Consider the following 72,089-nt stretch of genomic DNA (forward strand, 5'->3'; position numbering starts at 1 on the left):
AGCTTTGGTCTTCTCTCTCAGTATTGCTTTGTCTATTTGGTGTCTTTTGTGGTTCCATACAAATTTTAGAATAGTTTTTTCCGTTTCTGTGAAAAATGCCATTGGGATTTTGATATAGATTGCATTAAATCTGTAGATTGCTTTGGGTAGTATGGACACTTTAATAGTATTAATTCATCAGCCCATAAGCATGGAATATCTTTCCATTTATATCTATCTTCTTTCTTTCATTTTTTTCATCAGTATCTTATAGGTTTCAGTGTACAGGTATTTCACCTTCTTGGTTAAAATTATTCCTAGATATTTTATTCTTTTTGATGCAATTGTAAATGGGATTGTTTTCTTAATTTCTATTTCTGATAGTTTGTAATTGATGTATAAGAACACATCTGATTTTTGTATGTTGATTTTGTATCCTGCAACTTTACTGAGTTTGTGTATTAGTTCTAACAGGTTTTTGGTGGAGTCTTTAGGGTTTTCTATGTATAGATTACCCACAGGGGAATCTTTAGAGTTTTTATATATAATATATCATCTGTAAATGATTCATATAATATCTATATAGATAGACAGATAAAGATACAGATAACTGTAGCAAAAAAGAGGTAGGTTTAATTGGCTCTCCACCTAGGGATCAGCACAGGAAGAACAAGCAAAAATGTCCACCTCTCAGCATTTCTCCAAAAGGGGTTTATCTGCATACTTTAAAAACTGTTGACTGAGGGACAGCCTTCTAACTTAGCTCACATCTAAGGGGCTGGTTGTAATCCTTCCCGGAGACCAGAGAAGGTGGGGGACATATCCACTGCCTCCTCCCTCCAGCTAGCTCCAAAAATAAAACCAGTTGCGAGTATCTCCAGGGGAGGAGCTTGTACATACATCTGGTACTAAAGCTTTTGTCATTGCCACTTGAGGGACAGTCCCTCAGATCACTAGCTCTGATAGCCAACAGGGTTTGCATTCACAAGTCCCACAGGACTGTAGCAGTTCTAATAGGTGCAGAAGCACCACTTCCATGACTGGCTGAGAGTCCAGATTCTAATCAGCCCTACATCAAGGTGCTGACTGTGATTCTCCCTTTTGGGACACTGATGGATCTTAGCATACCCTTTACTACTAGGAGCCTCTAAGAACAAAGGAGGTGGCTTGAATATTTGCAAAAATGTGAGGGACAATTAGGAACTCAGACTAGGGTGATTGATGAGATTCATCTCCACTACAAGACCATTCTGTCAAGACTGGGAGAGGTCTTAGAGATGTTTTCTCTAATGCACAAAACCCAAAACAGATAGTTAAGGAAAATGAAGAAATAGAGGAATATGTTCCAAACAAAGAATAATATAAAACTCCAGAAACAGACCTTAATGAAAGTGAGATAAATGATTTACCTGAGAAAGAGTTCAAATTAATGGTTATAAAGATGCTTACCAAGGTCAGGAGAGCCATGTATAAACAAAGTAGGAATTTCAATACAGAGCTAGAAAATATTTAAAATTACAAAACAGAAATCACAGAGCTGAAGAATACAATAACTGAACTAAAAAATACAATAGTGCAGTTCAACAGCAGACTAGATCAAAAGGAAGAATCAGTGAACTGGAAGACAAGGCAGTGGAATTCATTCCATCAGAGGAGCAAAAAGAAAAAAGAATGATGATAGCTTAAGGGACTTATGCGACATAATCAAATGGCCCAATAAACGTATTAAAGGGGTCCCAGAAGGACAAAAGAGAGAGAGAGTGATTGAAAACTTACTAAAAAATAGTGGTTGAAAACTTGCCTAACCTTGGGAAAGAAACAGACATCTAGATGCAGGAAGCCCACAGAGTACCAAACAAGATGAATCTAAAGACCACAAACCCAACACATACTATAATTGTCAAAAGTTACAGACAGAGAATCTTAAAAGCAGCAAGTGAAAAGCAACTTGTTACTTACAAAGGAACTGTCATCAACTATAATAGAATTTTTCACCAGAAACCCTGAAGGCCAAAAGAAAATGGTTTGATATATTCAAAGTACTGAAAAAACTGCCAACGAAGAACTCTACCCAGCAATGTTGTCCTTCAAAATTGAAGAAGCAATAAAGAGTTTTCTAGACTAACAAAAGCTGAAGGAGTTTATCACCATGATACCAGCCTTACAGGAAATATTAACTGGGCTTCAAGTGGAAATGAAAGAACGCTAATTAGTAACATGAAACATATGAAAGTATAAAACTCACTGGTAAAGGTAAATATATAGTTAAATTCAAAATTCTCTGTCATTGCAATGGTGGTAGGTACATCCCATAAATGTAGTATAAAGTTTTAATAAGTATTTAAAAATAACTATAATTTCAATAATTTGTTAATGGATACAAAATATAAAAAGAGGAAAATTGTGACATCAAAAACATAAGATGGGGATATGTAAAAATGTATAGTTTAGTATGTGTTGTCAGCTTAAACTACACTGTTACATCTATAAGATTTTCTATGTAAACCTCATGGTAATAAGACAAAAACCTACAGTGGATTCACAGAAGATAAATAAAAAGGAATCAAAGCCTACCACTACTTAAAATTATCAAATCACAAAAGAAGAGAACAAGAGAGGAAGTAAGGAACAGTGAACTATTAAAACAACCAGGAAACAATTAATAAAATGGCAATAGTATGTACAAACCTACCAATAACTACTTTAAATGTAAAAGGACTAAATTCTCCAAAAACTACAGAGGGGCTGAATAGATAAAAAAAAACAAGTCCCAATTATATGCTGCCTACAAGAGACTCACTTCAGCTTTAAGGACACACATAGACTGAAAGAGAGGGGATGGAAAAAGATATTTCATGCAAATAGAAACCAAAAGAAAGCAGGAGCAGGCATACTAATATTAGACAAAACGGACTTTAAGCCAAAGAATGTAACAACAGGAATTGTCATTATATAGTGATAAAGAGGTTAATTCATCAAAAGGATATAATGCTTGTAAATATTTATGCATCCAATATAGGAGCATCTAAATATATAAAGCAAATATTAACAGATCTGTAGGGAGAAATAGATAGCAATAGAGTAATAGCAGGGGACTTCAATACTCCAATTTCAACAATGGATAGATTATCCAGACAGAAATAAATAAGGAAACATTGTATTTAAACTATACTTTAGACCAGAAGGACTTAACAGACATACACAGAACATTCCATCCAACAGCAGCAGAATACACATTTTTCTCGAAGACACATGGAACATTCTCTAGGATAGATCACGTTAGGCCACAGAACAAGTCTTAATAAATTTAAGAATGAAATCATACTAAGTATCTTTTCTAATCACAGTGGTAGGACACTAGAAATCAATTTCATGAAGAAAACATGAAAATTCACAAATATGTAGAGATTAAACAACATGCTCCTGAACAACCAATGGGTCAAAGAAGAAATCAGAAGAGAAAGCAAAAAAGTACCTTAAAGCAAATGGAAACATAACGTGCCAAATATGGAATGGAGCAAAAGTAGTTCTAAGAGGAAAGTTTATAGTGATAAATGCCGACACCAATAAACAAGAAAAATCTCTAATAAACAACCTACCTTTTACACCTCAGGGAACTAGAAAGACAAAGGAAGCCCAAAGTTTGTAGAAGGATGGAAATAACAAAGAGCAGAAATAAATGAAATAGAAACTAAAAAGCAATAGAAAAGATCAATGAAACTAAGAGCTGGGTTTTTTGTAAAGATAATAAAAATAGACAAACCTTTAGCTAGACTTAACAAGGAAAAAGTGAGAGGACTCTAATAAAATTATAAATGAAAAAGGAGACATTACAACTGATACCATAGAAATGCGAAGGATCAGAAGAGTCTAGTATTAATAGAAACATGCAATCTACCAAACTGACTGTAAAAACTTATTTACATACCAAAATATTTTATGTGCAATAAGAACAAACGTTGTAGTTTATAGTCTTTAAAGAATTCCTGGCATTTTGGATAGAATTAACAGGACTTGTAACCTTTGGCTAAGGCAAAACTTAAATGATTAGATACAAAACCTTCTTTTCAAAAAGACTTTGCAAGATTTCCAAGTTGTATAATTACAACCAATCTAATCTACGACTGCTAGAGCCTGGTTGTTATTAATAATAGTGGAAAGGTGTGATCTTTTAAGCAAATATGATCAGCAAATTAGAATAAAATTATGAACATTATTTTTTCATAATGCAGTTTGCTTTAAGTGATTCATGCCCATGAATACTTAATTACAGACAAAACAGAAGGCAATGATTTCAGCAGCAATAGGAATTTCTAGACTACACGTAAATGGAAAGATTTTATGTAATTGAAAAGGATTGAAATGTGCATCTAAATTTAGAGTGTATTTAGATATATGTTGGCATGTATTTCTAATTAGTTGACCTTTCATCTCATATTTCTATAAGCACAATCATTAAAACATACTTATTATTATACACTTTTTGGAGGAGGAATATTAATAGTTGCCTTTCCTCTAGAATTTGAATTTCTTGAGAGGGCCATGAATTTTCCATCTCTGTATGTCTATTGTCAGAAAGAATGCATGAAGTATTGATTCTTTAAAAACATGCTAAGTAAATGAGAAATATTAACAGCTACATGTTTTTACTTATTACTATATTCCTGGAGCCATTTTTTAAAAAATGAGGCATCAAATGTATTTCAATTTTTGCGAGCTACAATTTAATTATCTGTAAAATGAAGCTGTAGAAAAAAATGATGTAAAAATGTCCCGCCCAGTTATCTTCTGAATATTGCAGAGAGGCAATATCCACTCCAGAGTAAAATGACTCTTCCTGACAAAATTTTTCACTTTATTGGTAACTTACAATTGTTGAAGCACATTCATATTCATTGTCTCATTAAATCTCTACATCAAACCTATGAGGTAGATTTTATTACTTGCTCTTAGTTTGGAATGACTGGGATTGAAAGATACTTGGCTTGACCAAGGTCATCCACCAAGTGAGTACAAGATAATTAAATTAAATATTGTTTTATTAAGTTCCAGACCAGTTCTCTTGCTATTATACTAATTACTTTCCTTGTTTTTATTTCCTGGTTTTGAATTAAATTTGTGTACAATATTTTCCACTGTCCTATATGTGCTTAAATTCTCTGGCTATTTCATGTACATCCAGTTTATTTCCTCAATCAACATTAAGTATCTTGTGAATAGGGACAATTTCTCTTCTTTGTGTACTTGTATATATGTCTGTATTTCCTAGTTTACTTCTTATACTGCTTTGCCCACGGTAGGTACCTAATAGAGGTTTGCTGCATTAATGTCTGATGAAACTGCTACTCTTATTTGATCACTTTTATGTGTAAAAACAGGTTTGCTTGAAAAGTTTTCACGAATTAAGGAGGTTAAAACACTTTAATATGTAAAAGAACAATTTGTCTTGAAAAATATCAGGTGGGTTACAGTTCCTTATGAGGTGGTTAGATTAATCTGGATTCAGCTCTGGTAGGACATGCATTTTCGAACTAGTCAGGCTATTTCACTTATTTTCACTGCCTGGAATTTGATAGGATCTTTTAGTCTTCTCAGAGCTTTAATGGTATTCATGGAAAAGCAGACTGAATTTTTTAAAGCAAATGAGGTGTCAGCTTCCTTAGTGACTCATTTTCTCTTTTGTCCATCACTATTTTCCCTTCTCTGCCTCTGAGACAATATAGAGTAACCAAAGGATAAGAGGCTATTATCAAGATAGCATTTGGGAACCTCGCTAAAACACTACTAAAAATCAAAACCAAGACTTAACGTTACTTTTAACAACTACTTAATATTTTCCTCAATTTCTAATTTATATCACGTACTTTACCTCACAGAAAGATCTCCTGTTTATACCAGCATTCATCAGATCATCTTTCTGCTCTTTTAACACTCTGCCATTTTCGCTCTTCTAATGCCCTGGGGAAATAGATTTTAGGGTCTAGACGCTGTGAATAGGCAGACTGAGCCTCTGCCTACTAACACTAATTTGAAGTTTTCCAAAAGTCTGCTTAAAAGAAATAGAGCTTCTCTTGGGCTAGTGTTATCTGAATTTTTTATATTTTATTTTACCGTTATTTTGAGTAAGCTCCTTATTAAAATGCAAATACAGTGACTTGAAGTAACATATTAATCTATTTGTATATTAGCACATAAGAACCACCAACAAATGAGCAGGATCGCATGGAACGAATGTTGATGCCTTACATGGTTTGTCTCCCAGCAAAGGTCCACTATAGGGCACAATTTTGAAAAGAAAGAGGAAGGGCAGCATGGAATTGGGGTGCCACAGGCCATAATCAGGCCTTCTCTTCACTTGCTTACTCAGGTGTAAATATTTTGACATCCACCAGATCTTCCGCATTGAGGATTTACGAGTCTTGGCATTGACTCTGTTAGTAATTGCAAAGGCTCATGATCTGTAGAAATTTGTAATTTTTCTGAGGCACAACTTTAAATAGCATATTTTATGACTGAGGGGACAAGTGAAACACCTGTTTGTTAAAGGGGTCACTTGTCTGATGATGGAGTATCTCTTATGATCAAAAATCCAGTCTCTTTTGTGTTATTTTGTAGTTTCTATTTCCATTTAAGCTCATTTTGTATTTCTTAATTTCCTAGCAAGTTTAGATTTTTAGAGGGTAAATATTTTATTATGTATTTCTAATCTTATTTGACTATGATTATAGAAAATGGTTTGTATTATCTATAATTTTGATGCTTTATGTTCTCTATCTGTCTTTCTACAGGAACACACACAAGCACATATAAACAATGTATTTTGAGTTTATAAATCTTATTATGCAGGTCCTTCTTGTCATTGGTCTTTTTATCTATTGAACTGATACATTTCTGTGAGAGAATTACTTATGTAATACTTCTCATTAAATTGTATTTTTATCAAGCAAGCTATCTTTTACTCTCCTTCCTGTCTATCTAGTTTCTCCTTAATGGCTTTTGTATACATAGATTTGGGACTTTCTTCATCCCAAGAATAGATTAGTCTGTTACTTATCTATTCTTTACCTCTCCTGCATTTGATTGATTTTCGTCTGTAGCTTCTACTATCTTAGTGTTGGATCCTCTGGAGCTATCCTCCAGTTTTGTTTTTTCGTATTCCTTGCAACTTCCAAACATTTATACTTTTCCCCCATTGCTTTGAGATGTTTTCTAAACTTGATCTTTCAGTCTGTAAATACAAGTTTGAAGAATGTTTAGGTCCTTCACTTCCTCTACTACGTTGTTTTTTTGTGACATGACATATTTTATCCTTAGTAAATCTTATTTGAACTACTTATATCTCCTAATTACTCTTATTATCTTTATCCAGTTTTGCCCCCCATCAGCTCTAGTCCTTTAGGACTATGCTCATTTTATTCGTACTGCCTTTTCTCTCTGTCTGGTGGATGGAGAAACTTTAATGCTATACTCTGCTTTTCTTAGTCCACCAAGCCAGCTCAAAGTCAGAGATTGTTATTGGACTCTGTGTTTGGTAGAAGACAATACAGTGGTTCCCCTAGCTGACTAGTGAGTAGAAACAGACAACTCCTGCTGAGAAGTCTGAAAGAGGCTTCCTGGCACTTGGGTCTTCTAATATCCTCTCAGCCTCAGAGAAGGGATATTCAGGCTACTGTATCAGTTTCTTCATCTATATGGGGCTAGGGACATCAGACACATTAGGCAAAAAGGATGAAGACTTCGCCTTGCAGGTTCCCAGATCATTGAAGTTTATTTCTACACAGACTCACTCCATTTCTTATGCCCTGTGGCTCTATCTTGGTTCTGGTGCCGACACAAAACATGGTGGTGAAAACCTGACACAAGATTTCCCTACTGGGTCTCTTGCAGACTGAGGCTTCACTAGTACTCAGCTGGCAGTGAGCCCAGGCAGCAATTTTGCCCAGAGAGGAAAGTAAATTGGAGTTGGGAGGGGTTGAGAAGAGAGCTGCATTATGGTCAGGCCCTAATTTGGATGCTGCTGTCACAACAGCAAATGAGGAAGGCATAGGTCTGACTCCTTTGTTCTGGTTGGGAGAGAAAAAAAAGTAAGCTCACATGTGAAAAAAATAGTTAATCTCAGATAGTGATGTTTTATGAAGATAAAAAAGAATAAGTGATAGAAGATCCTTGGGAGATTTCAGAGTTACATATGATTGGATAGCGAGGGAAAGATCTGAAATAGTTAATAAGCTGATGACTGAATGGGAAACGCTGGATGTGCAAAATTCTGAGATTAAATGTTCAAGGCAAAAGAAACAACAATGGCAAGAGCCCCCAAATAAAATTGGACTTGATGTGTTAGAAGAACAGAAAGATGGCCAGTGGAGCTGAAACAGTGCTCCGAGCACGGTGATTGGTACAGATAAATGCAATACTACCTCAAAAAAGGATAAAAATTTTCTTTCTATGTCCAACAGTATCCCTAAAGTCAATTTCCAGTGTTGGCTTTAATATTAAATAAAGGCAAGATTTCTTAAACAGAAAGAAAATATTAGCTTAAGTATATAGAATATTAAGAAATCCACCATATAAGTATAAAAATGTTTAAAAATATGAAAAGGTAATTTGTGAAACTATTTCAAATAGTTATTTGAATTTGAATATGAATATTCAATGAATTTGAATTGAATTCAAATATTCCATTTAAATTTGAATATTCAATGAATACTATTATTTGAATAGTATTTATAGTACTATTTCTAATTATTTGCAAAAAAAGAAGGTTTTCATTGGTGAAGATATATACCACAAATTCAATTAACATATCAGTAAATATGCAAAGATCTTTGGATATAAATGTGTCAGTCCTCAGGATCTATTATACTTACAGTTCCTTAAATATTAGGCAATTTCATACTTTCTATCCCATTTTCATGTTATTCGTTTTGATTGGTAAACACTGTTTTTATTTTCATCTTCCTCAAGAATAAATCACAGGACTAAAGACCAAAATGGAGATTTAAGAGAACTCAGCCTCTGTCTAAGTTAAACAGCTGTCCACACAGAAACACAGCTTGGCAGAGCTCTGAAGTCCACTTAAGAAACTTTAGCAACACAATGAAATGAAAATCTGAGGATAACTGCACAAGAAGAGAAGGAAGACAGCTTCCTCTTGCCTACATCATCCCCTCCCCCAAGCCGGCACTGCTCAGCACCAAGAGGGAACTGGGAGAAAGAGTTCCCTGTTCCAAGAAAGGAGGAGCAGGGTGAGCAACTAGCTTCCCCAACCTTTTGGAACACATGAAGATCTTGCTACAGTTTCATACCACCCAGACCATCAAAGCTAAAATGTACACAGATGACTAAGTACAAGGAAAAACAGCAGTGGCTACCAACAGCAGCCATGTAGCAGGAGCGATGGTCAATCACAGCAGATTTGACCATTGAAGAAACTAACTGCCACCACAGACGTCCATCACATTTTACCAGCTTTCAACCCCCACAGGTATTTGCATTTGCTGACACCAGTAGCCTCGTTTCTCCCCACTGCTTCCCCATATCCCCTCACCATACCTTGGCAACAGGGCCAGCAGCCAGCCTAGGCCTCCATGGCTATGTGACTACAGGATGCCAGCCTAACCCCACACTGCTGACCCCCACAGCACTGTACCTGTGCTTGGAACAAGCCCCTCCAGCTGTGAACATGAACTAAGCCAACTGACACCCATTGCTGGCCTCCACTGTGGTGCTCAAGTCCAGGAGAAGAAACTGTCAAACTACAGGAGAGCATGCCAACAGCTAGGGCCCCTGCAGCTGGCCACAGCCTTTGCTGCATGCCCTGGTCTCCACCATTACATGGTTAACTTCAGCTGTCCCCCATAGCTGAGTGTGTGCACACCATCAACCCAACCACCACCACTGCCTACCCTTGTCCTTAGCTTCTAAACTGGTAGGTACCAGTGATAGCCACAACAGACCTTGTAGCCACTGTGGACCCCCTAGAGTGCCCACCAAGGGACACACATTTATTGATGATGTGAACCACAGAGGCTTAAGCTGAAGGACCATCACAAACCACTGGATTTAATGCCACCACACACCCTGGCCCTTGGAGCCCTGCACTACCAGACCCAAGGTGATAGCATGCCTTATTCACAGGTGAAAGTCTTCCTTTATCAAAGTTAGCCTCTAAATTCTGGAAGAAGTGACTGTTTCTTCAAATGTACAGATACCTGTGCAAAGCTACAGGGGTCATAAAGATTCAGAGAAACATGTCTCAACAAAAGGAATATAGTAAACCTCCAGTAAATGGCAGCAAAGACATAGGGACCCAGGAGTTGCCCAACAAAGAATTCAAATAATTGTTATAAAGATGCTTAGAGAGCTACAAGAGAACTCAGATAAACAATTTAATGTAATCAGAAAAACAGCACATGAACAAAGTGAAAAGTTCAACAAAGAGATAAAAAAGTAGCAAACAGAAACTTTAGAGCTCAAGAATACAATAGGTGAACTGAAGAATCCAAGAGCTTCAATAGCAGACATGACAAAACAGAAGAGAAAGTCAGTGAGCTATAAGATAGACCAATTAAAATACTCAAATCAGAAGAGCCAACAAATGAAAAGAAAGAAAGAAAGAAAAGAAAGCCTACAGATACTTATAAGACATCATCAAGATAAATGATGTACACATCATTGGAGTCCTGGAAGGAGAAAGGGGTAGAAAACTTTTTGAAAGAGATAATGTCTGAGAAGTTCCCAAACCTGGAGAAAGATTTGGACATGCAAGTGCAGGACAAACATGAGTTTGGAGGAAGAGGAAAGGGAGGGATGGCTCTGAGGTACCCTGCTCCCCAGTGCCAATGCTGCAATGTGTGGGGATTGTGGCAAAGAGAGTGATTACCTCTTTGGCAGAGGAAGTGCAAAGTGAAAGTGTTACATGGTAATCTGCCTGGCTGTGCAGGTTACAGCTGGAAGGACCTGTTTCTCTCCAGCAAAACACAGACGTCTGAGGATGGACCTGCATGACTGGTGGGAGAGAGACAAAAGGGAAGAAGGCAGACAAAAATGCATTGAAAGAATGTTTTCCCTACCATCTGCTCTGAGATTTCAGCAGAAAGTCCACCCACAGACATCTGACACTTCACTCAACCATCCCAATGTCAGTCTGAGCATCTTCAAAGCCCAGGTGCTAGGCTCACATCTCCCCCAACTCTGCCACTAGCTTTTTTTTTCTTTTGGGTGCTCTTCCATGTGTGGTGGCAAGGAAAGTCAGGTGAGATAAGAGAAACCAAAAACTTGTGCTGTACCGCCACCTTCTGGAAAAAAAAAAAAAGTGTTCTAATTGCTAGTTTGTTGAACTGTTAGAATTAAAATAAGCAAAGCCTTCCATAAATAAGAAAGGTGTTCACTACTTGAAATGTGATAGCAGAGGCACATTTTATCATACACTAGGAACAATCATAGTAATATTGTACCACACACACAAAACAAGACAATTCTCCTAATTCTCCAGGAACAAAACTCATAGACATAGATTATTATGATCTACCTGATAAAGAATTCAAAATAGCTATTATGAAGAAATTCAATGAGCTACAAGGAAACTCAAAAAGCCAACTCAATGAACTCAGGAGTAAAATAAATAAACATAAGAAGTATTTACCAAAGAGATTGAAATTATAAAAAATAATTAAACAAAACTTCTGGAGCTGAAGAAATAATGAATGAGATCAAGAATGTATTAGAAAACATTGGTGAGAGGGCAGATCAAATGAAAGGGAGATTGAGCAAACTAGAAGATAGGAATTTAGAAATGATTCAGACAGAAGATGAGAGAAAGAAGATTTTTAAAAAGTGACGAAACCTTACAAGGGCCATCGGACTCTATCAGGAATGGCAATAAATGAATAATGGGTATAACAGAAGGTGAAGAGAGAGAAGAGGGAAGATAGTTTATTTAAATAAATAATAGCTGAGAATTTCCTCAACCTGCAGAATGAACTGCACCTACAAGTCCCTGAAGATAGAAGAAAATTTTCTTATGTCAATGAAAAAAAACCTTCTCCAAGGGACATTATAATGAAAATGTCAAAAATAAATGACAAAGAAAGAATCTTAAGGATGCCAGAGAAAAAGAAAGTAACCTACAAAGGAACTCCCATTGAACTATTAGATTTCTCAGCAGGAACTCTGTAGGCCAAGAGAGAGTGGAATGACATTCAAAGTATTGAAAGATAAAAATTGCCAGTGAAGAATATCCAGCAAAGTTATCCTTCAGATATAAAGGAGAAATAAAGGCTTTCCCGGATATACAACAGCATAGGGAGTTCACCACCATCGACCTGCTTTGCAAAAAATGACAAAGGAATTTCTTCAAGCTGAAATGGAAGGACACTAATTAGGCACACAAAAAATTTAAAGAATACAAAACTGATAAAGGTGATAAATAGTCAGAATTAGAAAACTGTAACTCTATTATAGAACAGTGTATTAAACATTTAACTATAAATGTTAAAGGAAAAGTACATTAGAATTATCTGTAGCTACTACAATTTGTTAGTGAATTCACAGTATTAAAAGTAATTTGTGAAATCAAAAGTATAAACTCCTTCTGCTGCATTCCATAAGTTTTGATATGCTGTGTTTCCATTTTTGTTTGATTCAAGATATTTTTGATTTCCCTTTTTATTCCTTCTTTGATTTGTTGATTTTCAGAAGCATGTTGTTTAATTTCCATATATTTGTGAATTTTTCAGCAAAAGGAGTTCTAAGAGGAAAATTTAAAGCAATACAGAGTAAAAAATTCTCAAAAAAACAGCACAACTTTACATCTAAAGGAACTAGAAGAATAAGAAGAAACTAAGCTCAACATTAGTGGGAGAAAGGAAAAAAGAAAGATCAGAGCAGAAATAATTGAAATAAAGGACAGAAACCAAAAGATCATCAAAATTAAGACTTGCTTTTTTAAAAAGATAAATAAAATTGATAATCTTTAGCTAGACTAAGAAAAAAAGAAAAATTAAAAAGTGAGAAATGAAAGAGGAAACATTAAAACTGATGCCATAGAAATATAAAGGTTCATAGGAAACTATTATGAACAGTTATACACCAACAATTTTTTAACCTAAAAGAAATGAAAACATTCCTAGAACCATACAACCTACCAAGACTGAATCTTGAAGAAATATAAAATATACACAGACCTGTAATGAGTAAGGAGATTGAATCAGTATTCAAAAACCTCCCAACACAGAAAAGCAGAGGACCACATGGTTTCCCCGGTGATTCTACTAAATATTTAAGGAAGAATTAATGCCAATCATTCTCAAACTCTTCCAAAAATATTGAAGAGATAGGAATACTCCCAAACTCATTTTACTGGAACAGAATTACCCTGATTCCATAGTCACATAAGGACACTGTGAGAAAAGTATATTGCATACCAATTTCCCTGATTAATATAGACGCAAAAATCAATAAAATATCAGCAAACCAAATTCAACAGCACATTAAAAGGATCAGACACCATGATCAGGTGGATTTACTCCTAGAATGCAACGTTGGTTCAACATATGCAAATAAATAAATGTGATACACCACATTAATAGAATGAAAGGTAAAAATCATACAAGCATCACAATAGATATAGAAAAACCACTTGACAAAATACATCTTTTCAAGGTAAAAAGGTCAACAGATTGGGTATAGAATCAACATACCTGAGCAATATAAGGGCCGTATATGACAAGCCCACAGCTAACATCATACTTAACAATGAAAGATTGAAAACTTTCCCTTTAAGATCAGGAACAACACAAGTGTACCCACTCTTACCACTCCTATTCAGTATAGGACTGGACGTCCTACCCTGGACAATCAGGTATCAAAGACAGATATCAAAGGAAAAGGTATCAAAGACATCCAAAGCAGAAAGGAAGAAATAAAACTGTCTTTGTTTTCATATGACATGATCTTATTTATAGAAAATCCTAAAGATTCTACCAAAAAACTAGTAGAACTAATGAACAAATTCAGTAAAGTAGCTGGATACAAAATCAATATATAAAAATCAGCTGCATTTCTATACACCAACAGGGAAACATCAGAAAAAGAAATAAAGAAAACAATACAATTCACAATAGCATCAAAACAATAAAAATCCTTAGGATTAAATTTCACCAAGGAAGTGAAAGACTCATATACTAATAAGACTTTGATTACAAAGAAGTTGAAGAAGACTCAAATGAATGGAAAGATGGCCCATGCTCATGTATTGGAAGAATTAATATTGTTTAACTGTCCATATCACACAAAGCCGTCTATAGATCCAGTGCAATCCCTTCAAAATTCCAATCGTATTTTTCATTAAAAAAAAAAATCCTAAAATTTCTATGGAACCAAAAATGACCCAAAATAACCAAAGCAATCCTGAGAAAGAACACAGTGGAAGGCATCACATTCCTTCATTTCAAATATGATATGAAGCTATCATAATCAAAAAACAGTATGGTACTGGCATAAAAATAGGCTTATAAACCAATGAAACAGAATTGAGAGCCCAGAAATAAACCCCTACATATACAATTGACTGACATTTTACAAAGGAGCCAAGAATACTCAATGGAAATGATAATCTCCTAAATAAATGGTGTTTGGAAAACTAGATAAACACATTTAGAAAAATAAAATTGCACCCCTATCTTACACCACTCACAAAATCTAATTCAAATTGGATTAAAGACTTAAATCCAAGCTCTGAAAACATAAAACTCCTAGAAGAAAACATAGCAAAAATGATCTGTGAGATTGGTCTTGGCAACGGTTTTTGGATATGATACCAAAAGCACAAGCAACAAAAGCAAAAATTAAGTGGGATCTCATCAAACTAAAAAGTTTCAGCAGAATAAAAGAAAAAAATCAACAAAATGAAAAGTCAATCCACACAATGGTTGAAAATATTTGCAAATCATATATTGAATATAGGGTTAATATCCAAAATATATAAAGAACTCATACAACTCAATAGCAAAAAAAGAATTTAAAAATGCCCAGAAGAACTGAATAGATAACTTTTTGATATACAAATGGCCAAAAGGTATGTGAAAACATGCTCAACATCTCTAATCATCAGGGACAGGCAAATCAAAACCACAGTAAGATATCATCTCACACCGGTTAGAATGGCTACCATTGAAAAGACAAGAGATAACAAGTGTTGGTGAGGATGTGAAGAAAAGAAGCACTGCTGATGGGAACGAAAATTGGTACAGCCACTATGGAAAACAGTACAGAAGTTCTTTAAAAAATTAGAACTACCATATGATCCAGCAAGCCCACTGCTGGGTATATATCTAAAAGAAATAAAAATAGGATCTCAAAGAGTTATTGGAACTCCCATGTTTGTTGTAGTATCATTCACAATAGTCAAGGTGTGAAAACAATCTAAGTGTCTGTTAATGGATGAATGGATAAAAAAGAGGTGGAATATTATTCAGCCAGAAGAATGAAGGAAATCCTGCCGTTTGCAACAACATCAAAGGACTTTGAGGACATTATGTTAAGTGAGATAAGTCAAACTGAGAAAGACAAATACATTATCACTTATAGGTGGAATCTAAAAAAAGAAAGAATTCATAGAAACAGAGGTTATAGTGGTGGTTGCCAGGGGCTAGGAGTAAGGGAAATGGGAGATGTAATTGAAAGGGTACAAACTTCCAGTTATAAGACAAATAAGTTCTGGAGATCTAATGTACAGCATGGTGATTTTAATTAATAATACTGTATTATATACTTGAAAGTTACAAACAAGTAGATCTTACATATTCCTCACCACAAAACAGAAATGGTAATTATTTGAGGTGAGGGAGGAGTTAACCAACTCTAGTCTGGTAATGATTTTGTAATACATGTGTATCAAATCAATTCATTTTACACCTTAAACTTACACGATGTTATATGTCAATTATATCTCAATAAATCTGGGGAAAAATTTTAAAAACGAGTAAATCACAGATCATGTGTAATCCTCATATGTCATCTGTTCTCCTCTGAAACTGTTTGAATACTCTTTTCTTTTGCCCCATTGGTACCTTATGCAAACCTCTATGACATCACTTATAACACTTAACTAAACCTAAATCCCCCTCACCCATTGTATGTTTTATTATTTAGGTCATTTTCCTATACTTAACTCTTAACCCAATAACTAGAACACGGTATATATTCAATATAGTATATGTTAGTAACGCATGCAGGAAGGAGAAGGATTACAATGAACATATGGAAAGGACAAAATAAGGGAAGTAAATAGTGCCAAAATACATGAATTGAGTAAGTAATGAGGCTGGAAGGGAAAGCGAATTGAGATCTAGAAGCTAATTTTATAATTGCAGCTTAGGTTGGCTCTTGCACATCTATTGGAAACTTTCATCTGCATGATAAAGGCAAAATTGTCTTGCCATTATTCAGTTCCTGAAATCTACTGTAAATATATTAATTAATGTGTGGAAACTTGGAAATGTGGAATATTAAAGTATTCTAAAGATTAGCACCAAGTAATCCTCTCATAGATTTATGAACATAATCAGCCAACCTAGAACAAAAGAGACTAATTTATAAAGATCAATCTTTATAAATATTGATCAGTCTACAGAAAAACCATCACGTGCAAGAGATATCTGAATGTTTAGGGCATATTTCTTACTCTTACTAGGTCATATTATGTTGGATTCTTATTTTTCCTTTTCTTACTATTACCCAATGAACAACTGGCCACCTAAGTTGACTGACTTACTCCTTGAGTATAGAGTGTTCACAGGAAGTAGCTTTTGTTCAAATACAATTGAATCCAAAGGTCATTAAAATGCATCTCCTCTGGGTTGGACTTCAGGGAAACCTAAATGACACCAGGACACAAGCAGCTGTTGTATGAAGAGAGATGAAATACTTAATAGTGTTAGAAGTGCACTTTTGAGTGTGTAAGCATAATTGAGTTTTCAGGAAAACTAATATAGCAGGCAGATAGGTACATGAAGGGCTTGCAGTAAGAGATGAGATAGCTATGACTGAAATGTGGCTATGATTTGATCATGATGGAGGGTAAAAACCCTTGAAGGCAGTATATATTACTACTGTAGCTAGAGGTCAGAGAATGAAGTTCTCAAAAGCACCATATCAAGAAGATCTTATTTTTTATGTTAATGATGTGATTTTTTTGTTTATTTTGTTTTAATCACAATAAGCCCACTTGACTTGGCATAGTATGTTGAGAAAAATATACTTCAATACTTCACTGAGTTCTAGTTGGTATGTGCATATAAAAATTCCATTAAGTAGGAATTCTCTGTATTCCAATATGGCTAAGGTTTGAAGCTAGAGAGCTAAGGTTTGAAATAGTATTTTAGCATTGGGTTTTAGTGCCTCTTTATCCACATACATCATACTTTGTGTGACTTTGGGAAGTAACTGAAATTCTTTAAGCCTCAGTGTGCATTTGCAAAAACTGGGTAATACTTCTCACATTGCATGGCTTCTAGCAGATTAAATGATGTCTAGTACAGAGACTGACATATATGAATATTAAGTTGTAGCTACAGCAGTCACTCTAATTTGGCTGTCTATAAAACATGTCCCAACCAACTTTTCCCTTACCTAACTTTAAAAGAGAACCCAAGAAATGTAAATGCTCTTATTTACAGCATTACTATATATGTTCTGGACATTAATATATAGAAAATTTGGTGGGGTGGGCAAAGGCAGTGGGTTCTAGAAAATCCTAATGAGTGGGATAAGAAGTGGTTGCTGCCACTCCTCCCCTCGCCTGACACACACGTATCTCCCATCTTCCTATGTTAAGTGATGTCTTAATTTTCAGAGTTGTGGCAGAATTCTGCTGATAAAAATAGAAGGGCTAACAGAATCACAGAGATACCAATACATTCGGCCCCACCCACTGGGTTCCAGGTTGCAGTGCTGAATCTTCATCACTAGTGTTGGCACTACCCCAAGCTCTGCTCTTGGGTCCCAAGTCATCCTTTCACCACCTTCATCAGGGCTGTGTTGCTACTACCCTAACCTCACATACCAGGTTCTAGGTGCAGCTCTGAGTAGCCATTGTCAAGGTGCTGCTGCTGCCCTGGGTCCCACCCATCATCCCAGGTCAAGACTCTGAACTGTCATTGCTGAGACATGCTCTTGCTATCCTAAGCCCCAGCTCCTAGATTCTAGGTTACAGCGCTGACCCATTATTTCCTGGGTACTGACACTACCCCAAGCCCCACCTCCATGGCTGGTGGAGGCTCTGACCCATCATTGCTGGGACCAAGTTACCAGTGCCCTAAGCCCCACTCCCAGGTCCCAGGTTGTGTCTCTGACTTGTCAATGCTGAGACTGTGCTGCTGCTGCCCTGAACTCCATACCCCATGTCCCAGGTTGCAGCTCTAAATTGTCATTGCCAGGGTCATGCTGCCACAGCTCTGTGCCCAGATCCCTGGGTCCTGACTTGTAGTTTTAACAGACTATACTAGAGTTCTTCTGCTACTATCCTGTGACTGCCCCCTGGGGCTAGAGTTGAAACTTTGACACGCCAACACCAAGCTGTGCTACTACTGCACCCTGCCCCCTGGGTCCAAGCCACCACCGTACCTTATCATCCCATGGCCTGTGCCATTGCTCCATTCCCCCTCACCAGCTATAGCATGGCGGTAAGCCCCTGAGAACCAGGTACCAGTTCCATGGCATATCTGCACACACCCATACCCTAGACACCAGTGTCACAGCTGCTGCAAGTGCACCTGTGCCCCAAGACCCAGCAACTGTGGTAGTTCCACATGCACCTGATGTAAGACCCTGGGTCTAATACTCCTCTGAGGGCTCTGAGTGTCAGCAGACCAAATCAGGGACCAAGAAGGATCTCATCTAGAAGTTCCACAGGCAAAAATAAAAAACAAAAAAAAAGAGAACAGGAGAACTTCAGCAGCTTCAGCCTCCAAAGATCTGAAAATCCCTACATGCCACTGCCATCTGCAGATCCTCTGCAGCCTTTGCCACGGAAGACCCACAGTCTGGCCAACATCAATCCTAGCTGACAGAGTAGCACAGAGACTACATCACTGTTCCTTCCCAAGAACTAATGATGTTGCATCCCACCTAGCCATCACCCTTACAGTCACCTCCAGGTGACTGTCTTTTCCTACTAAAGTCAGTCCAAAAAGACTGGCAAAGGTGACTGCACATGCAAATGCACAAATGTCAATGCAAACCCAACAGAAACATGAAAAAGCAAAGAAACATGACACCACCAAAGGAACACAATAATACTTCAGTAACTGACCCCAAAGATACAAAGATCTGTGAGTTATCCAAAAAAGAACTCAATAAATAATGATTTTTAAGGAAGCTCAGCATGATTCAAAAGAACACAGATAGACAAATCAATGAACTCAGAAAAAATACATGAACAAAATGAGAATTTCAACAAAGAAACAGATTTTACAAGAAAAAAACAAGCAGAAATTACAGATAGATATAAAGTAGACAATAAACGAAAGGAAAAATACAATAGACAGCTTTAAGAGTAGGCTCAATCAGGCAGAAGAAAGAATCTGTGAGCTCAAAGACAGATCACTTGATATTATCCAGTCAGAGGAGAATAAAGAAATTAGAATGAAAAAGAATGAAGAAAGGCTACATGAATTGTGAGATATGATCTAAAGAATCAATATCCCCACTATGGGAGTCCCAGAAGGAGCAGAGAGGGAGAAAGGGGCAGAAATCTTATTTAAAGAATTAATGCCTGACACAACTAGAAGGACCCACAACTAAAAAATGTACAACTATGTGCTGGGGTGATTTGGGGGAGAAAAAGCCAGAAAGAAAAAGAAGATTGGCAACAGTTGTTAGCTCAGGGGCCAATATTAAAAAAAAAAAAAGAATTAATGCCTGATAACTTCCCAAATCTGTGGAAAGATATGGCCATTTAGGTACAGGAAGCTCAAAGATCCCCAAACAGTTTCAACCAAAGAGATCTTCACCAAGACACCTTATAAATCAAGCTCTCAAAAATCAAAGATAAAGAGAGAACCTTGAAAGCAGTAAGAGAAAACAGAATAATAACATTCAAAAGAGTATCATCAAGGCCATCAGCAGACTTATGAGCAGAAACATTGCAGGCCAGGAAAGATCAGGATACTATATTCAAACTGCTCAAAGAAAAGAATTGTCAACCAAGAATACTTTACCCAGCAAAGCTATCAATCAGAAATGAAAGAGACATAAACACTTTCCCAGACAAACAAAAGCTGAGGGAATTTATAATCACTAGACCTGCCCTAAAAGAATGCTAAAGGAAGTTCTTCAAGCTGAAAGAAAAATATGCTAATTACTAATATGAAAACATATGAAAGTATAAAATTCACTGGTATATAGCTTACAAAAGACTCACTTAAGTGTTAAATACACTCATAGTCTGAAAGTAAAAGGATGAAAAAAAGATATTTCAAATGAATGGAAACAAAAGAGAGCATGTAGCTATACTTATATCAGACAAAATGGACTTTAAGTCAAAAACCGTAACAGGAGACAAAGAAGGTCATTATATAATGATAAAGGGGTCAATTTATGAGGATATAACAATTATAAACATATACACACCCAATATTGGAACACCTAAGTGTATTAAACAATAATTAACAGATCTGAAGGTAGAAATAGACAGCAATGCAATAACAGTAGAAGACTTCAATACTCCACTTTCAACAATGGATAGATCATCCAGACAGAAAAATTAACAAGAAAATAATGGATTTGAATGACACTTTAGACCAAATGGACCTAACAGACACATATAGAACATTCCATCCCACAGCAGCAAAATACACATTCTTCTTAAGAGCGAGCACACAGAACATTCTCCAGGATAGATCACATGAAAGCTCACAAAAAATGTCTTAGCAATTTTAAGAACATTAGCTGGAAAATTAAAAAATATATGGAGATTAAAAATTGTGATCCAGAACAACCAAGGGGTCAAAGAAGAAATCAAAATTAAGAAATATATTGAAGCAAAAAAGGAAAAGTACAACATATTGAAACCCATGAAAAGCTGCAAAAGCAGTTCTGAGAGTTAAGTTTATAGTAATAAACGCCTTCATTAAGAAACAAGAGATCAAATAAACTTACTCTGAAGATGAATGAACTAGAAAAAGAAGAATAAATAAAAACTAAAGTTAGCAGAAGGAAGGAAATAATAAAGAAAAGAGCAAAAATAAATGAAATAGAGACCAGAAAAATATTAGAAAAAGGTCAATTAAACTAAGATCTGGTTCTTTGAAAAGATAAACAAAATTCACAAAGCTTTGGCCAGATTAAGAAAAGGAGGGGATCCAAATAAAATCAGAAGTGAAAGAGGAGACATTACAACTGATACCACCAAAATACAAAGGACCGTGAGAAAGCATTGGAATAATTACATACTAACAAACTAGATAACCTAGAAGAAATGGATAAATATTAGAAACACCTGACCTAACAAAACTGAACATGAAGAAATAAAAAATCTAAACAAACCAATAATGAGTAAGAAGATTGGATCAACAATCAAAAACCTCCCAACACAGAAAACCCCAGGACAAGGCAGCTTCACTGGTGAATTCTACCAAATATTAAAAAAGAATTAACACCAATCCTCAAGCTGTTCCAAAAAACTGAAGAGGAGGGAACACACCCAGACTCAATTTATGAGGCCAGCATTACCCTGATACCAAAGTCAGACAAAGACACTGAAAGAAAATAACATTATAGACCAATATCTCTGATAAATATGGATGCAAAAATTCTCAAAAAACTATTAGCAAAGTGACTTCATTAAATATTGCACATTAAATATTAAACATTTAATATTAAATTTAAAAACTGTTAATATTAACAATTATTTAATAATTGTTAATATTAACAGTTATTTGTTACAATTTGTAATAATTAATAATAATTATTTAACAATAATTAATAGTAAAACTATTTAATATTAAAACATTTAATATTAAATACTAAAACATTAATATTAAATATTAAAACTGCACAGTAAATATTAAAAATTCACCATGATCAAATGAGATTTTTCCCCAGGATACAAGGATGTTTCAACATATGCAAATCAATAAATATGATACATCACATTAACAGATGAAAGATAAAAATAATATGATCATCTCTATAAATGCATAAAAGCATTTGACAAAATACAACATCATTTAATGATAAAAACGCTCAACAAATTGGGTATAAAAGAAATGTTCCTCAGGATAGTAAAGACCATATACAATAGGCCCACAGCTAACATTATACACAGTGGTAAAATGTTGAATATTTTACTCTATGCTCACTCTCACCATTTCTATTCAACATAGTACTGGAAGTCCTAGCCAGAACAATTAGGCAAGAAAAAGAGATAAATGGCATCCATATCAAAAACGCAAAAGTAAGATTATCTCTGATCACAGATGACATGATCTTATAGATAGAAAACCCTAAAGACTGCACTAAAATACTTACAACTAATAAATGAATTCAATAAAGTTGCAGCATACAAAATCAATATACAAAAATCAGTTATGTTTCTGTACACTAACAAGAAATTATCTGAAAAAAATTAAGAAAGCAATCCCATTTACAGTATCATCAAAAACAATAAAATACTTTAGAAAGAAATTTTACCAAGGAGATGAAAGACTTGTATGCTGAAAACTATAAGTCATTGGTGAAAGAGATTTAAGAAGACCCAAATATATGGAAAGATATCCCCTGTTCCTGAGTTGAAAGAATTTATATTGTGAAAATGCCCACATTTCTCAAAGTGATCTACAGATTTAATGCATTTATGATAAAATTTTCATTGATATTTTTCAAAGAAATAGAAAAAATAATCCTAAAATTTGTTTGGAATCACAAAAGACCCCTAATAGCTAAAGCAATTCAAAGAAAGAAGAAAAAAGCTGATTCCAACCTATATTACAAAGCTGTAGTAATCATAACAGTATGATATTTGCATAAAACAGGCACATACATCAATGGAACAGAATAGAGAGCCCAGAAATAAAACCATGCATATATGGTCAATTAATTTACAACAAAGGAGCCAAAAATATACATTGGGGGAAGGACAGTCTCTTCAATAAATGGTCTTGGGAAAACTAGATAGCCACATGCAAAAGAATAAAACTGGACCACCATCTTATACCATACACAAAAATTAAGTCAAAATGGATTAAAGACTTGGATCTAAGACCTGAAACCATAAAACTCTTAGAAAAAACAGAGACAAGCTCCTTGGCATTCATCTTGGCAATGACATTTTGGATCTGACACTAAAAGCAGAGGCAACAAAAGGAAAAATAACCAGTGAGATTACATCAAACCAAAAAGCTTCTGCATTGCAGAGGAAACCATCAACAAAATGAAAAGGCAACGTAACAAATAGGAGAAAATATTTGCAAATCATATAACCGATAAGATTAATATCCAAAATATATAATAAACTCATGCAACTCAATAGCAAAAAACCAAACAATCCAATTAGAAAATGAGCAGAAGATCTGAATAGACATTTTTCCAAAGAAGACATACAGATGGCCAATAGGTACATGAAAGATTCTCATCATTACTGGTCATCAGAGAAATACAAATCAAAACTGCAATGAGATATCATCTCATACATGTAGAATAATTATTATCAAAAAGGCAAGAAATAGTAAGTATTGGCAAAGGTGAGAAAGGGAACCCATCTGCACTGTTGGTAGGAATGTAACTTGGTGCAGCCACTATGGAAAACAGCATGGATGTTCCTCCAAAAATTAAAAATAGAATTACCATATGATTCAGAATCTCACTCTGTGTATATATCTGAAGGAATTAAAATCTGTATCTCGAAGGGTTATCTGCACATACATGTTCATTGCAGCATTGTAGACTATAGCCAAGGTATAGAAACTACCTAAGTGTTTGTCAACAGATGAATAGATAAAGAAGATGTGGTATATATATATAAAGAGAGAAATAATGGAATATTGTTCAAACAAGAGAAAAAAAAGAAATCCAACCTTTTGTGACAAAATGAATGGACCTTGGAGGCATTATGCTAAGTGAGATATGTCAGAAAGAGAAAAACAAATACTATATCATATCAGTTATAGATGGGCTCTAAAAAAAACCCTAAACTTGTAAAAGCAGAGAGTAGAATGGTGCTTAAGAGAGGTTGGGGGTTAGGGGAATTAGGGAGATGTTGTTTAAGGGTACAAACCTATAACTAGTAGATAAATAGGTACTGGAGAGCTAATGCACAACATAGTGATTATAGACAACAACACTGTATTATAAACTTCAAAGTTGCTAAAAAATTAAATCTTAGCTGTTCTTAACACAAAAAATTATAAATATGTGTAAGTCTGGTTTTCTGTTATACACAGCTAAATCCAAGCCAAATTGATAAAATGATAAATTTTAATATTACTTTCCTAGGGAATTAAAACATCTTTCTGTAGTGATAACATCTTCACCTTCCCAGTTTAAGACATGAATTATGTGCTCAACACTTAGCAGAACACTGTGACAGATAAATGGCAGTACTGACACATTTACTAAAAATATAAATAATGCTATAGAATTGCACATGTTAATATCAAATATCAATAGGTATAAAATAAAGATGTTACTCATAGCATATATTTCCTTTTTTTTTTTTTCTATTTTATCTCTCTAAAGCCCCCTGTACACAGTTGTATATCTTAGTTGCAGGTCCTTCTAGTTGTGGGATGTGGGACGCCGCCTCAACATGGCCTGACGAGCAATGCCATTTCCACGACCAGGATCTGAACCCTGGGCCACCACAGCAGAGTGTGCTAACTTAACCACTCGGCCACAGAGCCGGCCACTAGCATGTATTTCTTAATTTTTCCCGATTATGTAGAAATGGAAAAAACAGAATATTTTAAAATTTTATATACTACTCAAATTATTAATTAAAATTATAACTTTTTTATTTACATTGATTATAACTGTATTTATAGTATTTGTGTACTAATAATATCATTTTATCTGTGACCATATCAAAGATCTAGAACATAGGAGTCTCTATTATTAGTTAGAATTGGCTGGGTGTTCCTGCAAAATCAAATAATTCAGTGGCTTAACAAAATAAAAATTTTTTCTTCCATGCAAAATCTACCATTGGTCTAGATAATTCTCTAAGTCAATTATTATCATGCAGGTACTCAGTGATTCAGAATGCTTCAAGGCTTGACTCCACCATTTTAAATCAAGAATTTCTTCACAATTTTCATGCTAACACATGAGAGAGGTCAAGAGTCTCACAGTGAATATGAAGTACTTTGGAGAAGTAATACACATCACCTCTGCTTGCCGTATTGTCAAGAATTGGTCAGAGGCCCATGTAAAACCATAAGTGTAAGTGTAAGTGGTGAAGGTGCCAAGGTCCCTGGGTCACCTCTCCTCCTCCCTGCACCATAGTGGCAGTGCTCATGACCCAGGTGACCCCGAACACCACAGAGGCACCCACCATCCTAGTGACCCCAGTAGCAGTACCAGTAACTGCAGTGACACCAGCAGCAGCATAGCACTGGCAAATCTGGAGGCATAAGCAGCAACAATTAGGCCACCAGCAACACTTCTGGCAGAGGCAGTGGAGGTTGGAAAGTGCTGATTCTCAAATATAGCCAGAGGCAGCTCAGGTAAGAGAAAAGTGCTTGCTACTTCAAATGTGCCAGCAGAGGAACAACTCATCAAGCACCATGAAAGACCATAGTAACATGGTATCACAAAAATAAATGACAATTCTCCATAAACCAAACTTAAAGTCACGGAAGATTGTGACCTGACAGAGTTCAAAATAGCTGTTATGAAGAAACTCACTTACCTACAAGAAAACTCAAAAAGGCAGTTCAATGAGCTCAGGAATAAGATTAATGAACAGAAGTAACACTCTACCAAAGAGATTGAAACTCTCAAAAAGAACCAAACAGAAATTTGGCAGCTGAAGAACTCAATAAATAAGATGAAGAATGCAATATAAAGCACTGGAAAGGGAGCAGACTATATAGAATAGAGAAGTGAGCTCAAAATGAGAAATCTAGAAATGATTCACGTAGAAGAGGATAGAGAACACAGATTTTTTAAAAAATGAATAAACTCTATGAGAACTATCTGACTCCATTAGAAAAGCCAATGTAAGGATAATGGGTATCCTACAAGGAAAAGAGAGGGAGAATGGAGCAGAGAGCTTATTTAAAGAAATAATAGCTGAGAACTTTACAAATTTGGGGAAGGAACTGGATATACAAGTCCATGAAATTAACAGAACACCTAATTACCTTACCAATAAGACCTTGTCCAAGACACATTATAATAAATCTGTCAAAAGTCAGGGTTTGGCCTAGTGGCATGGTGGTTAGGTTCATGCACTTCACTTCAGTGGCCTGGGGTTTGCTAGTTCGGATCCCAGGTGTGGACCTACACACTGCTCATCATGCCATGGTGTGGCATCCTAGCACCTACAAAGTAGAGGAAGATTGGCACAGGTGTTAGCTCAGGGCCAGTCTTCCTAACCAAAAGAAAAAAAAAGTCAATGACAAAGAATTTTAAAGGGAACCAGGAAAAAAAGACAGTAACTTACAAAAGAACCCCCATTAGGCTATCATCATTTTTCTCAGCAGAAACTCCACAGGCCAGGAGAGAATGTAATGAAATACTCAAAATATTGAAAGATAAAAACTGTCATCCAAGGATACTCTATCTAGGAAAGTTATCATTCAAATATAAAGGAGAAATAAAAGCTTTCCTATACAAACAAAAGCTGAGGGAGTTAACTACCACTACACCACTTACAAGAAATGTTGAAACATTTGTTTCTACCTGAAACAAAAAGGAAAAAGTGCACAAAACTTTGAGTACAGTGATAAATAGAAAGAATAAAAATTGCTCCCCCTATATCAGAATAGATTGTTAGGCACTTAAGTATAGCATAAAAGTTAAAGGGGGGGGGAGGAAGCATTAAAAATAAACATAGCTACTTCAATTTGGTAATGAATTCACAACATAAAAAGGGATTATTTGTGACTACAAAAACATAAAAAGGAAAGAGGAAAAGAATAGAACCTGTATGGACTAATGAAGATAGATGCTATCAGCAGAAAAAGCACTACTTTATCTATGAGACATTTTATTCAAACCTCATGGCAGCCACTAAACAGAAATTTAGAGCAGAGATATAAAACATAAAAAGAAGAAACCGAGAAAAACATCACAGAAAAGCAGCAGACTAAAATGGCAGACAAATACAAGGAAAAAGAAACAGTGGAGATATAGAACAAACAGAAAAAAATGGCAGTACTATGGCCTCCTACATCAATAATCACCCTAAATGTAAATGGATTAAATTCACCAATCAAATGACACAGAATGGCTGGTTGGATTAAAAAACAAGACCTCACTCTAGGCTGCCTTCTGGAGACTCATTTCAGCTCTGAAAACAAACATAGGCTCAAAATGAAGAGATGGAACATGATACTCCATGCAAATGACAGCTAAAAGAAAATAGGTGTAGACATACTCATATCAGACAATACAGACTTCAAGCCAAAAGTAACAAGAGATAAAGATAGACACTATACAATAATAAAGGGGACAATCCGTCAAGAAGACATAACATCTATTGATATATATGCACTTATAACAGCACCAAAAACATAAAACAATTATTAACAGAACTAAAGGGAAAAATTGACAGCAACACAATAATAGCAGGGAACTTTACCATCCCACTTATGTGAATGGCTAGATCATCCAGATAGAAAGTCAACAAGAAAAGACTGGACTTAAATAAAACGTTAGACCAGATGGACTTAATAGATATATACAGAGCACTGAATCCAAAAACAGAATACACATTCTTCACAAGTACACATGGAACATTCTCAAGGATAGACCATATATTGGAACACAGTACAGGTCTCAACAAATTTAAGAAGATTGAAATTATATCTAGCATCTCTTCTGACCACAATTGTATGAAACTACAAAAATCAACTACAAGAAGAAAGCCGGAAAAAATGAAAAATATGTGGAGACTAAACAACATGCTATTGAACAACTGTTGGGTCAACAAAGAAATCAAAGGAGAAATCAAAAAATACCTGAAGAAAAATGAAAATATCACATACCAAAATCTATGGCATGCAGCAAAAGTGGTACTAAGAGGCCCTCCATCAAGAAACAAGAAAAATCTCAAACAAACAATCTCGCTTTACACATAAAGGAACTAGAAAAAGAAGAACAAACAAAGCCCAAAGTCAGCAAAAGAAGGAAATAATAAAAATCAGACTGGAGAGGCCGGCCCCATAGCTGGGTGGTTCAGTTCACGGACTCTGCTTCAGCGGCCTGGGGTTTTGCTGGTTCGGATCCTGGGCGCAGACATGGCACCACTCATCAGGCCATGCTGAGACAGCATCCCACATAGCACAACCTGAGGCACTCACAACTAGAATATACAACTACATACTGGGGGACTTTGGGGAGAAGAACAAAGAAAGAAGAAGAAGATTGACAACAGTTGTTATCTCAGGTGCCAATCTTTAATTAAAAAAATAGGTTGATGAGATAAAATTTTTAAAAAATCAGCCTGGAAATAAATGAAGTAGACTAAAAGACAAGAGAAAGGGCCAATGGAAGTAAGAGCTGGTTCTTTGAAAAGATAACAAAATTAACAAACTTTTAGCTAAATTCACTAAGAAGAAAACAGAGAAGGCTCAACTAAATAAAATCAGAAATGAAAGAGGAGAAATTACCATGGATACCACAGAAATACAAAGGATTATAAGAGAAGACTATGAATAGCTATACACAAACAAGTAATCTCGAAGGAATGGATAAATTCTTAGAATCATACAACCTTCCAATAATGAATCATACAGAAATAGAAAATCTGAATAGACCAATCGCCAGTAAGAAGATTGAAACCGTAATCAAAAACAAAAGTCTGGAACCAGACAGCTTCACTGGTGAATTCCACCAACCTTCAAAGAAGATTTAATACTTATCCTTCTCAAACTCTTCCAAAAATTGAAGAGAAGGGAACGCCTCCTAACTCATTTCATGAGGCTAAAATCACCCTGATACAAAAACCAGACAAGGACAGCACACAAAAAAGAAAATTACAGGCCAATATCACTGATGGACATAAATGCAAAAATACGCAACAAAACGTTAGCAAACAGAATTCAACAATACATTAAAAAGATCATCCACGGGTGAAAGGGGTGATCAGACACACATGTGGTGATGTATTACAATTAGTCTTTGGGTGGTGAACATGATGTAATCTACACAGAATTCGAGATATATTACAGTGTGCATCTGAAAGTTATATAATGTTATAATCCAATGTTACTACACTAAAAAAATTTCTTTAAAAATTAAAAAAGAAGTCATACACTATGATCATGTGGGACTTATTCCATGGATGCAACGATGGTTCAATATCCATAAATCAATCCATGTGATACACCACATCAACAAAATGAAGGATAAAAATCATGATAATTTCAGTAGATGCAGAAAAAGCATCCAACAAGATTCAACATCCATTTGTGACAAAAACTCTCAATAAAATGGGTATAGAAGGAATATACCTCAACATAAAGAAGGCCATATATGACAAACCCCTAGTTAACATCGTACTCAATGGTGAAAAACTAAAAGCTATCTCTCTAAGATAAAGAACAAGACAAGGCTGCCCACGTTTGCCACTCTTATTCAATATCATATTGGCAGTCTTAGTCAGAGAAATTAGGCAAGAAAAAGGAATAAAATGAATCCAAATTTGACAGAAAATAAAACTGTCACTATTTGTGAATGACATGATTTTATATATGGAAAAATCCTTAAGATTGCACCAAAAACTATTAGAAATAATAAAACAGTAAAGTTCCATGGTAAAAATTATTATACAAAAGTCTCTTTTGTTTCTATACACTAACAACAAACTACCAGAAAGAGAAATTAAGAAGGCAATCCCATCCAATTACTTCAAAAAGAATAAAAATACCTAGAAATGAATTTAACCAAGGAGGTGAAATACAAGTACACTGATAACTCTAAGACTTCGTTGAAAGAAACTGAAGAAGACATGGAGAAATGAAAATATATTCCATGTACGTGAATTGGAAGAATTAGCATTGTTAAAATGTCCACATTACCTAAAGGAATCTACAGATTCAATGCAATCTCTATCAAAATCCCAACAACATTTTTCACAGAAGTAGAACAAAAAGTCCTAAAACTTGTACGGAACCACAAAAGACCCCAAACAGACAAAGCCATCCTGAGAAAAAAGAACAAAGCTGGAAGAATCACACTCCCTAATTTGAAATATACTACAAAGCTATAATAATCAAAACAGCATAGTATTTGGCAAGGATAAAAGAAAAAAATCAATTTAATAGAAAACAATAGCGAAAATCAATAAAACCAAAGCTGTTTCTTTGATAAGAACAATAAAATAGGTAAATTTCTACTCATACCTGTCAGAAAGAAAAGAGAGAAGATTCAAATTATCAGTAGTATGAATAAGAAATGTGATATCACTGCAGATGCTAGAGATATTAAAAGGAAAATTAAGGAATATTATGAGCAACATTATGCCTACAGATTAAAAAACTTAAATGAAATGGGAAAAAAAAATCCTTGGAAGACAAAACCCACTACAGTTTACTTAAGAAGATATAAGTAACCTTAATGGCCATAGATTTGAAATAATTTAGGTATATAATAAAATATATTCCCATGAAGTAAATTGAAGGCCTTGAATGCTTTCCTGATGAATTCTACAAAAATGTTTATGTAGGGAATTCTACCAATTCTATACTAATTCTTTGAGAAAAATTGAAGTGGAGGAAATACTTCCCAAAAGATTCTTTGAGGTAAGATTTACCCTGATACCAATTTCAGACAAAAACACTTCAAGGTGCAAAAACTACAGACTAATATCCATAAATGCAAAGATTCTAAGCAAAAACTTGCAAGTTGAATCCAGTAAAAAATAGAATAATACATCATAATCGAGTAGGATTTAAACCAGGAATACAGGTTTAGATTTAATATTCAAAAACCAATTAATGTAATTCACCATACAACAAAGTGAAAATTAAAATCGATATGGTTATTACAATAAAGTAAGAAGGAGCATTTGAGAAAATCCAACATCAATTCTTGAAAGAAAATCTCTGTAAACTAGGAATGAAAAGAAGGTAATTTCCTCAACCTAGAAAAGTAAATCTCTGAAACACCGACAGCTAACACCAGACTTGGTGGTAAAGGGCTGAATGCTTTCCACTTAAAATCAGAAATGAGAAAAGGATATCTGCAGTGATAAATACCCAATTGAGGGTGCTGCCCATGGTGACATTTCTTTAGTAGAGGCAGAACCAATGGTACTATTCTATCTCTCTAGACTACTCATGTGGCCTAACCTTGGCTATGTTCTCGACTGCCTAACCTCTTTTGTTTCCTGTACATTTTATAAGTTTGGTTCCCCAGTCTTCCTATCATGTCTGTGAGTACTGGTTAGCTAGAGTCTGTGAACACTGGTGGCAACCAGACATTCTTACCCCAAATTAAAATTTGTTTAGGTTGACAATCATACTAATAGTTATTTTCATTTTTCTAGCTTTAAAGTTTTTATAATTATACTATGTACTTTTTAAAACTTTAAGGCAGCAATGCATTTTCCAAAGTTCAAAATTATCTAATTTCAAAGGATGAAGAGTCAATTTAGGAGAGTTGTTTGTGGCATTGACTTTTTATAAACACACACTGGGTTCATATCCTGACTCTGCCCATACATATTGAGATATATATATATAGGAACTCAATTTTCCTATCTATAAAATGAAGAAAAATGCCTACTTTTAACTATCATCGAATTAAATTCCATACGTGTGTAAATAACAATATGTTTTCTGGCACACTGAAAGCATTCATCAAGCAGTGGAGTGTGTGTGTGTGTTTTGTTATTCTTAAAGATGGCACAATAACATCAGCTCCTCCTGACAACTGAGCAGTATGCTTCCTCCAAAAACAATTGGTAAAATATTGCTGCCACCAACAAATTCAAACTGTGGCTATAAGAAGTGAAAAACACTGAAAATATAATCAGGCATGAGTTGCAAAGATTCATGACTCTGGATGTGAGAAATATGGATGCTTAGGGTGGTGGTGGGTTGAGGTGGAATCCAACTGAGCATAAAGCATGGGAGCTCAGAATCTAGTTAACTCAGAAGATTTTTGAACATTCAAGACCATTACACTGTGTTATTTTTATTTTCTGTTGAATTATTCTTGCTTTCTGTGAGAAAAAATATAGAGTTTTTGGAAGAAAATGCCAAGCTCTAAATTCACTTTATGTGTTTGACATATATGTAGGGATTTAGAATTTCTGTTTGTTTTTGCAGTTTAAAAAAAGGTACGGGGAAATCAGAAATACTTGAATGTAAGTCTCCATTTTTGACTTAAAATGCATATTGTGATTCTTTCACCTCTGAAGTGATTAAAGCAAATCAAATGATTTCCTAAAAAGATTTAGAACATGTTTGTTTCTCTATGGAGTGTGTGAAAGTCTGAGAATGTGCCACATATCGGGCTGGTACAACTAGTTTTTGCATAGATCATTTCAGTCGTTTCTTAAGATCTCAAATTTACCAATGGAAATCATAATGTCACAGGAAGCTAAAGAACTGAATTACAAATTTGGGATCGTGAGTTCAGTCTCAATTCTACCAATATCAAGCTACCCCTCTCAAATAAGTTCAAGAATGTAAAAAATGTGTCATTAGTCTCCTACTGTGTTAAACTCCACCCTCTAGGTAGCCTCAGGATACAGTGAGGATGAGTTTTGTGTGAGTCAGCACACAGACTATAGATGTAGACCTGTTTTCTTTCAACGTTAACGTTAGAGGTGGGTAGAATATTTGTTTAATTTGTGAATCCTCTGAAGGGCCCTCATTGACACTGGATAACATTAAAAATTCTCACACATGGTCTCTGATATGTTAACCCCTTAAGAATTAATGTACTATCTGTTCCTATTCCTACTTTTCTTACTTTCTTTTTTGAAAATTAAGAAGGAAAACAATTGAATACAGAGATTAAATGCATGCACAGGAGGAATAATCCTGATAAGTATCAAAGAATAATAAGAAAATGTACGGCATTTTCATTTAGAAAAGCTTATCCATAGAGGAGGTGTTGGAGATTTTTAGTCAGAAGAGCTCTGAATCAAAAACAGAAGCATAGATATTGTAAAGTGCTAGAGCCAAGTTTATTGAGACATTTGTGGAGAATTTTATTCATATATACACACTGAATTTTTTCAAACAAAATAAATAGTGAATTTCAGAGGATAGAGTTGATTCTCTGTGTTTCCTCAGAATTTCCAAGCCAAATATATGGAATATAATACACATTTTTTATACATGGAATGTGGTTTACCTTCTTCAAGCGATTGCTCAAATTTCACTTTCTCTGTGAAGCATTTTCTGACTACTCTTTTTAAAATTATGCATGCCCTACCTCATTTTCCTGGCTCTTTTCACTTTTTGCTCCACAGCAGTTATCTTATACTTTATACACTATACTTCTGCTTCTTAAATCCATCTTTCCATAATTGAAATGTGACAGACATAAAAGCAGACTTTCATTCATCCCTTTCATTGTGTATTAAAACAGTGTCTGGTACAAAATAGTCTCCAAAAAACATTTGATGAATGCAACAACTATCTGTCAGGAACTTTGTGAAGAGCTTAAAAAGTTTATTTCAGTATCTTCACAGCAACTCTTCAGGTACCATTCTTATCTCATTTTTGTCAGGAGAAAGTGAATCTTAGAGCGTTTAAGTAGCTGCCCAAGATGATACACATATAAAATGATGATTTCAGGGTTGTAACTCAAAAAAACATAAATCTGATTCTAAGGCTTATGATCTTGTCCAGTAATCTCAATATTTCCACAGCAAGATCAGTAAAATGATGAAATCAGAATGGAATTCATCTAGAATGTGACCAATATTGATCATGTTATTCCCAAATGAGATGGTGTATAGGCTCTTTTATCTTTAGTCATATTAATCAATAAACGTAATTCTTGTAATATTACCATGCAAGAAAGGTATAATGACCAGCAAGCTTGTCTTTTTTGGTTTTGCAATGCTGTTAATACCACTTTAAAAGAAAGGAAAAAAGCTTTTACTTCTTGCTTATATGTTTTTTCTTCGTGTGTTTAATGCCAGAATAGAGTCTTGAGATAGCACCATAATTTATTAAGGCCGTATCATAAACCTTCAATTTAGTTATTTCTAACAAAGGATAATCATAAGTACTTCTTTTACATGCAGGAATCAGCTTTAAAGTAAGGGGGGGAAAAGCTGTAGTTACAGATAGAATAGGGCAACACATCAATTCTTAAGTATGATGGAAAAATACGTATTTTATAACAGGTTTTTTCAATTTGTGAGATTTTTTTTCTCTTCCTCTCCCTATAAGTGCACCATATATACTACGACAATGCAAATATTCATGCCAATCCCAAGTCCTTTGAAAATGTGACATCTTATGTCATGAATGTCTCTTCTCCAAGGATGAGATATATTGTTGATAGAGTCAACTCAGGAAGCTACTGCTTAGAACACATCCATCAGTGACCTCCAAAGAAGTGAGGCTGGTAATATCAGCAAAACTTCCGAGGCTCTAGGCATGGTGTTGCGTGCGTAGAGTTCAGAATGAAAAAGTTGCTGAAAGGGAATTTATCAAAGGTCTGTCCACTCAATAGCCACATCAGGGATACTGACTCATCCTCCTTCTACATATAACATCACTAATTTCCACTGAAGCACCGACAGAGACTTACAGGACTCTGCTAGGGGCTGGCATCTGAGTAAGTCAGCTTTCATGATTGCAAACAATAGAAACAGTTTCTTACAGATTTTATCAGAAAAATAAATTTATTAAAAGGACATTGGTTAGCTCACAGAATTCTCAGACAGGCTATTGAAGCAGACAGTGAACTATGCAGCAACAAAGTCCAAAATCTGGTTGGACAACTGGTCCTTGGAGAAAACTAGTAGACATAATAGCTTGTTGTACTGAGACATTTGCCCTGGCAACTTGATAGTGCCGCATCTTGTACTGCTACTGCCACCAGAAAAATTGTCATTGCTGTACCAGAAATAGGATTTTGTTATAATAACTATGTCCACAAGGTATAGAATCATTTCAGTTAACCATATACTTGTGCCACCAGCACTGAATCAGAGTCTGAAATGAGTGCATCTGACAGAAAGAAATAATTAAAAATAAAAGACAAAATCAATCCATCTAAGAGACTGAACATGTGCACAAAAGGAGTTCCAGAAAAAAGAGAACAGAAAAAATAAAGAAGGAAAATTATTTGCAGGAGTTGGATAAATATATGTCTTTATTTTGAACGGTCTCATCAAGTGTTGCTCAGCATGAAAGAAAAAGATCCACATCTAGACATATCCCATTGAACTGCCATATGATCACAGGTAAATGGAACAGTTTAAAAGCAAAGCCAGATAGATGAATAGATGAATTAATAGATTAATATGAACACATATCATGAGAAATGAGATTGAATTTAGAATAAGTCTTTTCATCAACATCACAGGAAACTAGAAGAGACTGGAACATGGAATTATTAATTCTGAAAGAAATTTTAAAATCAAGAATTCACTACTATTTAAACTCTTACACAACTGTGAAGGTAAAATAAAAACATTTTCACAATTGCAAAAAATTTGAAAAATTGCTGTCTACACAGTCTTTCTAGTAAAGTTTCTTGAATTTATTAAAAAAAGAAAACAAGAATGATTAGGAATTTTGAAATATGAATTGCATCTGTGTCAAAAAATATATATAATAGAGGGCAAGCCCAGTGGCATAGCAGTTACGTTCATGCGCTCCACTTTGGTGGCCCAAGGTTCGCCGTTTGGCATCTTGGGTGTGGACCTATGCACCCGCTTATCAAGCCATGCTGTGGCAGCCATCCCACATATAAAATAGAGGAATATAGGCACAGATGTTAACTCAGGGCCAATCTTCCTCAGCAAAAAAAGGAGGATTGGCAGCAGATGTTAGCTCAGGGTTAATCTTCTTCAAAAATAAAAAATATATATATAATCAAAGCGAATTTTCAATGACATCTATAAAACCAGATAACAACACTTCAATCTTGAAAAGTAAGTTGGATGGCTGCAAGAAAATGATCTTGGGAAATACAAAGAAATTCCATGCCACTTATGGCTTGTTTCAGAAGATGGGTTAAAATTTTACATATAATGAAGATATATTAATGTTACTCACTAAGAAATGAGAACAAGATTAGAGTCTTCATGAAAAATATAAAGTAGTAAAAGGAGGATATGGTTAAAAAGAAAGAAAACTAAAATATAGCATGATATTAAGAATGGATTGATGGCTGGCCCGGTGGTGTAGTGGTTAAGTTTGTGTGCTCCACTTCGGCAGCCCAGGGTTCACCAGTTTGGATCTGAGACACAGACCTACACACTGCTCATCAAGCCATGCTTTGGCTGTGTCCCACATACAGAATAGAGGAAGATTGGTACGGATGTCAGCTCAGCAGCAATCTTCCTCAAGCAAAGAAAGGAAGATTGGCATAGATGTTAGCTCAACGTCAATCTTCCTCACAAAAAAAATGGATTGAGTATAAGAGAAAATTCAGTGAAATACAAGAGATTTGTATCTTTAGAGGGGAAATGTATTCATAACATAGATGGTTCTGCAGTTAAATATCTGTATGTTAAAAGAATGTAAATTATATTTGTTTAATAACACAAAAGGATAGTTTTCAGTCACTGAAAGCAAACAAGAGAAGAAAAATAAAGCTAAACATATAGAATAAAATGTGATTAACTTCAAAAATGTAAAAACAACATTATAGGGGATTAAATTTTGCAAGTAATGAAGTATTGTGATTTTTAGCAAGGGCAGATATCTAACATAAGAATTAAGTGTGGTGAGATTTAAAAATTATTGTTTGAGTTGTGAGTTGAATTAGCCACAATTTTCATAAAACACCATTTTCACTTGAAAAAGTGAATGAGAGGCAAAATTTGATTGAGCAGATTTAGTTTTTGTGAAATATTTTCTCAATAATAAACAGAACGATCCAGTCACTTCAAAGAAAACAATCAAAATATCTGTTATCAATGAGGAAATTAGCACACTCAAGTGAAATTTAGAATTTTGGAACAATTGTATCCAACATATAAGCTTGACAGTTTCTAAGTACTTAAAAAATATTTCTAGTGTAAATCAGCGGTAATAATTAACAAATGCAATTTTTGATATGTACAATGAACTTGGTCACATTCAGAAAATCTGGATAACTCAGTACACCAGTATTTTCCAAGTCACTGATGCATGATGTTACAAAGCCACACATGGGCAAAAGGTCCAAAGCACAAGATAGACAATGGCTTTGTATTTTAAAGTGCAAAAGTTCACTGATATATTTTCAAATTTGAGATTGCAACTAATCATTCAAAATTATATTTATGGAAAGCTAGAGAAACTGTTACAGATTGTAGAAGATTAAAAAAAACATGATGATTGTTTTAGATCCTGGAAGAGAAAAAGGAAACCAGCAGAAAACTTCACAAAATTAAAATTTTAAAAGTTGTACTTTAATTAATAGTATTGTGCCAATGTTAATTTAGTGCTTTTGATAAATATACCATGATTATGTAAAATTTTAACATTGAGGAAACTAGGTGAAGGGTATATGGGAACTGTGTGTATATTTGCAACTCTTCGACAAATCCAGAATCACGTAAAATAAAAAGCAATCCCTAGCAAAATTCCAATGACATTTTTCACAGAAATAGAACAATTCTAAAATTTGTATGGAGCCACAAAAGACCCCAAATAGCCAAAGCAAACTGGTTAGAGCCATCACAATACCTGATTTCCAGCTATACTACAAAGCTATTATAGTCAAAATAGTATGATATTGGCATAAAAAGAGACACATAGGACAATGGAACAGAATAGAGCCCAGAAATAAACACAGGCATATATGGTCAATTAATTTATGACAAAGGAGGCAAGAATATACAATGGGGAAAAGACAGTCTCTTCAATAAACGGTGCTGGGAAAACTGGACAGCCACACGTGGAAGAATGAAACTGGACCATTATCTTACACCATACACAAAAAGTAACTCAAAATGGGTTAAAGACTTGAATGTAAGACCTGAAACCATAAAATCCTAGAAGAAAACTTAGGTAGTTAGCTTCTTGACATTAATCTTGGCAATGATTTTTTTGGATCTGACACCAAAAGCAAAGGTAACAAAAGCAAAAATAAACATATGGGACTACATCAAACTAAAAAGCTACTGCACAGCAATGAAACCATTAACAAAATGAAAAGACAACCTACTGAATGAGAGAAAATATTTGCAAATCATATATCCAATAAGGGATTAAGATAAAAATATATAAACAATTCAACAACAAAAAACCAAAAAATCTCATTAAAAATTGAGCAGAAGATTTGAATAGACATTTTTCCAAAGAAGACACACAAATGACCAACAGGCACATGAAAAGATTCTCAACATCACTAATTATCAGGGAAAGGCAAATCAAAACCACAATGAGATAGCATTTCACACCTGTTAGAATGGCTATTGTCAAATAGCCAAGAAATAAGTGTTGCCAAGGATGTGGAGAAAAAGGAACACTTCTGCACTGTTAGTGGGAATGTAAATTGGTGCAGACAGTATGGAAAACAGTATGGAGGTTCCTTAAAAAATTAAAAATTGGGGGCCGGCCCAGTGGCGCAGTGGTTAAGTTCACATGTTCTGATCCTCGGCGGCCCGGGGTTCACTGGTTCAGATCCCGGGTGCGGACATGGCACCGCTTGGCACGCCATGCTGTGGTAGGCGTCTCATGTATAAAGTAGAGGAAGATGGGCACAGATGTTAGCTCAGGGCGAGTCTTCCTCAGCAAAAAGAGAAGGATTGGCAGCAGTTAGCTCAGGGCTAATCTTCCTCAAAAAAAAAAAAAAGAAATTAAACTACCATATGATCCAACAATTCCACTTCTGGGCATTTACCTGAAGAAAAAAAAAACCATTATTTCAAAAAGATATCTGCACTCTCATGTTCAATGCAGCATTATTTACAATAGCCATGACATGAAACAACCTCAATGTCCTTTGATGGATGAATGGATAAAGAAAATGTGTATACATACACAATGAAATATTATTCAGCTATAAAAAAGAGTGAAATCTTGCCATTTATGACAACTTGGATGGCACTTGAAGGCATTATGTTAAGTGGAATAAGTCAGACAGAGAGAGACAGCTACCTTATGATCTCACTTATGTGTGGAATCCGGAAAAAAAATAAGCTCATAGATACGGAGAACAGTTTGGTGGTTTCCAGAGGGAGGGGGGAGGGTGAAATGGTGAAAGGAGCCACTTGAGACTAATACAATGTTGTATGTCAATTTTACCTCAATAAAAAAAACTTTATATTAAAATATTATCACTTGATGATTTTAGGTATGATATCAAAACAAAATCCATAGTTATCTAAAGAAGCCAATAAAATACTTCTCCCCTTTCTGATTACATATCTGTGTGAGGCCTGATTGCCTCCAATCCCTCAACCAAAATAGCATATTGCAAGAGATTGCATGCGGAAGCAGATAAGCCAGACATTAAATGTACTCTATAGGTTTGTTATAAAATAATTCATTTTCCTAAAATATATTATTTATCTTAACATGAAATAAGATTATTTTGTCATTTTTAAATGAATAAATAGATGTTTTAAAAATTAGTAGCTTTAATTTCATAGTGTGCTAAATATTGATATAATCAACATAAAACATTTGGCGTGCTCAATTTTTAAGGGAGTAAAAGACTCCCAAGACCGAAATATTTCAGAATCCCTGTTATAGAGCGTTTATTAAGAGTAGTGTGGTATCATAGACCATAAATGATGAGACATACTCAGAATAACTTAAAGAAAGAGATGCACATGGGACCAAGAACATTTCTCTTAAAGGACAAGACACATCTCTTTCCCCAGAAGAGAAGCACATTGACTGTCAAATTCATAGGCTGTGGACAGACCTCATTTCTGGTCTGAGATGATATTAACATTGAAGGGACAGAATTGGACAGACATGGCTGGCATATAGTTAACTAAGTTCTTTTTGGCATTATATAGAGAATGGTTTCTCAAAAGCAGATTTAGCTAGATTAAACACAAGGAGATTGCTAACATAACCCAGATTGCAAATATCAAAATGGTAAGAACTCGGCAGAAATCTCCAGCCATGCATCAGGAGTACAAAGCTTGCCTATAGATATGAGGAAAAATAGCAACAGAATTTAGCTTTAAGAGCCTGAAATCAGAGTGCAGACCCCTTTACTATCATCTGTAGTTCATAATCAGGGCCCTAGTACCCCCACAGCAGGGTCCAGTGAAACAGAACACCCCAGAATCCTTTACTGGGTTAACAAATCATGTTGTATCCTTATGGAGAATTTGAAGCAGAAAGATTGCCTCAGAAAGTTTTGATAAACCTAGTGACTGGAGTTTGTTCTTTTTCTGCATTCAGGATATTTCTAGGCCTCTAGTCTGCCCCCTCTAGGGCTTGGATCCATTGGCCTAGACAGTAGAAATGGACAAAAACCTGAAAATGGTCAGCATGACTAGAAAGCATGAATTAGAGGAGAATGACAACTGCAGCCTTGCTTAGGGAAGTCACTTCTTCAAGATCGCACTGTAAAACAGTGAGTATGCTCAGTCGATTTTTCTGTTCTCTGAGAAGTAATATTTCTTTTATATATAAGATATGTACATATATGTATATTATTTATATGATTATATATTTTATATATATACACACATATGTATGTATATATTATATATATTATATGTGTATATATCTATATAGATGTTATATAGAGAAATATATGTATGTGTATATATACATATTTTTAGTAGATATTGAGAACAGTAAGTACTTGAAGGCAGGAAGCTCTCTTCTCGTCTTGCTTGAGGCACATAAGATGATTTGCATTTAGACCTCCAACTTGCTGAAAATAGGAATTAAATGAACAGGAAGGAAATTAAAGATCTAGTCCTACTTTCAAAACAAACTGAGTACAAATAGTGAATGTTTTCTTCGTAAAAATTAAGTTATTTCTCCATAGGCTTGACTTATATAGTGTTTTGTTGTTGTTTTGGGTTTTTTTAGACTTTATAACAAAAACTTTAATTCTATAACACATATCTGACATTTAATTTCAAAGTCATATTTAAATGGGTTCTCACTCCAATCACTAAATACATCTTTATTTAGCCTTTGGAATAATAGTAAGCTGAATTTATTTTTCCTAGATTTCTTTCTATGACTAGAGAATAACAGAAAACTACTCCCCCATAAACTATGTAAGGACAAATTAAAAATTCAATAATCTCAATCTAAATCAGATTATTTCCTAGTCAGAATGTTTTTAATTGATGATAGCTCAAATACAAATTTTAAAAGATTTAAAAATAAAAGAAAATTGATTTTACCTTTACTAGGAAAAATCCGTTGAAGGATCCTTCCAATTTTGAACTATCAAGCTCATAAGGGTAGAGTTTCAGTGTTATTCTGTGGGTTATAAAAGGTGATGTAAATCCAAACTAATAAAACATAGCCATAGAAGTAAAAAAAAAAAAAAAGGAAAAATGGGATATCCTAAAAGTTGAGCTTCATGTAGAGTTAAAGTTAGTAATCACTAAAATATACTTTATCAGACTTAAAGAATTTTAAATGTCTCCTTATTAGAACTTCCAATTTTAAGACTCCCAATGAATAATTTCCCTTTAGGGTATTCAGTAGCATACTCAATCCAAAAGGAAAGATTAATTCAAATTTATTATATTGATGTAATCATATTGTCACATATATGTAAAACCTAAACTAAAACAATTTTATAGTCATAAATCATTGAGAATAGTAAAATCAAACCAAATCTGTAAATTAAATTCAAACTATAAATAAAGAAAATTTAAGTTTACAAAATTATTTTGGTAACACAGTCGATTCTTTCATTCCTTTGACAAGGTTTGTTTCAGACTTTGTGTTGCTCTCTAAGGATACAACAATGAGCACACACAGCCATGATCTCTGACTTCTTGGAGCTTACAGTTTACTAGGATGAGACAGTCAATAATTTATAATTGCAGTAATTGCCTAATTAAAAGCTTTGATAAATACTATGAAGGGAATATATATAGTGTCATAATGCCTCAGAATAGGGACTTTACTTTGAGGAACTGGAGTCTGCAACAAGGAAATAGGTTTGCTGTAAGAACTAAAAGATGAATCAAGAAAATTCTATCTACGTAATTTAGGAAGACTATCATGACAGGGAAGTGCATGGCATGTTGGAGAACCAGAAAGAAAGCTGCTGTGGTTGGTGCATAGAGAGAGATTTGTGACTTGGTGGGAATGAGGCTGGAGGAGGAGTTCAAGACCTAGATAAGACTATGAGAGACCATCTTAAGTCTCATGGTATTTAGCTTTAGAACGTTGAGAAGCTATTGCAAGTTCTTTTCCATGGGATCATGTTAAGCGTTTTCTGTTTTATAAAAATCACTTTTGCTGGAGTGTGGAGACCGGTCTTCAGGTAAAAGAGTGAATGAATGGGGCTGGCCCCGTGGCCGAGTGGTTAAGTTCGCGCGCTCCGCTGCACGCGGCCCAGTGTTTCCTTGGTTTGAATCCTGGGCGCGGACATGGCACTGCTCGTCAGACCACGCTGAGGCAGCGTCCCACATGCCACAACTAGAAGGACCCACAACGAAGAATACACAACTATGTACCGGGGGGCTTTGAGGAGAAAAAGGAAAAAATAAAATCTTTAAAAAAAAAAAAAAAAGAGTGAATGAGTGAATGAACATAGGCAACGTAGGAGGTCATTGGAGTTGACCAGCAGAAGGAGAGAACCACACCACCAGCATGATGCTGATGGAAAAATGGAAGGAAACAGATGAGAGGTACTTCAAAAGTAAAATTGACAGTTCCTGGGGACCGATTGTTTCTGACGGGGCAATTCACCCACAACAATGAGAAAAATGAACCTGGTTGCTGTGAAATTGGATAGTTTGAGTTAAGCTTTCCCAGAATTAATGTACTTTGTGATTGCCTAATTCTCTCACACTTTTTAATTCAATTTAGTGAAAAAAATAATTGAATGTTATGACAAAAATTTGCCTTTCATAGTATAAAGGCATCATTCACCTATCATTTTACCCCACTTTCTTCAGTAATCTGAATATATCACAATTAGCACAAATATGCAAAAAAGCATATTTGAATTATTATAATCACATGACACTATATTAAGGATTATAATTATAACAAAAACACAAATAAAAACCCACAGATTATGTTTGAATAGCTGTTTGAGAAATACTGTCTGTAGTGCTTTCTTACTCTTGATCCAAGTCTAGCTGCTGAATAAAAGATTTCCGTCATTCAATTAGAAAGTCAATTAGAAATTTTTCACTAACATTTTATTCTACTAAATACTCAAGAACAAATAACAGTAGCAAACATGGATAAGTTATATAGCCTAATAAATGCTGTGGAAATGACGTCCATTTTCTAGTCACAGGATCCTTTGAAGACCCCAAATTAAGACCTTACTAGGCTTCTGCTCTAATTTTTACTTCTAAGAATCAGGTTTCCATAATCTTGTTGCCTCCCCATACCCCTCCCTCCAAAAGGAAGTGCCCAGGTCACATTTCCCCTTCTTCTTCTGCCTAACCTGAAGATTTTACTGCAAAGTACAGGTGAAATAAAAAGATTTTTTTAGTTAATTATGTATCAGGATAAATGTAAAGGAAATTAAATTATATATAATTATTTATATCATAGAATAACCTCTGAATGTTTATTTTATAAGTTTTCTTGACTATGGGTTATAAAATAAAATGGGTGAAAAGTGTGGTTTCAATTTTTTAAACACTGCCTTTAATTTATACATTTTTTTCATTTCTTATTCTAATGAAAAATAAATAGACATCATTTTATTAACTACGTGTAAAGATAAAATATATAGGAAATGAAATTGTATCTATGTATTTTTTCATAGAATAATTTATACAAGCATATCTTTCTTTTAAACTCTGGATTATGAAATAGAATCAGTGAAAAAGGAATTTCATTTTTCAAAAAACTCTGACATACGCTTTTTTTCCTTTCTTATTCTAAAGAATAAAATATGCAGCTCTCAACCTCTGCGAAAAGCTACATATTTTAGGAAGCTCTTTTAGCTATTTATACTATTCAATAAATAGCAAAAGCAAAGCTTTGTCAAATTACATACTCTGAAAAGTGTATGCAAGGACTCAAGGTCATGAGGATATCCATTTGAGGGCAAGGTTTCATTTTTGAAACAGGCTGAATGTGACATCTCCTTGAAGTTTATCTGTCTCTTTTGAGGATGAAAATCTTAAGAGATTGCAGATACATTAGAGAAGAAAGGTCATATCTTTTACTAAAAATCAATATTACTTACTTCACAAAATATATGTAGGCTGAGTCCATTTAGAGACCAGCTAGTATCTTCCAAAATCGTATTACAGAATTTTAAAACTCCCTGGAGGGCGGGGCAGGGAGTGGGAGATAAAGCATTACTTGCTAAATTCCCGCTCAATTCTCAGACAATATACTGACTATGTGCCTGGCAGTGTACCCGGCCACGGTGTATCGGGCAATAAATACCCAGGGCTGCTGACCTTGAATTAACTGAATAGTTTTGAAAAGTTAATGTGATTTACTCATGGTATGATTTAGAAGGGAAGTTGGTTCAAAATGCATTAAGTATTGACTGCAAAAGCAATTCCACATTGTGGGAGCTGTGCCAGATTGTAGGAGAGGATAAAAATCTGGCATCCACTGCATTCTCTAACCTGTAATTTCTAAAGGTTTTAAAAAAAAATTTTAACTTTGAAACTATTTCAGAATGCCCATAGGAAAAAAGAAAGTATCAAAAAGGCTGACATAACAGTGAAATTTCTTTTATGACATGCTTGGTGCTAAATGTGAAAATAGTATCTTTGCAGTAATTAAGGACTTGGGACAGAATCTTGCAGATTTCTGTATATTCCAATAATATAATAAATAAAGGATTAGGTGTTATTTGTACTGCTCAAGAAATTCTGCAGGAGAAATGTATCAACATGCAGATCTTTGCAGTATAATGACAATTATGAAGAATACCTGTGCCCAAGACAAGTACCTGATAGAGATTGTCCTTTTATATTTGACTATTAATGTGTGGGATAAATTGGCCATGCCCTTATTAAGCAGGAATTATTGTGGCTGTATGCTGGAGCCTGGTATAACTAAGCTAATAACAATGCTATAAAAGCTTTGAGAAATAAAATAGCTGTAAAGTGTCAATTTTTCTTCAAGTATTGCTTGGTAACAGTAAAAAACAACTTCCTTTTGGTTAGTCCATTCATAATCCAATTATAGTTTCAAAGTTTGTCTTATGTGTGCTAACAAGAAAGTTCATAGAGAATGCATGTTCTTTTCAAGTTAATAACTGTTAATACAGAAAGGAAGCATTTGAAAATTGACTTTTATTTCCTACAGTATTATTGACATTCTGATACATTGAAGAGGTACAAAATCTGCAGTTGTTATTTGGTGACAGCCATTTTATATGCATTGCTTCATAATTTGGGCTGAAGATTCTGCAATGTCTTGAAGGGGTGAACACTTGTCTTTACAAGTGATTCAATAAACCAGAAATCTTGATTGAGTTAAACTGAAATCAGATCATGGTTCACCTGAATCACCATGTGGCCCTACTCTGCTTGATCATTCAGATTTCCCAATATTTTATTGCTATGATATATGATGATTAATTAAGGGGAGTTATTTCTGGAAAAACCAAATCCTGGCAGTTCCCCCTGCTGATCCCAATGCTTTTGGAAACCTCAGCCCTGTAACTAATTAGAATGTCAGAATGTGCTGATGACCTTTGCATTGAAGAGCACTATACAGAAGGTAATAGGAATGGGCAATGTAGAGTGTAATCATCTTCTCACAAACTGAAGCATGTGCAATAGCCAGCAATAATGATTGGGTAGCATTTTACTATCACGAGGAGTGACAGAAGATTCACATAGATAAGCAGTAAGTGCACAAATATTTGCCCATACCTTTCTTCAATATAGTCTAAAAGAATTAAAGAAAACAAAATAAAGCAAAATATTAGAAACATACAATTACCATGGATTCAAAGTGCAGAAGAAGAATGGCCAACTTTAACACACACACACACACATACAACATATGTAAATTATTCTCCCTTTATTTCTCTCTCTTCTCTTTTCTTTCATTTTCTTATTTTATTGGACTCTATCAATTCCTTATTTACAATAAAGTTAACTGCAAACATTTACTGTTGTTGACAATTTAATCTTCTTACTGAAATAGTTGATGCAACTGGATTTTAATTTCATAATGGAGTATCTAATTTTACTCCATAAAAACAGCTACATAATGACTCTAAGGAAAAGAGGGCTAGGGAGATATGAAAAGGAAAGAACTGAGAAGCCATAGAGTAGGTAAAAGAGAGCAGGAGGAGAGACCCCCAAGAGGAAGGAAGTAAAGGACACGTGCAGGCAGTCAACTGCTTTGACATAAGCGAGAGGCACAAAGGGCACACGTGTGGGCAGAAGACACACACTTACAGGAATGCCAAGGATAAAAGTTGTGTGTGGAGAGAGCGGACTCTAGGTAAAGCATATAGCTTCTTGGCAAGCCCCAAATGGACCCCCTCCTCAAAACCTCATACGTGCTTTCAGGTCTACTCCTATCTAATCAGGCACAATGTGGATTTGCTCCCTGCCTCTGGTTATTTTCCCTGCATCAGACCAACCATTCAAATTTATCCAGAAACTCTCAGATTACATCTAGAATCTTGATGTTATTATTAAGAGCATTCTCTTTTACTCTCAACAATGGTCAGATTTGGACAATAAATTATATAGTCATTTAAATATATGTGGAAATAAAAGAAGACCACCCAAATGAGAATAGGCAGAGGCTATTTTTCAGAGCTTGCTATTGCAAGAGAGTCAGCCACCATTGTTCCCTTTTGGGCGACTCAAGAGGAAGCAGGGTAGTGAAAAAGCTTGACAGGGGTAAAAAGGGAAGTTGTGCTTGATAGGAAGCTGTTAGTGTGGGCAAGATGGCGGTGCACTAAACAGAAGCCGACCTCCTACGTGATTGGGTAGGAGATATTTGGCTTTCTCTGATTGGTCTTAAATTGGAAGGAGGGTGAAAAATTAGAAAAGCTAGCAATTATGGACTAAACCCTGACCATTTTTAGTCTACAATTGCTAAAATTGGTTGCTGCAGATTGTGGGTCAGAGTTCTGTTTGTACATATGGTTTGGCCACGGTCAATTTGTATATTTGGTCTCTCAACAGCTGCTCAGATTAGCACTTCTGTTATCAAGCACAGGAGTCATTTTGCTTTGCCTTTCAGTAGGATGCCAGGCTGGAACTGAGCTGTGAACGAATATCGCTGCCGCTGGTGGTGTGCCTCAGTGGCATCGGGCAAGACATAATTGCTTGGGAACAATGATCATGTTCATATGTGTATCTAGATTCATAGTTAAACTTCAAAGTCAAGTTGGAAATAAAACTTTTTTCTTTAAAATGCTAATGCTAAAGAATGCAAATCACTTTATTTTCTTGAACCACACTTTCTGTATCTATCAGACCAAGTATTTGAAAGACAGGATGCCTGAGCTCCTGTCCTGCTCTCACATGTTATGATTTTGGGAAGTCTCTCGTTCTGCACAAAATGGCAGTTTCAGACATTTGCTTTGCAAGTTTAAAGATGCTAGTTAATTCAGAATTCTTTTAGATTTTGGTTTTCTATTCGCCTTTTGAGTAATAGACTCCATCTGAGTGAGGCCTGCCTCATTCAACAATATCCAAAGACTATAATTTTATTTTTAAAGAATTACTTGTTTCTAATTAATCTCTGTTCTCTCTCCCTGTCTCCACATACACAGAAGTGCCTAAAATACTTTACTTTTTTCTTAAATTGGTCCTAAATTTAAATATGACATGAGGAAAGATAATTGATTATAAAAAAATAATAAAACCTTTACAAAAGTATTTAGGGAAAAGAAGAAAGCTTACTTCAGTTTGCAACTAATCAGTTCTCCTTATTAATTATTCATTCAGAAGTTCCACTCTGCATGGATGATACAGAAACCTCAATTTAAAAATACTGAATCCTGGGACCACTGTTACAGTCCTTCTGGGAAATCCTAACACCTCCTCCACAGAGAAAAACCACAACTAGTGAATTATTAGCTATCAACAAAAGTACCCAATGTGAGGAATAAATAGCACAATGCCTGCTTAACTCTTAACAATTATATATTTAAGGAAAGAGTATGAAAACAGCCATTGCCAATGTACAAAACTAACCCAAAAGAGAAACATTCAGCTAAAATAGAAATAATTAGGGGTGGGTAAAGGGGATTAAAAATTTGTTTTGTGTGTGTGTGTTTTACATTGTCAGAAAATAAATGTGTCCTTAGTTTTAAAATTTTATTTACTTGGGGTGAAACCTCCTACAAGGTACCTATACATAATATGTGAAAAGATTTTCTGATTTTCTGAGACAATGTTAATTTGAAAGATTTACTTTTAAATATAATAGATTCACTTATTAAATATAAAAATTCTAGATCTCATATAAGATGTGATTGTTTTAACAAATTTCTAAAATGTAGAAAATTACTTTTGGAGGTAGTCACGAACTGTCATCCTAATAGGTAAAGACAATCAGCATTTATATTTTTGAATATTTCCTTTAGGTCTGTTTCCTTCAGTGAGTGTCTGTGTGTTCATAGTACGTGGTGTGTTTGTTTTAGCTTATTTTACCAAATAGAATAATCTGCTTATATAATATTTTATCCTAATTATTTTTACCTAGAATTGTATTTTTAGAATTTAACTGTCAATTTTTTTCAGCATAATTATTTTTAATAATTGCATAATAGTCTATTTCAAACTTTGAGTTTCCAATTTATGTCGTTAAAAAAAAGGTCAATATATTTCCTTCAATGGACAATTCACGAAATCACTTACTTTGTTACTTCCAGATTTTGTATTTTACAAAACTATTAGACAGAGTCATGGACTTTATGGAGGCTCCTGACTCATACTGCCACATTAATATTCACAAAATTTGGGCCAATTTAATTTCCAACCAGCTTTGCTAAGAAAAATTCTCACCAAACAACTGCAAACATGGCATACGAGCAGTTACAAAAATACTTGACAATTTGATAGATGACAAATAATATCCCACTTATTAAAACAAAAAGGAAAACTGCTAAAACATATTTCATTAGTCACTAATAGGTTCTGGGTCGTCCTACAAATTTTATTTCTAAAATGCTGCAGTGGGCTGCATATTATTACGCTGAGTATTGAGATAAATAAAATCAATTATACTGTAATGTTGTTGCAAATTTGCAGTAGCATTAATTGTTTGCATTACAGTAATAATTAATAAAATCTCAAACCAGGAATGCAATAATACTTGATTATACTATTCAGAAAAATGTTTGGATTTTCTTAATGTCCCTATTTCTCAATAGGGACATAATGGTTTCAACTTTAGAAAGCTTGGATTTTAGCTTTCAAATTCTGCCTCCATTTTAAGATGCTGCCTTCGAATTTACTCACGAATGAATTCGATGAGCTTTTCTGTTTATGCTGGTTTCACAATATACACTATGAACTTGGCTAGGTCATTTATCTCGTTTGAGCTCTGCTGCACAGTTTGACTAAGTAGAATAATTACTAGAATTCTCTCAAAGTTTCTTTACAGCAAATTGACAGAATTTTGGAGCATTTTACAACTTTGGAGTCCTCATGATGCTAAATGACTAATATTTCAACTACTACTTTCTTGTGTGTAAAATTAATACTATTGCAGGCTCTAATGTTAAACGTTTAACACAAAATGACCTGGACTTAAAAGCAGCGAATATGAGTTGTATTTCCAGTTTTGCTGCTTACTCTAGGACGCCTTAGTATGATAAAACTTCTATAAGCTTAAAAATCTATCCTCAAAGTGAACAAAATACCCTTCTTAATTCCATATATAATAGTATCAAAAAGAATACAATAGTTAGGAATTGACTTAACCAGAGTGGTGAAAAGACATAAAACACTTGAAAGACTGAAAAGACTTGAAACACTTGGAAAACAATGCTGAAATAAATTAAAGAAAACGTAAATAAATGGAAAGCCATCTCACGTTCATTGACTGGAGGACTCGATGTTGTTAAGGTGTCAACACTGCTCTAAGCAGTCTGCAGTGTCGATGCAATCTCTATCAAAATCTCAAGGACGTTTTTAACAGAAATAGAAAAACCCACTCTAAAATTTGTATGGAATCTCAAGGGACCCTAAGTAGCCAAAGCAATCTAGAAAAAGAGGATAGTCTTTTCAACAAATTGTCCTTAGAAAACTAGATATCCACATTCAGATGGATGAAGTTGGATCTTTACCTAACACCATTTATAAAAGTGAATACAAATGGATCAAAGACCTAAGCTGAAGAGCTAACATTATAAAACTCTTAGGAGAAAACTTAGGGGAAAAGCTTCATGACAATGGTCTTGACAACGATTTCTTGGATACGGCACCAAAACCACAGATGACAAAAGAAAAAATAAACACACTGAACTTCATCAAAATTAAAACTTTTGTACTTTAAAGGATACTATCAACAGAGTAAAAGCCAACCCACAGAATGGGAGAAAATATTTTTAAATAGTATATCAAATTAAGGATTGATATCTAAAATATAGAGAGAGCTCCTAAAAATCAACAACAAGAAACAAACCCAATTAAAAAATAACCAAAGACAAAGAAACATTTCTCCAAAGAAGACATACAAATGGTGAAAAGCACATGAAAAGATGCTCAGCATCGCTAATTATTAGGGAAATGCAAATAAAAACCATAATGAGGTACCACTTCGTAGTTATTAGGATGATTATTATTTTAAAAAGTAATAATAACAAGTGTTAGGGAGGATGTGGAGAAATTGGAATCCTTGTGCACCAGTATGGGAATGTAAAAAATATTGCATCCACTGTGGAAGACAGTAAGGTGGTTCCTCAAAAAATTAAACCCAGAACTACCATATCATTCAGCAATCCCACGTCTGGCTATATACGCCAAAGAATTGAAACCAGGACACAAACAGATATCTTTATACCCATGTTTATAGCAGCATTATTCACAACTCACAAAAGGTGGAAGTAACCCAAGTGTCCATTGACAGATGCATGGATAAATACAATTTGGTATACACATGGAATGAAATATTATTCAATTTTAAAAAGGGATGAAATTTTGACACATGCTACATGAATGTACCTTAAAGATATTATGGTAGGTGAAATAAGCCAGTCAAAAAGGACAAATAGGGGCGGTCTTGTGGCATAGTGGTTAAGTTCTCATGCTCCACTTCAGTTGTCCAGGTTTCATGGGTTCGATTCCCAGGTGCAGGTCTGCAGATCACTCATCAAGCCATGCTGTGGTGGTGTCCCATATGCAAAATTGAGGAAGATTGGCAGGGATATTAGCTCAGCAACAATCTTCCTCAAGCAAAAAGAGGAAAATTGGCAACAGATGTTAGCTCAGAGTCAATCTTCCTCTCACCAAAAAAAAAGAAAAAAAAAGGGACAAATACTGTATGATTCCACCTATATGCATTACCTAGAGTAGTCAAATTCATAAAGAAAGAAAGGAGAATGGTGGTTACAGGGGCTGGCTGGAGGGGGGAATTTGGAGTTATTGTTTAATGGGTATAGAAGTTCAGTTTTGCAAGATGAAAAAAGTTCCGGAGGTGGATGGTAGTGAGAGTTATATAACAAAGTGTCATGCCAGTGAACTGTACACTTACAAATGGGTAAAATGGTAAATTTTATGTTATGTATATTTACTGAAATTTTTTAAATGAAAAAAAAATCCAAACAACAAAAATCAAATGCTGTGAAGAGAAACATTTTATAAAGGCCCGGAGTCCAAGCTAGTGTAATATAGATGGGTCAATGTTTTGAAGCCTCTCAGGTACTTAGGTAATTAAAATAAAATCAAGGAAGAGTTGCATGCCCTTTGAAATAGTCTCTCTTTTGGCTTTTTTGGAAACCAAGTAACTGCTAAATCTCTGAGTCCTCAGGAGGATTACTCCTATTTACAACTTTGAAGCTTGCGTATAAGGTTTTCATTTGAAGCATTTATCTGCCAAGAGCCAACAGTGTGAACAAATTTGCTCTCCAATAAAAATCTCTTGTGTTCTTTGTACTTTGGACATATACCAACAAATTGCAGGAACTCATAGACTAGTAAATACAAACTATTTAAGTTGTCACTCTGTCATTTTGTCATTTTCTTTGTAAATGTAACTGTAGGAGACACCTGCAAAAGCATTATAAAAAGTATGTCTGGAAAAGTAAAACAATCACAAAAACTAACTTATTTTAGAATGCCTGGTTGTGGATTTGCCTCCTTTAAGGTAGTTGTATATAAGGGAGGGTATATAGATATTTTTCCTCCTAAAACAGTGAAGTTTTTATCTTCTTATCGTTGTGGAACCAGCTGCTCAGTAGAATAGTGTTGGCCTCTTAGTTGTAAGTATTTGAAACAATCTCTAGTTAACTTGTGCAGGTAAAGAAATGATTAAAAGACTAAGTGACTCAAGTATCAAGAAGAACTGAAAAACCAACTTTGGGGGCCACAGATCTAAGAGAAATGCTAAAATAATGCCAAATAACCCTTGAATTCATTCCTGACAGCTTGTGCCGCGTCCTGGACACTGATTGTCTCAGCTGGTACTGCTGCTACTGTACCCCCTTGCAGTTGGAAGTGGTTTCCCCTGCTGTACTTCTTGAGATGGGTTATGTTAATCCCCTGCTTCTTCACCTTAGTTGTGACTTAGACCACGAGATGGGGATAACTGACTTGTAGAGCCTTTAGATGTACTAAGTCTTACGAACAGGGAAGGTTGGGAGAGCGAGGAACTGGTATTGTCAGCTTTGGTGATGGGAGATGCAGAATTGTCAACACAGAAATAGGGGTCAGATGTCGGGCAGTGGAAAAGAGTGACAAATGTAAATGATAGGGTGAACACCAAAAAAGGATTCAGAAGGCTATGTCAGAATTAAAGTTCTATTATTAGCTTGCTATGTGATATTTAACAAATGTCCTACATGGCCCTAATGTTCCTCTCAGCTTAACTACGCTTTAGACTGGCTTCTTCCTGACTCTAGGCCTCTGACTTCCCTTTTCTTAGAACATCTACATCAGAAAACTTGCAAGTGTAAATTCTTTCCCTGCCCCTCTGAGATGTATATTTTTTTCCATCCTCTTGCCAGTTTCACATCTGAGGAACGTCTTTCTCAAGGAGCTGGGAGCCATTCCTTTGAAATGTAATCATCAATAAAGTTAGGGCCTCTGTCTCCCAGTCTCTGTGGGAGGGTAGGAGGCTAACTTCAACAAGCGCAAATTAGCAAACACAGATGGTCTGATCACAGAGGCCTCCCTAATGTCCGTCCTACAGGACTTTTACACTAGCCCACCCCAGCACTTAAAAACACTCTGATTTTTTGTTTCAATAGAGTTGAGTTTAGCTTCTCTCCTCTGTTGCCATAGTTTTGATCTCTACTGCGATAGTCTTAAATACAGTCTTCTTTGCCTGTTTGAACTCCATCCAGTGCAATGTTTCTTTGGCGCAAATGATGAAAATATGTATAATTATATAAATAGGTAGATAGATATGATATGTAATGATACACATATATACACACATATACTACATGGCATATCTATATTTCTATATACTGTAAAATATAACTTTCCTAAGAAGATAAAACCATGGCTCACAGGCACATGGAAAAACAAATCACGTTAAAGAATTTGTTACACTCAGCGGTATGACAGAACTAAGCAGATGTTTTAACCAATTCAAAGGAAAAATCAAAAGAGAAAAAATTCACATGGAATCAAGGAATATTGAGAAGAATTGCCATAACTACAAACTAATTTTTGGAAATGGGAAGTCAATTAGATCATTAATAGAAAGGATAGAACTTACATATCTTTCACTTATCTACAACTCACAAAAAGTTGGAAGTTACACAATAGCTCAAAGATAATGAACAGGGTTGTAATCTAATAACCTGGAAGGGTATACTTCAAATAATGCACAGTTTTCCACTGGAACACAAATTTGTTTTTTTTTTTACAGTGCACAATAGTAAGGGTGTGTGTGTGTGTATTATGAATGGTGTGCTAACAATTTTCTTCTAAGGTACTAACAAAAATCAAATGGATAAGAGTAGGCATTAAGAGCCAAAGTATAGGCAACAGGCACTCATTAATTAACAGTGGAAAATTAAATTGTCTCAAAATAAATTGTTAAGAAATTTGGCAATATTTTACAAGTTTTTGAAATTATGTATCTGTTGACATAGTAAGCCTACTTTTGGAAATTTGTCTTACACAAATATAGGCATATGGGAGCAAATATGTGTGTATACACACACACATTTACTCTCAGTTTTTAAAATAATAGTCAAAGGCTGAAACAGTATAGTCATTAGTGTGGGTGAAACTAAATAAATTGTGATAGAGCTACATTATAAAATATTTTCTAAATGATAAAAAGAATGTGGCAGATCTATATGCAATCTGTAAAATTATCTCCAAAATATAATCTTAAGTGAGAAAAATGAGGTTTACATAATGTAAGTAGCTATAAATAAATAAATCTGTCATTTCGTTATGCTTGCACAGCAAGTTTCTGGTTCTGTTTAGCACCTGTGTCATTATGCCTTCTAAATGTTTCTTTTATTCTCCAAGATTGTGCTTTGATCAACCTCCTAGCAGGGCAGGGGACTTGATCTTTTTCGCTTCAAGCACATATGTTGCTCAGATTTTGTTGTTATTGTTTTGTGGAATTGAACAGAATGGTAGAACGGCATATTCCTTTAGGAAAGTGAGCTCCTGAGTTGACCCACAAAAAAGCATAATGCTCTTTGGGTTTGGCTTTCTTAGCCTCGCAGTAAAGACCTTCTGAAGAATAAACTGAGAGTGTATTTCAAAGTCTGTGAAAAAAAAGTACAAAATATTAAGAGAAATGATATTGTCAACAAAGCTTTAGGGACTATGTTGCTTACTGGAGTGTGTGAGTGCTATAGCGCTCAATGCAGTGCTGTGATATTCATGTCCAACTTTGACCCAAGAGAATGAATGTAGTGCATTTCTAATTAGACTTTCTTGCATGGGAGAAATAAATCATAATTTTAATCCCTGATATATAGCATTTTAGTATTCTGACCTTTCAGTAAAGGTGCATGCTTGATTAGAAAACATTTGAAACACCCCTACCATTGCAAGACAGAGTTGTAAATGGTAAAAGCAATGAAAGGAGCCCCCAACTCAATACAGACTTGCTAAAGGTCAAGATGAAGCAGCTCATCTATTTAACTGCCCAAATATATGAGGCATTCATCCTGGTACCAGGCAGTTTCACGATGAAGACCATAAAACAGAAGCAATGGCACTACATTAAGCGAGTTTATAGTCTGTATTAATAAGATAAAATTCCATATATTTATACATACAAATACATAATATTCTAAAAACTGTAATTCTGTAGGTGATTCTTGCTTACCATTACATGATAGCAATTTTTATTCTAAAACATTTCTTGACCGATATCCTATCAGATTGATTTGAAAAGTCTGCCAGTGAATTAGAAAATGTTTATCAGCAAGAAAGGGATTCCTAATAGCTTCCTAAAAGGAAAACTTTCCTTATTAAAGTTGGTTGTTGTTGTTTTTCTTTTCTGTGAGAATTAATGGATGTTTTCTGCTCTGCTGAATTATTAAAATTCCTGATATTATACTTTCTTTAAGCCACTGTCTATAAAGGCCACCTTCAGAAGTGTTGCCTCAGCACAAATAAGTGAGTTTGAAAAAGAAAACAGTAGCAAAATTATTGGCTTGAAAAAAAGATTTGAAACAAAATAGAAAGGGAAAAAATTAATCATTAGAGTTTCAGTGTTTTCTATCATATGTTCTTAAACCATATATTGGGATTTACACCCCAATTTATAGGATTTACATCAAGACCCACTAAGATATCTCTAGTTACCTGAGAGAAATTTGTAAATTTCTGAAATATTTTTATTCACAATTTATGAAACACGCAAAGCTAATCAAATTTTTAAAAACTTATAAGGTACCTTTAAGTGGGCGGAGCAAAATGGTGGGGTGAGCTGACCCGGGATTCTCTCCCCTCCAAAATACAACGAAAGATTGGAAGAACTGAATTTCAGAGAATAAACATAATGCCAGCTCGTTAGAGACCTACAATACCAAGAAGGTGGAGATCATAACCTTGCTTACACCCTCGGAGGCGCTGGAACGGTAGGAGAGAACATCGCTCCCTCCCCTAGAGTCTGCGATGGCTGTGGCGCCGGTCGGGAAGGAGCGGGGGAGGGGCCGTGCGACCAGGGGATCGTCCAGGACTCCTGCCGCTGGTTCAGTGGAGACCCGCTGACGGGGGGGAAGCTTCCATCCGCAGGGACCCTATAAATCAAGGGCCTTGGGAGACCAGAGAACAGAACTGATCTGAACCCAGACCGGCGCGTGTGAGTAACAGCCCCTCCCCCCTAACAAAGCCAGTGGGCACAGCCATCTTGCCCCAAGGCGGAGAGCTAACACGCCGCTCTCGACCCCCATCTAGTGGCGACAGGCTGTAACTGCAACTGAATCCTACCACCATGAGAAAAAACCGCTCCTCTACCATCCAGCAATTTATAAAAGCCCCAGACCAGAAGGAAAACAATAAAAACACAGAATTAAGTCCTGAGGACTTGGAATTAGGTAAACTAAGTGATAATGAATTCAGAGCAGCTATAATCAAAAAACTCAATGAGGTAGAGAGAAAGATAGAGAAACAAGCCGAGTTCTGGAGTTACTTCACAAAAGAGATTGAAATCGTAAAGAAGAATCAAACAGAATTACTTGAGATGAAAAACACAATGGACCAGATAAAACAGAATACGGATTCCCTGAATGCCCGTGTAGACAGCATAGAGGAGCAAATCAGCATAATCGAGGACAGACAGGCTGAATGGCGCCAGACAGAGGAAGAAAGAGAACTAAGAATTAAAATAAATGAGGAAAATCTCCGAGAGATAATGGATTCAATGAGGAGTAAGAACATAAGGATCATAGGAATTCCCGAGAATATGGAAAAGGAAAATGGAGCAGAAAGTGTGCTTAACGAAATTATTGAAGAGAATTTCCCAAATCTAGGGATCAACGGAGAAATGTGTGTAGAGGAGGGTTTTAGATCTCCTAGATTTGTCAATGTAAAAAGACCCACCACAAGGCACATAATAGTAAAGTTGGCAAATAGGAATGATAAGGAAAGAATACTCAGGGAAGTAAGAAAAAAAAAGAGAATAACCTATAAAGGAGCCCCTATCAGACTGCCAGTGGATTTCTCTACAGAAACCCTACAAGCTAGGAGAGAATGGAGTGATATATTCAAAGCTTTAAAGGATAAAAACCTTCAGCCAAGAATACTCTATCCAGCAAGAATTTCCTTCAGATATGAGGGAGAAATTAAATCTTTTCCAGACAAACAAAAGTTAAGGGAATTTGTAAGTAAAAGCCCTCCATTACAAGAAATCCTCAAGAAGGCTCTCATACTTGAAAAAAGAAAAAAGGGAGAAAGGGGACACAATCCACAGACTAGGGAGACCGATGGATAGAACCAGAACAGGATAGCAAATATTCAACTATAGCATTAGGGTAAAAATAAGGAAACTACCAAAACAAGGACGATCTTAGCACTCTAACTACAAATTAATAAGACGAGTTGGAATAAAAAATGAAAATAATTATTTAGGAGGGGAAGAGCAAAGGGTCTAAATCAGTATTGGTCGAGTAAGTAAGAGACCACCAGAGAAGAGACTATATTATACACGAGATTCTAAATACAAACTTCAAGGTAGACACTAAAATAAAGTAGAACAGAGTCACAAATCATAGATAAGGAAAAATCTAAGAAACCCAGCATAAGAAATTGCAGTATTAAATGGGTAGTCTAAAGCACACAGGAAAAGAAACACAGGAAAACAAGATAATGAGTGACAGATTGACAGCATTAAGTCCACATGCATCAATAATCACTCTCAATGTGAACGGATTGAACTCTCCAATAAAGAGACACACAGTGGCAAAATGGATTAAAGAACAAGATCCAACAATTTGTTGCCTCCAGGAAACACACCTCAGCCCCAAGGACAAACACAGACTCAGGGTGAAGGGGTGGAGGACAATACTTCAAGCAAATAGCAAGGAAAAAAAGGCAGGTGTTGCAATTCTCATATCAGACCAAGTGGATTTCAAAATAAGACAGGTAAGGAGAGACACAGAGGGACAATATATAATGATCAAAGGGACACTTCATCAAGAAGAAATAATGCTTATAAATATCTATGCACCCAACACAGGAGCACCAAGATTCATAGAGCAACTATTAACAGACCTAAAGGAAGATGTTAAAAACAACACAATAATAGTAGGGGACCTCAACACCCCACTCACATCAATGGACAGATCATCCAGACAGAAAATCAACAAGGAAATAGTGGAGGTGAATGAAAAACTAAAACAATTGGACTTAATAGACATATATAGATCACTCCACCCTGAAAGAGCTGAATACACATTCTTCTCAAGTGCACATGGAACATTCTCTAGGATAGACCATATGTTGGGAAACAAGGCAAGCCGCTACAAATTTAAAAAAATTGAAATAAGAACAAGCATCTTCTCAGATCATAGTGCTATAAGGCTAGAAATTAATTACAAGAAAAAAGCTGAGAAAGGCACAAAGATGTGGAGACTAAACAACACACTACTGAACAAGCAATGGATCATTGAAGAAATTAAAGAAGAAATAAAAAAATACCTGGAAACAAATGAAAATGATAGCATGCCATACCAACTCATATGGGATACAGCAAAAGCTGTATTAAGAGGAAAATTCATCGCAATACAGGCACATCTTAACAAACAAGAAAAATCCCAAATAAGCAACCTTAAAGCACACCTAACTGAACTAGAGAAAAAAGAACAAATGAAGCCCAAAGTCAGCAGAAGGAGAGAAATAATAAAAATCAGAGCAGAAATAAATACTATTGAAACGAAAAAGGCAGTAGAAAGGATCAATGAGACAAAGAGCTGGTTTTTTGAGAAGATAAATAAAATTGACAAACCGCTAGCCAGACTTACAAAGAAAAAAAGGGAGAAAGCTCAAATAAACAAAATCAGAAATGAGCGAGGAGAAATAACAACAGACTCTGCAGAAATACAACAGATAATAAGAGAATACTACAAAAAACTATATGCCAACAGAATGGATAACCTAGAGGAAATGGATAAATTCTTGGACTCCTACAATCTCCCACAGCTCACTCAAGAAGAGGCAGACAATTTGAACAGACCAATCACAAGGAGAGAGATTGAAACAGCAATAAAAAACATCCCAAAGAATAAAACCCCAGGACCAGATGGCTTTCCTGGGGAATTCTACCAAACTTTCAGAGAGGATTTAATACCTATCCTTTTCAAGCTATTCCAAAAAATTAGGGAAGATGGAACACTTCCTAACACATTCTATGAGGCCAACCTCACACTGATACCAAAACCTGACAAGGACACCACGAAAAAAGAGAACTACAGGCCAATATCACTGATGAACATAGATGCAAAAATTCTAAACAAAATTTTGGCAACCAGAATTCAGCAATTCATCAAAAGAATCATACATCAGGATCAGGTGGGATTCATACCAGGGACACAGGGATGGTTCCACATCCGCAAATCAATCAACGTGATACACCACATCAACAAACTGAGGAATAAAAACCACATGATCATCTCAATAGATGCAGAGAAGGCATTTGACAAGATCCAACAGCCATTTATGATAAAAACTCTGAACAAAATGGGCATAGAAGGAAACTACCTCAACATAATAAAGGCCGTATACGACAAACCCATAGCCAACATCATACTCAATGGGCAAAAACTGAACCCCATCCCCCTGAAAACAGGAACGAGACAAGGATGCCCTCTATCACCACTCTTATTTAACATAGTACTGGAGGTCCTGGCCAGAGCAATCAGGCAAGAAAAAGGAATAAAAGGAATCCAAATAGGGAGGGAAGAAGTGAAACTCTCGCTGTTTGCAGACGACATGATCTTATATATAGAAAACCCCAAAGAATCCATTGGAAAACTGTTAGAAGTAATCAACAACTACAGCAAAGTTGCAGGGTATAAAATCAATTTGCATAAATCAGTAGCATTTCTATACTCCAGTAATGAACCAACAGAAAAAGAACTCAAGAACACAATACCATTCACAATCGCAACAAAAAGAATAAAATACCTTGGGGTAAATTTAACCAAGGAAGTGAAGGACCTATATAATGAAAATTACAAGGCCTTTCTGAGAGAACTGGATGACGACATAAGGAGATGGAAAGACATTCCGTGTACATGAATTGGAAGAATAAACATAGTTAAAATGTCCATTCTACCTAAAGCAATCTACAGATTCAACGCCATCCCAATCAGAATCCCAATGACATTCTTTACAGAATTAGAACAAAGAATCCTAAAATTCATATGGGGCAACAAAAGACCCTGAATTTCTAAAGCAATCCTGAGAAAAAAGAACAAAATGGGAGGCATCACAATCCCTGACTTCAAAACATACTACAAAGCTACAGTAATCAAAACAGCATGGTACTGGTACAAAAACAGGTACACAGATCAATGGAACAGAATTGAAAGCCCAGAAATAAAACCACACATCTATGGACAGCTTATCTTTGACAAAGGAGCTGAGCGCATACAATGGAGAAAAGAAAGTCTTTTCAACAAATGGTGCTGGGAAAACTGGAAAGCCACATGTAAAAGAATGAAAATTGACCATTCTTTTTCACCATTCACCAAAATAAACTCAAAATGGATTAAAGACCTAAAGGTGAGACCTGAAACCATAAGGCTTCTAGAAGAAAACATAGGCAGTACACTCTTTGACATCAGTATTAAAAGGATCTTTTCGGACACCATGCCTTCTCAGAGAAGGGAAACAATAGAAAGAATAAACAAATGAGACTTCATCAGATTAAAGAGCTTCTTCAAGGCAAATGAAAACAGGATTGAAACAAAAAAACAACCCACTAACTGGGAAAAAATATTTGCAAGTCATATATCTGACAAAGGCTTAATATCCTTAATATATAAAGAACTCTCGCAACTCAACCACAAAACATCAAACAACCCAATCAAAAAATGGGCTGGAGCCATGAAAAGACATTTCTCCAAGGAAGATATACGGATGGCCAATAGGCACATGAAAAGATGCTCATCATCCCTGATCATCAGGGAAATGCAAATCAAAACTACACTAAGATATCACCTTACACCCATTAGGATGACAGAAATATCTAAAACTAATAGTAACAAATGTTGGAGAGGTTGTGGAGAAAAAGGAACCCTCATACACTGCTGGTGGGAATGCAAACTGGTGCAGCCACTATGGAAAACAGTATGGAGATTCCTCAAAAAATTAAAAATAGAACTACCATACGATCCAGCCATCCCACTACTGGGTATTTATCCAAAGAGCCTGAAGTCAGCAATCCCAAAAGTCCTGTGCACCCCAATGTTTATTGCAGCACTGTTTACAATAGCCAAGACATGGAAGCAGCCTAAATGCCCATCAACAGACGAATGGATAAAGAAGATGTGGTACATATATACAATGGAATACTACTCAGCTGCAAAACAGAGCAAAATCATTCCATCTGCAATAACATGGATGGACCTTGAGAGAATTATGTTAAGTGAAATAAGCCAGCAAGAGAAAGATAATCTGTGTATGACTCCACTCATATGAGGAATTTAAAACTATGGACCAAGAACAGTTTAGTGGATACCAGGGGAAAGGTGGGGTGGGGGGTGGGCACAAAGGGTGAAGTGGTGCACCTACAACATGACTGACAAACATTAATGTACAATTGAAATTTCACAAGATTGTAACCTATTAATAACTCAATAAAAATAAAAAACGTATAAGGTATGGCAATAAAACAGAGATGAGAGGCAAGTACCTAAAATCCTAGGAATGGCCTATTGAACTATCTAAATAAGGATTTGTTTGGTTTTTAAAACTGTTTCACTTATACTAATTCGATATAAACAAGTAGACTGATTGTTTTCATTTTTATTCCCCATTTAATCATGCTACTGAACAAAAATTCTAAAAAGACTTTGCCATCATTCACAAATATTTTTATATTTGAACACGTATTACATAAATATTCTGCATAGCCTATATGCTTTTTACGTATAGCTATCTTTCCTCAATATTTAATCATCCTCCTTTGGCCTTCGTGGAATACATTTTCCTGATCTTATTTACATTTTTGACCCATAGGTATGGCAATGGATTTATGTAAGATGTTCACTGGTACTCTTAAGCAGGAAGTTCATTTTCTAACACGAAAAAGACATATTCAGAACAATTTTTGGGTCTCACTGCTTGCTGCTGATGAGAACTGAGTATCATAATCCAATATAGGAAAGAATGGGAAAACAAGCAGTAATTTAAATTTTAATACCATGAGATATCTTCTGTGAAAAAAATACAAATTGTGTACATTTGTGGAACATAAAATAAAAAATCAACACTAACATTATAGGACCTTTACAAACACCAAAACACTGTAACAATATTAACTAGTGAAATTAAGCAAGAGTCTGCTGAGGTAAATAAATAAGGCTGTTATTCCCATGTTAAAAATGAGAGCACAGAGAAAAATGAAAAAGAGAAAAGGAGTCAATGACTTTCATTGGTCTGAAAAACAATTTAGCAACTGAGGCACTCATTCACAATGGGGCTAGGTGCAAGACATTCAAAGCATCATTTTCCCTCAAACTTTCAGAATGCTTAAGGATAACAATGTAGCAGCAGTAATCTGCACAAGCTAACATAAAAGGGACCATAAGGAGAAGCTAGGATGGTAAGGCGTTAGGGTAGAGAAAGGAGTCAGTGTTGGAAGCAGATGGCCCAGGATCGCTCCCACTCAGAGGAAGAGAAATATTGTGATGAAGCTTGTAGCTGTCAAAATAACTGGGTCATTTTAGTTTTAAAGAGAGGTCTACACATATAAAAATCCTAACCCCTTCCTTGACTCTTTACCCATATTTCAACATATCATTTAGGAATCAAGTTTGCTTTTATAATGAGCCTGACCTTATCATGAAACAAGTAAGCAATTAGCAGAGGGAGTTTGGGCATCCTTAGCCAAAAAGGTTGAATTATTAACTACTCCATTGAAAACAAGATAAAAAGACAATATTTCTGACACTGTATCAGAACAGGGAAGGACTAGGGAGCAAGAGGATGGGACAGCCTGGTGTGAGGGCAAGATCCTAGATGTAAAATGCCGAGTAAGCACTTGATATTTTGAAACATGGAATGAATAAGTGGAATTATAATTTTTATTCTTAGTAAAATGGTTAAAGAATGTCTTTAAGTCTCCTGTATACCCTGTAGATGAACAAGAAAGGCCCAGTTATTCTTTAGTGATTTTCTTTTATTTAGGCATATTTACTTAAAATGTATCTCTTGTCTTTTTAAACACAAGGTTTTAAGTCTGTTCTCTGCACTGCTGTCTTTGCTGAGCGTGTTTTACTGGTTGTCCCCAGAGCACAGGAGTAACTCCTATGCCACCCGTAATTAATTTGGGTTTCCAGACTGATCACATCACACATACACTAACGAGATATGAAAAGATTTCTTATTCATATATTGAGGTCTTCTGAGTACAGTAGGCCAGTCACCCAAGCTGATCTGAAATGGTTTGAGTGACAGGCTTTGGTGTTGATTGTGGATGGACCGGGGGAGCAGGGTGAAGGTTTTGTGGGCTGAAGTGGTTTGAACTTCCTCACCAATGATAAGGGAGGCATCCTTATTTGCTTATTCAAATGTGGGGCAAGAGGGGAAGGAGGAAGAGTGGAGCCTCAAATCAGTCAGCATTCAAGTATCAAAAATGGAATCACACATCCTTTTTAGAAGAATAAGTAAAAAAGAACACAATTTTATTCAAATCCAGAAACGTCAGGAATGAAATAAAAAGTCAAGCTATCTTCTGCTTTAGTTTTCTGTTTTAGTCATGAGGCCCAGTAGAAATTTTCTTCTATAAAATGATCCCTTCTCATGACCCATTTGAACTACACCTTCTTGTCCTTAACAATCACTGCAAACGACAAATGTTTTGGATTCTAAGAAGGCCTACTTTGAGTCTCCAAATAAAGTTAAATTTTCCCCCTCTGTGTTTCCTTAATGACTCATTTTTATCTCTATTATAACATTTCTCATTTTGTGTAATTATTTGTTACATATTGTTGAACTGTGTTTTTTCTGCTCTCCAGAATTTTGGATGAAGGCCTAAAGCTTAAAAAAAATGTGCGTAAGTACTCTATTAGATATCTCTCATTTGCTCATCAGGATCCACTCTGCAACTTGCTCAGTCTTTCTCCATTCTTCTCTCTACCCCATGGAAACACATTGGATTCTCTTGCCCTCTGGTTCCTGTTTGGTTTTAGCCCATGAGGGACGGTAGCAGACATAAGATATAAGAGATGGAGGTGTGTAGTTCACCTCAGAGTGATGGAAACCCTCAAGGGAAGATCACAAGCCCTATCAAGGTAGCCTTTCTATTAAACTTTTTCTCTGGTTTCTGATAAATGCCTCCTCTTCTTGTTTCTTAAGGTTGCCAGAGCCCTAGGGTACTGCGCCATTCTTTATGATTCTCTTCACTTTGTCCAGACCTTGTCAGTAGTCATCTTATTAAACTCTTCTTGAAAAATCTTGGCTGTGCCACTTATTTGCTGTTAGAAATCTGATTTATATATATTCCAAGAGTACTGAGAAGTGCTACACACATCTATGCAGGAGTTACCAAGGAGTAGAACAGCTGGATTTGGAACCTTCATCTTTATCACTCCGCCAAACTTTTTAAGAAGAGACCAGAAATTCTGAAGGAGATTCATTGATAAATTTTACATGTGCTTTGAGTTCTCTCCTCTACTACCCAAACTGTAGATATATAAATTGTTTGCAAGAAGGAAAGCCTAGCATTTCCATCTTGAGCTACGGAATTGCTGGGTTGCATAAGTTATAGAACCAACTCCATATAGCTTCTTGAAGGTATTGTAGTTTATTTGTTGTCTATTGCTTCTGGAGGTGAGAAATCTGGAATGGGTGTTATAGGGATCTATAAAGCTATCTATAGAGCTGTTCCTTCTGTGGGTTCTAGGGGAAGATCTGTTCTTTGCCTTTTTCAGCTTCTAGAGACTTTTTGCATTCCTTAGCTGGTGTCCACGTCATTCCAAACTCTGCTTTCATTGTCACATCTCCTTCTCTTTCTCTGACCCTTCTGCTTCCCTCTTATAAGGGCCTTGATGATTACATTGGCCTACGTGGAAATCCAGGATCATCTACCCATTTGAAGATCCTTAACTTAATCTTCTAATCAAAATCCCTTCTGCCACATAAGGTGACACATTCACAGAATCTCAGAATTATGACATAGATATTCTTAGGGAGTCATTATTCAGCCTACCACATGTAGTAAGACTTTTAGGGACAAAGGGATATGTGTAAGCTAGAAACTGGGACATGTGTGGGCATAGATTCTGGTTCTTGCCTACCAAGTGAAAAATACGAAGACCAAATGCAAGCTCTAGCAGTTTGCAAACATAGGGTAAAGAGATTAGTTAGCATTTGGATAAATTGTACTTCCACTATTTAGCCGAAGTAGAATGTGCAGCATTCTATGGAACAAGTGAACTCCATGCGAAGAGATGGCTGAGTCATTGTGAAAGGACCCAACCTAGGAGGGCCTTACCAGTATAGAAGAATTTCACCAGCAAGAAGCTCTGTGTGGTAGACCACCACAGAACAGAATATGAGAGGTGGAGTGATATCACAAGATAGTAGGAGAGGTCATGTCCCATGTCGGAGAATGGTGCAGTGTGCCGCTGTAGAGGGTCTAAAAGTAAATATAAATGCAGTGAAGAAACCATGTGAGTGCCAGCAAATATCATCCAAAGAGATAATTAAATAGCACCAGGCAAATAAAGTGGCCTTAGCATCTTTCCTTCTGTTTTCTTCTAGCCATGACCCTAGAATACCAAGAAGCGAAGAGGAGATGTAAAGGGAGGGTTGAAGAGTGGACCACACTTCTCTTTGCCCCTGAAGACTCCCGAACCAAAGGAAAGAACTGAGTTGAGGAGAGGGGAAATTATTGGCATTGTATGTGAGACTGAGTTTTTGTATTAGACTGGACTGAATGTTTTCATAAGCAAATGCAAAATTTTCCCTAATTATAAGAAGTCTCTTGATATATGTTCAGAAGTAGGGACAGAAAATCAGAGAGAGCACATTTGAAAATAACGGAATATAGCCATTTTTTAATTTTTTGCCTATCACGTCTAGCCCATTCAAAAACAAGTTGTGCAGACTATCATAGTTAATATTAATCACCTTTTTCTCTACTTTTAGATTGAGTACAAAGAGAGCAGTATTTCCTTCTAGTCACCTGTGTATGAGAGGACTGTGTCTCTATATCCCTTCTTTTTTTTTTTTTTTTTGAGGAAGGTTAGCCCTGAGCTAACATCTGCCAATCATTCTCTTTTTTCCTGAGGAAGCCTGGCCCTGAGCTAACATCCATGGCCATCTTCCTCTACTTCATACATGGGACGCCTACCACTGCATGGCGTGCCAAGCAGTGCCATGTCCGCAGCTGGGATCCGAACTGGCGAACCCCAGGCCGCTGAAGGAGAACGTAAGCACTTAACCGGCTGTGCCACTGGGCCAGTCACCATATCCCTTCTTTTATCTATTTCATCCTACTCCTAAGGAAAGTAGAGTCTTTTAAATTAATAATTCATGGAGTTATGCTCTGGCAAATGGTGAACATTATAAAGAAAATAATTGTTTGTAAATTCTCTTTTCTGATGAATGCGAAAAACTTATAAAACCTACAGAGGACTGCAAGGATGCTCCTTGACATTCTAGGATGGAGCCTAGAAAATTAGTTTTGACTTTTTAGCACACCTAGGTGGAATAAAGTTAACAGGAGTAACAATAAAAGCAATAACACAAACACATGCACCAACAAACCCAAGAAATAAACAAGCAAATGAAAAATCTTTGGGGTTGATGAGAAGATAAAGGAATAAAACTATGGGAAAGAAGGAAAATCATAGGAATGCCCTTTTTAAGTTAACTCCATGAACTTCGGAGTGGAAAAGAAAATATTTTATATCATTTTCTAGAAATCCAAGGTGTTCATCATCCTCAAATATGGTATAGTATATCCTAAATAGAAGTTTTCAGAAAATATGGAAGTTTCCATCATAAAAATGATATTTCATGGGCTTATGTCTTAGTTTTGCATTCCATGGTTATCCACCACTTAACTTTCTAAAAACTCATTGGTTTACCAGCATATTTACCTTGAAAAAACTTTTAAAACAAAACTTAGGTTTAAGTAAAGCAAAGTATAAAATCATCATATCAGAATTCCAAGAGAAGTGAAAAATAAAATATATTTTCAAGTGCATGTAAATATCATATATAAATATAATTACAGAATAATGTGAATTGATTATATTTAGTTGGAATAGTAATTTTTGACTTTGTTCACAATTTCTCAAGTCAGCCTGCCTTTTTCTATAAACAGTCCTCTACATGTCAGCGTAATAATAACAGGATGTAAACATTTACCCCTAGCCAACAGCCACAATTTCTCCATACTTACTCTCAAAAAACCAAAAGAAATAAAGAGAAAAAAGGATATGAAAAAGAAATAGGATAGAGCAGTTAAATTCAATTATCATTACGCCTGCTTCCTGGTTTTATTACACTGGATTGATGCATTTGTTTTTTATGGAAAACCATGTCTATCATAGACTCAGCATACTCAGCAATGTAATTATCCCATAAGGTCCATGCAGAGCTACCCAGACATTATTTTAGAGGTTTTTGAAATTAATTACATAAAATGAATTGTTTGAAGTATAGAAAATGTCAATTTTCATAATTTACCATTAATGTAGGAATTATAGAAAATGGAATGTACAATCTGTGTATAACCATCAATTCATAAATATAGTCTCCTTCTTGGGAGTCTTGATATCATTGGGATTGCTTTAGAAAAGTTCCTGGCAATTAGATCTTCATTAAATTGTAGCAATTATTGTATTGTTACCTTAGGTGTTCTAATTATTATTAGTTTGGTTTGGAAAATTGACAAAAGGTCTGTAAACTCTTACAAGAAGAAGGGCAAAACTCTTGTTAGTGATAAAATTCCTTCTTTTAGAGATTTTACTGGTCACGTTATTGTTCATCCTGGGCCTCCATCTCTGCTAGGATTCACAGATGAATTGATATTTGGATATGGAAGGTATTTGTCATTAAAACCACTTGACATATCCATAGATTGTGCTCTCCTTTCCCTAAAAAATACTCATATAATTTTACAGATTTAAAATTAAAAATAAGAAAGAGTCCATAGGAGATTCCTTGGGATAGCCTAAGGATATTTTAAAAATCAAAATTCCATCTGTAATCTTAAGGATAAATAGTGAAATAAAGCAGGAAATAAACATTATTTACTTGACGTGATCAGTTTTGGATGTAAGCAACCTAATTTGGACAAGCCATTTAATTCTGTGGAAGATATAACTTAGCTTGTAAAGGGCCTTGCTCTATTTCCAAAGGGAAAAACACTTCATTCTTCTATCTGTAACGTGATGCTCACGTCTGACAACAATTAAGAGAAATGGTACCACTTAGCCTCTGGAACTGCAGCAACCATAAGAGAGCAAAAAATTGGAGAAAGAAATGTTAAATGTTGAGTACAAATGAACCATTGTATGAAGCAATTCAGATAACGTATTTCATGTCCAGAAATAATGTTTTCAGGGAATAGCACTTTTAGTACTAATTACGTAACTCATAACTTACCATGCCGACGACCCTGACTTTTGAGATTTTGTGAGCAATTTTAATTTAGAAGTATATTGCTGGCAAACCACACAGTTTTCAGCAAGTCAATTGAAAACAAGCAAGAGGTTCCCCTAATAAAATCACAAATTATAGTGCCTCTTTCCAGTACTTTTAACTTAAGTAATATCTATTATAGGCTAAGCAAGCAATATCATTGTTTAAATTTTCTCAGCTCATTTCGTTTTTTAAACTCTAGAGAACTAATACTGCCAAAGATTTCTCAGAACATGTGTCTATAATTCCCTTACATGACTCCTGGGTCACCAGGAAACTGTAACATTTAGTGAACTTTCTACAATTAGCTCTGTCCTTTGGGTGTTCAAACACATTTTCTTTACTCTTACACTGTGTATAGGAAAGGAAAATTTACAGTGGAAATGTAGTCTTACAATCTTTTTCATTTAAGTCTCCCAGGGCACTTTATAATCATTAAAAGTTATAATTAGCACTTAAGTACATTCAACTCCTAAAAGGATAATTTTTTTAAACTCATAACTTTTTTTAACATCTGTATTTTAAAGTCTCAACAGTTTAAGTGTTCCCAACTTCAACAGATAATGACTTCCTAAGGATGGAGGAAAGAACCCAAGTGTTTTGAAATGCTCTGAAATATATTTCCTGATCCTCTCTAGATTATGTTCATTGAAAACAGCCAACTATTTCTATAATTTCAATAGGATTTCTTTATTAAAAGGGGTATCAGGTAAGGGGATTAGCAAAATTATAGTAGTAGATTGACTAAGAAGACTATGGTAAGAGTTTTTAATTTTAATCTATGTTTCAAGCATATTACTAGTTAAAATCGAGCCTTTATATTAATCTCTTCTGTTATATTTTTCAGAAATTTAGCATTATATGGTAGACACAGTTGGTTGGGAACCCAAGCTATATACATAATCTTCTCTCCTGTCACCATCCATCTGGGATTAATATGTGACACAATTCTGGTCAATGTCATTGTCAAGAATTCAGAAATGTATATTTTGTACTTTATTCAAGCTACCAAATGTGGTTGTCACAGTTTCGTGGATGCTGGTAGAAGACATGACTCTTCTGGATCAAAGACAAAGGACAGTTATTACTCACAACAATAACAGTAGCCAGAGTATCATCATTTTCTTGTGCTGATTCATTATGAAGCCAAGGCTGAAAAATCTGGCCGGTAAAGAAAGGGCAAGTCCTTTTTAGATTAAGACTGTTTATTACATAGACATACAGCAAAAAGAAAACAAAGAAGCCTGCTTCTGTCATTTGTCCCTAAAGAATACTAAAGCAAAAGGGGACAGATGACATGACTATACAACATGAGTGTTGGGAGATCCTGTTGCTGAGGAGCTGACGTCATGCTGTAGCTAAGCAGTTTTAGAGCCTGCAGCTGTACCCTAAGGAGGCACAGCAGACAGCCTCATGGCTTATCAGAAACCGAAAGGCTATGAAAAAATGTCTCATGACATCCTGTCAGGGAAATAGGGAGGCAAGTGGAAAGCAGCCTTGTAACAGCTCATCACAAACTTTCCATGATCTCATGTTCCAGGAGATCCCAGAGCATTCTACCAAGACTTAGATCAGCTGCAGTCAAGTCTTGCTTATGTAGTCTATGTAGAAATGTGCAAGATTGCCAGGGTGCCATGGCGGAGTCATCCTCAAATCTCCCAAACCTCAGTCCCTACAGTAAAAGCCAGGTGAATATTCCACGTACAGTGGGTTGCATTACAGAAGCTGGATTCTGAGCTTAGAAAACCACAACATTTTACAATGGCTGCAAGGAAATATGCCTGCTCTTTATCTCAGAGGAAGACATTATTTTGATTTTACTAGGCAACACAAAAACTTACCCTCTGCTCTAGAGGGAGATTCTATCTCCCAAGGCTGTTCACCACATAAATATCTTGAAAGATCGTGTAGAACAAAATACTGTGGGTGCCTTTGCATACATACAAAAGCATAAGAGACTCATGGAGAATTGTCTCCAAATAGTCATGTATTAAGAAATAGCAGGTGGAATTGCTGAGAGAAGTTTCTCAGAAGAATTTTGCTTTCCTCACTAAAACAAAACAAAAATAGATTCAGCATGTCCAACTTTGTCTTCATTGCCCTCGCCCTTGCTCCCTTTTTTAAACTGAGATGTAATGTCTAGTGTATCGTAGGGAACAAGGGTCCAAGAACAAGTAGATTCCACACAATAAGGATGGTAGAACAGAAAAATAGGAGCCTATTTCCAAAAAATCTTATTAAACAGTTTCAATTGCCCTGGACTACCTTCCTTCTGTTTTTATATGAATGAATGAATGTGTGTGTGTGTGTGTATGAGCATGAGAGAGAGAGAACAGAGTAAAGATGCTATTTGCTTAAGCAACCGTGAGCCAAATACTCTGTTGCTTGCATTTGAAAACATTCCTAATCAAAACAGCTTGAATTTGGAAGAAAATATATGTCATGATTCCTTGATATTGAATGCTCTCCTAGATCTCCATTATTGAATGGAATCAGACTCCCACTCGATGCTGTTATGCCTAAGTTAATGTTACTGCCCGACGCTTAGATGTATGACTTTAGAAAATATCCACACTGGATTTTTTCCTCTGCTGTTGCATTTGACATAACATTTTCTAATTGGCTTGGTGGGAAGATTAAATTATAATGATTATAAATATATCTCCTGAGGCCCATAAAGATGATTAATAAATATCAGTTTCCTTAGATCAAA

The sequence above is a fragment of the Equus asinus genome, chromosome 23, assembly GCF_041296235.1.
Source record: "Equus asinus isolate D_3611 breed Donkey chromosome 23, EquAss-T2T_v2, whole genome shotgun sequence".
NCBI lineage: Eukaryota > Metazoa > Chordata > Mammalia > Perissodactyla > Equidae > Equus > Equus asinus.